The sequence below is a fragment of the Hypanus sabinus genome, chromosome 1 (assembly GCF_030144855.1).
Source record: "Hypanus sabinus isolate sHypSab1 chromosome 1, sHypSab1.hap1, whole genome shotgun sequence".
In the NCBI taxonomy this organism is placed as follows: Eukaryota; Metazoa; Chordata; class Chondrichthyes; order Myliobatiformes; family Dasyatidae; genus Hypanus; species Hypanus sabinus.
In genome coordinates this window covers 56735649-56807737 of record NC_082706.1, presented here as the reverse complement: position 1 = coordinate 56807737, position 72089 = coordinate 56735649, and the positions used below count along the sequence as shown (strand labels likewise).

Sequence of the window (72089 nt, the reverse complement as noted above, 5' to 3'; positions counted from 1 at the left end):
CCTGAGCAAGAGGTGACGACTGCCAACAGTTTGTCCACTGTAAGCAGCGATGGCTTAAATCCAAGAGGACTTTGAACTTACTTTGGCAAGACAGCAGGAAGATGCATCTGGGCACTTCCTTTAGTGTGGGTCAGTGTGTTTGGCTCTCTACCAAGACCCGCCCCCCCTTAAAATAGAAACCCGGAAGCTTAATTGTGCCCTTTAGGATTAAAAGGGTTAATCCTGTAATTTATCTATTACACAATCCCAGGTCTCTTTGAATCCATCCCTCCATTCCTGTCTCTAAACTTAAACCCCTGCGCTGAAGTCCTTTAGCTCCTACTCTGAAGCCCCCCCCCCCGCCCCAGAATCATAAGCGGAACACCTGTTTACATTATCCGCAGATTGTTTGAATTCCTACAAGTAAGGGGCAGTTCCAGAATTTCGTCGATTGGGAGGGGTATGGCCCGAAGGAGAGGAGTAGGGTTCCGGTCCGGGATATTTTTGACCCTGACCTGATTACTGATTTTCATCAGCTTAACCCGGGTAACCCTAAGCTGACAGGTGTCAGTTTTAGAAAGAGTGGGGCTGGGGCCGTCACAACTAGGGGCTATATTTTAAAGTTAGTATGTCGATCCTTGTGTGGTGAAACCGTCTACTTTTTTTTGTAATTTATTTTTTTATTGAAGTTCATCATCAAACAAACATTTCCATAAGATGTATTTCAGACATTGTACATATATATCATGTAATCATATATATATATCACAAATCTCCACAAAGTATTTATCTGGGGTATACACTTATAGAAAAGAGTGGAAAGAAAAAAATAAGCAAAAGGAAAGAACTTTGTACAAGTAGGGAGTGATCTTTTTTTTACAACAGATTCATTGATTTGTGAGAATAAAATCAGGCTTATGAGGCATTATGTAGTTAAACCATTTTTCCCAGTATGAATCAAATTGTTCCAGCTTATGATTAACAGATGCTGTTATCTTCTCCATTTTGTAAATATCCATTGTAATTTCCATCCATGTATTTAAAGTTGGGCTCTCCTGTGATAACCATTTCCTAGTAAGAATCTTTTTACCAGGCTACCCGTTATCACCTGCTTTATTTGTATTGGCAATAGAACCATTAGCTGAATTAATTAGAACAGATCCAGACATTGGGGGCTTTAGAGTTAATCAAGAAGAATATAAGATTAATTTATTTGCCAATGATGTTTTGATTTATTTAACAAACCCATTGCAATCTTTGCAAAGACTATCTTTTAGATTGGAAGAATATGGGAAAGTATCAGGGTATAAAGTAAATTGGGATAAAAGTGAAATTTTACCCCTTACCAAAGGAAATTATAATCAATGTCGATTAGTAATTCAATTTCGATGGTCAATAAATGGGATAAACTATTTAGGAATTAGAGTTGATAATGATGTAAAAAATTTATATAAACAAAATTATTTGCCATTATTAAAAAAAAGAGGATTTTGATAAATGGATGATGTTACCAATAACATTAATAGGTAGAGTTAATGCTGTAAAAATGAATATATTTCCTAGATTGCAATATTTATTCCAAACTTTACCAATACAATTGCCTCAGAAGTTTTTTCAAGACTGAATAAATGTGTAAGGAAATTTCTTTGGAAAGGAAAGATGTCAAGAATATCATTGGAAAAATTGACATGTAAATTTGACTTAGGAGGGTTACAACTTCCAAATTTTAAGAATTATTATAAAGCAAATCAACTTAGATTTATTGCATCTTTTTTTGATGAAGAAAAACCGGCATGGATTAGAATAGAATTAGATAAGATAGGAGAAAACAAACCAGAAGATTTTATATATAAATGGGAATCCAAATGGATACGGGAAAAAAAAATCTCCTATATTAAGACACTTGATTGATTTATGGAATAAGGTAAATATGGACGATGAGATAAAGAAATCTTTATTAGCAAAAAGAAGTTTAATTCAAAATAGGCTTATTCCTTTTACAACAGATAATAAACTTTTACATAATTGGTTCCAAAAGGAGATTAAATATATAGGTGATTGTTTTGAAGAAGGTATATTGATGTCGTTTGATCAATTAAAAAATAAATATAAAATATCAAACAACACTCTTTTCTGTTATTTTCAATTAAAGGCTTATTTACGAGAAAAGCTGGCTCAAACAATGTTGATGCCAAAACCTAGTGAAATAGAAATATTAATTCAAAAAGGAAAAATTAAAAAAATTACATCCTGTATGTACAATTTGATTCAAAAACAGACAACTAAATCAGGAATTCATAAATCAAGACAAAAATGGGAATCTGGTTTGAATATTAAAATTGATGGAAAAAGCTAGTCAAGATTATGTTCATAGAATGATAAATACAATAAATGTTCGACTTAGATTAGTACAATATAATTTTTTTACATCAATTATATATAACACCACAGAAAATAAATAGATTAAATTCAAATATGTCTGACCAATGTTTTTGATGTAATCAAGAAATTGGTACTTTTTTACATTCTACTTGGTCTTGTTTTAAAATTCAATCATTTTGGATATATCTAAGACTTTTATTGGAACAAATTACTGGAGTACAACTCCCGCATAGTCCAATATTGTTTTTATTAGGAGACATTGAAGGGACTACCGAAACTTAAATTGAATAAGTATCAGAAAAAATTTATAAAAATTGCATTAGCAGTAGCCAAAAAAGTTATCGCAGTTACTTGGAAATCTAATTTATATTTGACTATGGATCATTGGAATAATGAAATATATAGTTGTATTCCACTTGAAAAAATTACATACAATCTAAGAAATGAATATGATATATTTTTGAAAATTTGGCTCCCATACCTACAAAAGATAGGATTAAATACATAGGTCCTTTGAAGATAAAATTATAAAGTAATTGCGGAAAGTAAAAATAAAAATTAAAATTATTTTGAACTCCATTGAGCATGTGGGGATCCTCCGATATCCAGGCAATTTTTCTCTTCTTTCTTTCTTTTTTTTCTTTCTTTAGACAAGGGTTAAGGGGAGGGGGGAGGGGTAATATTATTTTTTTTCTCTCTTACTACTTTATCATTACATCTATTCTTTGTAATTTTCTAAAAATTTAATAAATAAGAAGTCTTTTTACCAGCCGCCAACAGTATATTCATTAAATATTTATCTCTTTTCAACCATTCTTGAGGTATATATCCAAAATATATCATCTTACTCTCTAAGGGTATTTCACATTTAAAGATGTCTTGTAGGGCATTGTGTATCCCCCTTCAATAGTTTTTGATATCAGGGCAGTTCCAAAAAATATGATAATTATTTGCATTTTGATTTCCACAATTTCTACAGCGAACAGGGAGGTTAGGATCATAATGGGAATTCTGAGCGGGTGGAATAAAATATCTTATCAAATTTTTCCATCCAAGCTCCCTCCATTTCTGTGAATTGGAACAGTTCCATTAATACCTCCATATTGTTGTCCATTCTTTCTCAGATATAATTATCCCTCCTTCCTTCTCCCATTTTGTTTTAATGTATGAAGTCAAATGTGTTTTATGATTTGACAAACCCTTATACATGCTTGAAATGATTCTACTATCATTATCTGAATTATATGCTTTTCTAAATAGCTCTATCAAGCATGTACTTGCCTTGGTTACATTCTTAAGCGTCTTATTAACATATTGTCGCATCTGTAAATACCGAGAAAAATCTTGTTTTTCTGATGTGTTTCTCTTTAAGCATTTCAAAACTAAACAGTGTTCCTTCTTTCATTATATTGTGAAGAACTGTTATTCCTTTAGCTGTCCAGTCCTTAAATCTAGCATCCAATTTATTTGGTGTAAAATCTGAGTCATATGTACACCATTTAAGAATTGCAATATCTCCCTCCAGATTATAGTCTTTTATAGTTGTTCTCCATATTTTAAGAGTCAATTTCACCCATGGGTTATCAATAGTATTTATGTACCTTTGCGGGTTGTTATCAGCCAAAATTGCTTGTATGGGGATGGGAAGTACCCGCTCCTCAATGTTATTCCATTGAGCGTCATTTGATGGGTTGCACCAACATATCACAGCTCTCAACTGTGCTGCAAAATAATAATCTCTAAGAGAAGGTAGGCCCCATCCCCCCTTTTCCTTTGCTAATTGCAAAGTTTTGAGATGAACTCTAGGCCTTTTACCCTGCCAAATATACCTTGATAGCATCTTGTTCCATTCATTGAATAGATTTTGATTAATCTCTATTGGTAGGGTCTGAAAGAGATATAAATGTCTGGGCAGTATATTCATTTTAATAGACTCAATCCTTGAACTGAGACTGAAAAAAAGGATTCAGGTTCCATCTTGCCATATCTTCCTTAATTTTTTTATATAAAGGCTGATAATTACATTCTGATAATTTTGCCAAATCTTTTGGTATAATGATGCCCAAATATTTGAAAGACTCTGTGTGCCATGCCCAGGGATATCTGCTTTTAATTTCTCTTGGTGGGCTATAGTAATATGAAAGTAATTGGGTTTTATCTATGTTGATATTGTATCCTGATAATTTACCATATTGTTCAAAGGATTGCATCAATTTAGGTAAAGAGTATGTTGGTTGCCCCAGATAGATCAAAACGTCATCCACGTAACAAGCCAATTTATGCTCAGTCCCTTTAATAGTAATTCCCCTGATATCCTCATTTTGTCTGATGTATTGAGCTAATGGTTCTTGATATAGCACAAAGAGTAGTGATGACCATGCACAACCCTGTCTCGTGCCCCTTTCTAGGGTAAGACTATTTGATAAATATCCATTGATTTTAATCCTAGCAGTAGGATTGTCATATAGCGTCTGTATAGTTTTAATAATTGTGTCTTGGAAACCAAATCTATGTAAAACTCTGTAAAGAAAATTCCAATTAACCGAATCAAATGCTTTTTCAGAATCCATGCTTATCACTTTTGCTTCGATTTTATTTTTTTGTATATGATCCATAATGTGAAGTGAAGTATATTGTCTTGTGTCGGGTGTTGTCATATAAAACCTGTCTAATTGTTACATATCAGTATGGGTAGAAACTCCTCTAATCGTTTGGCCATGATGGAGGTAATTAATCTATAATCTACATTAAGAACGAATATTGGTCTAAATGACCCGCATTCCATTTTATCCTTGCCTTCTTTCGGTATAGCTGAGATTATTGCTTCCTTCCAACTGGGTGGCATTGTGCCTTTTTTAGAGCCCAGTTCAGTGTGGGGAGTAAAACAGGAATTAACTCATTTTTAAATTCTTTGTACCACTCTGCCGTATACCCATCTGATCCTGGTGACTTGCTTAATTTAGGCCTACTAATTGCAGCTTTTAATTCAACTTCAGTTATGTCAGCAGTCATCATTCTATTTTGTTCCTTGCTTAAAGTGGGTAAGTCTAGAGAATTCAAGAAGGTGTCAATTTGGGTTATGCTTCCCCCTGGAACTTTGGAATATAGAGTTTTGTAAAACACTTCAAAAGTTTCTTGAATTTCACTTAGCTTATTTTTTATCATTTTCGTTCTTGGGTCCCTAATTCTAAGAATTGTATTTTTTTCAAGCTTTTTTTTCAGTTTCCATGCCAGTATTTTCATAGATTTTGATCAATGATTTAGATGAAGGCATTGAGAATAACATCAGCAAATTTGCTGATGATACTAAGCTGGGTGGCAGTGTGACATGTGATGAGGATGTTAGGAGAATTCAGGGTGACTTGGATAGGCTGGGTGAGTGGGCAGATACTTGGCAGATGATGTTTAATGTGAATAAGTGTAAGGTTATCTACTTTGGGAGTAAGAACAGGAAGGCAGATTATTATCTGAACGGTGTAAAGTTAGGTAAGGGAGAAATACAAAGAGATCTAGGAGTCCTTGTTCATCAGTCACTGAAGATGAATGAGCAAGTGCAGCAGGCAGTGAAGAAGGCTAATGGAATATTGGCCTTTATTACAAAGGGAATTGAGTACAAGAGCAAGGAAATCCTCTTGCATTTGTACAGAGCCCTGGTGAGACCACACCTGGAGTATTGTGTACAGTTTTGGTCTCCAGGGTTAAGGAAGGACATCCTGGCTGTAGAGGAAGTACAGCGTAGATTCACGAGGTTAATTCCTGGGATGTCTGGACTGTCTTATGCAGAGGTTAGAGAGACTGGGCTTGTACACATTGGAATTAAGGAGATTGAGAGGGGATCTGATTGAAATATATAAGATTATTAAGGGATTGGACAAGATAGAGGCAGGAAATTTGTTCCAGATGCTGGGGAAGTCCAGTACCAGAGGACATGGTTTGAGAATAAGGAGTAGGTCATTTAGGACAGAGTTAAGGAAAAACTTCTTCTCCCATCTCAAAATGGCAGAGCAGGCTCGAAGGGCCGAATGGTCTACTTCTGCACCTATTGTCTATAATGCCTCTGTTTCAGAAACATTAAGTTTTTCCTGATTTCTTGCATAGCCAAACTATTAATTTCATTGCTAATTCTTTTAATTTCCCCTAATATATCCCGTGCCAACTTCAATTTGTGTTTTTTCTCTAGTTCCTTCAGCCTATTTTGTAATTCCTCTAATGTTTTATATCTTTTTTTCTTATATGAAGATATTGCCATAATTTTCCCTCTTAAGACAGCCTTCAGAGTATCCCATAAAATGGGAGGTGAAACCTCTCCACTATCATTAAATTCTAAGTAGAGACCAATTTCTTTTTTAATTTTTTCCTTAAAGTACGGATCATTGAGTAGACTTGAATTTAGTTTCCAAATAGTATTCTTTGGTTGTAGGTCAATATCAACAGATAAATATATAGGGGCATGGTCACTTACCTCTACTTATCCCAATTCCACAGGTGTTTATTTTGTCTTTGTATTTTCCAAATGCTATGAAATAGTCTATTCTTGTATATACAGAATGGGGAGCAGAATAATTAGTGTAATCCCTTCTGTCGGAGAAAAGGTCCCTCCATATATCAATTAAACCAACATCCTCAAAAAGTGTATTAACTTTCTCATGTAAAGATTTTGTTTCATAGGTTTTTCTATTGGAAGAATCTAAATTTGGTTGTAATTGTAAATTTAAGTCTCCCCCCACATATCAGGAGACCTTCTGTTTCCGCTACCATAATATCAGTAATTTTCTGAAAGAAACCAATATCGCTTCCCGGGGGTGTGTATATATTCAATAGAGTAACTGAATTTCTGTCTTTATTCCCCCTTACCAGAGTATATCTGCCCTCTTTATCTCCTATTTTGAATACTTTTTCAAAATTTAGCTTACTTGAGATAATAGCAACTTCTCTCCCATGTCCTGATTTATATGAGGAGAAAAACAAATTAGTGAAGCCCATTCTCTTTAGTTTTCCAAGCTCATTATCACTTAAATGAGTTTCCTGTAAATATATGACATGGGCTTGTTCTTTTTTCATTTTGGATAAAATTCTCCTAAATTTGATTGGATTTAATAGCCCATTTGCATTAAAAGAAATGAATTTTACTTTGTCCTTAGCCATCTGTATTTATCTGTCAATGTATCATTGAAATTATCAGAATAAAACTTAATCGATCTGCTCCTTGAACAAATAAGAACCAAGAAATACAAATAATAACAAAAATGGCAACGAACGTGTGATTCCAAGGCTGAGGTCTCTAGTAGATGACCCTGCGTTGAGCTAGAGGAAATGCCTATCTGTGGAGGATAACCCCTCCTACTTGTGAGTTGAGGCCCCCCATTGCAGTATCTATAAAGTTCAGTGAACAAATCCATTACACAGAAAAGATTTCTCTGTGTACTCCTCCTATATATATATATATATTCTCATTTTGCTGTGGAAAAAGGAGTAAGTGAGTGAATAAAGAATAACAACTAAGTAATATAAAATCCACATTATAATAAGTATTTCTCGAGATAGGTATATCACCGTCTACTTTTGCTTCCATTTAGCTTCTCAACATTTTTAAAGTTAGCCAAACCTTATGGCTCTTCTGGAGGGGGTGAGGCCTGTCTTTGGAAAACTCCTGGTCTCTTCCTGATATATTTCTCTCGCCCTCCTCCTGTCTCCTGCCTTCTCGATTCTCGCACTATTTTCCAAGTGGAGCCGGATAATTCCTCTGCCAGGCTTTCCCTTGGTTTGATCATGCTGACGAGCAACCCTCTGGCTTTCATGTCTGTCGTCGCCTCTTCCACTGTCTGATACAGTTGGATCCCATCTTGATAAAACACTCGCAGTTTAGCAGGGAACAGAGTTTGAAATCTGATCCCTTCTTGCTTTAGTATTCGATTTACTTCAGAATATTCTTTACGCTTCTGCAGGTCCGCGGGGGGGGGGGGGGTGTGGGTAATCTTGGTCGAAATATATTAATTTATCATCCGAAAACATCCTCTTCCTACCCGAGAACCTTCCTAGAATCTCTGCCTTGGTACTGTATTGAAGGAATTTAATTATTATTGAGCGTGGCTTACCTGCTCTGTCTCAGATAGGCTTCAGGATGAGTGCGCGATGCGCTCTCTCGACTTCCAGCTCCACAGTCGAGGGAAGCTCCAGCGTGTCCCGCCGCAACTTTCTGACAAACTCTGTCATAGACAAGCCCTCCATTCCTTTGGGATCGTCGTATATTCTGATATTTTTCCACCGTGATTTTCTTTCCAGGTCAAGCAGTTTACCTTCTTGTTGATTTAATATTTTTATCATCTTACTTAGTATCCGTTCCACGTTTTGAACGCGATCTTCCATCTTCTCAATTTGAGTCTCTGCCACAGCTATTTTTTGATTGACCTTGGCGAGCTCTGACTTAATATCATGTAGCTGCTGTTTTATATCTTTCTGGAATTCCCTTATCTCTTTCAAAATTTCGATCATATTTGCTGCTTCGCCTGAACGAGGCCCAGCGTCCGCCTCGCTAGCACACGGTCGGGTAGGAGAGCCGCTTGCTGCACTCCTCTCGTCCGCAGGCTCCCCAGTGTTGCTTTTTTTATTTCCATTCCTTTTCCCCATTCTTGCCCCTCTTATCAGTTCAAATACTTTCGAAAAATACTATATTTGATGGGTTAACAGGGCTTAATACGTGTTTTTCCAGAGGAGCTAGTGACGTAAGCTGCCATTCTCGATGATGACGTCACTGGAACCACCCCAGTTAGAAAATCTGAACTAGAAGCAGGCGAAACACAGCTTTTGTCTCTTTTACTGTTATCAGTCTCTTGTACGTTATTCTGTTGCACTCCTCAGCTTGTTTAAGAAAGAAAGAAGTTAAAGTTGTTTGCTTAGAAGCCATAGGGTTGTTAGTGAGAAAAATTTACTTTGGTATTAGCAAGTAATCCACAAACCATCACAGATATAGCCTTACTAAGTGCTTTTTCACGCTTAATTTTGCCATCGACAGGGATACGCTTCTGCGACATGCCCTCTAGCCACACACGTAATGCTTGCTCAGTCTTTGCAAGCACTTTATCACGAACCAGAGAGACCATTTTTGACGTTGTAGGGGTAGCAATAATACTTCCACGAATTTCAGCTTCTTTCTGCTTTATTGTGCGTACGCTCAAACAATGCTCAAACAGTGAGTGCTGGAGAGAGACTGAGGATCTGTGAAATGGCGGGAGGCTACAGCAGGGTATGCTGGGACAACGGGTCGAGCGAGGAGGAATTTCACAAAACGGTCACAGCTCCAGGATTTCACCAAAAACGATCAAATATCCCAATGTTATCAGTGGTATTTTTCCCACCAGCCACCACCCCCTCTCCCCAAATCCCGCTTCTGTAAAATATACGGAGGCAGTTAAATTCCCTGCTTGTTTATTTTGACTTTGTTTTTACAGAGGAGCCGGAGTGGTGCCCCGGTGAGCTCCAGCAACACTGCACCCCTGACCACCATGTGATATGCACGCACCTCGCTAAACATGTAAACATGAAGGTAGATATTTTCGGATTCCTGTGTCTTGCTTTGACATAGTTTGTTTTGAAGTATCTTGTCCTCATATCATCCTGCCCTCTATCAACATTAAGCTGCTAAAACATATAGGTAATCAGCTCATAACTCAAACCTGCTTTCCTAATAAAATCACTCCCCATAATATGTTCTTGCGCAGTTGGCAAGTTGATGAGCAGAACTGATGGGGCACACTCAGTTGTCCCGACTGTATGTTCAGCGGTGTAGTCAGCTCCCCTGCTGTGAATGTCCAGTATATCCAGTCAAAATAATAGTATCTTGCATTTTCCAAACTGGGACATTTGTTTGTGGATGTGTTTAGAGTGGTCAAGAACCTCCTGTATCGGGAAGAAATTCCTCGAGTAGGGCTGAGTTGGACATTGAAGTTAGGCACAGAAGAGTTACCATCCTCTCCTTTGCTTCATCTCAACTGTGAATGACCTTGTGCTGCTGGGTGAGCTGGAAAAATTCTCGAGGATCACCTCTGTCATTTACCTTTCGATAGGTCTATAACAAAGAACCAAAAAATACAAGGGATGTGTTCAAAGGCATGTTTATTACTTGGAGTAATGTTTATTACTTGCAAGGAGTCATATCCTCAATGGTCAGCAGGCTGCTTCTGATTTACAGTTTATACAAGTTTTCAGGCTACTCTGTGTCTGTTTTGTGTTCTGGGAGTTAGCTGTCCACTTACCAGCTGCAGTGCTCAAGGCCACAATCTCCCCTTACTTACACATGAACAATGATTAAGACATTACATGCCTCCAGTTGTGTATACACTTAGCTTATAGTAAAACACTCTGGGATTAGACAGGTTCCATTTTGCAAGACTGAATACATAAAAACAGCAAAGTTTCAAATAAATTTCCATATTCCCCTTTTTGTCATTACATGATCACATCATAATTTCATAAGCTTCTGCTGTAGAATACAGTAATCAAAGTGATTTCAGACATTCATATAATGATACAGTCTCGGAGCTTTAGTAAAGCAAATTTCCCTTTTCCTCATCTGCAGCAACAGGAACCCATTTTCTAATACTCTCTTCCAATGGGTCTAAACACCTTGTACAGAAATCACAAGAGGATGACTGCCAATATTATAACACCAATACTCACTCCACAATGCAGGACAGCAGCCCGTCATCATCCCCAATGGACACAAGCTTCCTGTGGGATTATAATTGTGGAACTGGTCACCTACTTCCTTCATCTTCCTGGTGGTCTCTTAGATATGATCTGTCAAGTGAGTTTTTTCTCCTGATTCATCTTCATGTGTAGGTGCAACATTCGTGTCCAATCAGGGCACACATGCCTCCTTTCTCAGATAAAACAAAGTCCAAAGTCATTGAGATTTGCAATGCCACTGTATGTACTCCCATCAATTCTGCTGATAATTTAGATATTGTTTATTGGGTTTGATCAAGAGTATATGCCATGTCATTTGCTAACTTTTCCAATGCTGATGCCATGTTAATCAGTTCCCATGCTGCTTTCCAGTTCCCTGGGCAAGTGTTAACTTCCATAAGGACAGCAACAAGTTTCCTTTCACCTTGGATTTTTTACCTTCCTTGGAAACACTCATCGTTTCCAGACTTATGTCCCCATCTTCCCACTGTGTCATTCTGGCTGAACTGGTAAGGGGAGGAAGGGGGTCTATGTTTCTGAGTTCAATCGTTGTTATACCAGAAACCAAACATATCCAATGTTGGACTCATTAAATTAACAGTTCATCTCTGTATCATTGAATGGGTATGGGTAAAGGAGAAACATCCATTTTTATGTGTGCTTTGCGAGCCAAGCAAAATCAGCAGCTTCAGTGTTCCTGGCAGTCACATCCGTCAGGGAAAGTACAAGAGTTAATCCCACCGCTGTCATTAGGACTCTCAGTAGTTTCATTTTTTTTCTACATTATTAAGCAGCTTTTTACAGTGAGAGGTGTCAATTCACGATGGATTTTCTCTTACCATGATGGCTGCATTGGTGACCAGTGTACTGAAATGGTAGTTCAAATTGAAGTTCCAAAGTGTTCTTTCTTTTAAATGTCCACACCACCACGTAGTCTCTGGGTTCAATGTTGCAATATTTCAGTTCTACTACTGGTAGTTGGGCTTCTTTTCCCTGTTGATGATATTTAGTGAGGCTTTTTGTCAAGTCTACACAATAATTCAACATGTCCTCATCCAGGTTGTGTACCTGCATTTGTTTAATGGAGATGACAGACACAGGGGCCGTTCTGTTATCATTTCATGTGGGGACTGGCCAGTGGTTCTATTAGCAATGGCTCGAATATTCATCAGAACCAAAGGCAGCTCCTGTTTCCACTTTAATCCAGTTTCTTCACACATTTGCTAAGTTTATTCTTAATTGCTCTGTTTATCCTTTGCATTAGTCCTGCTGGCTATGGCTGCATCCGCACTAGACCAGGTAAATCAGTAACCAAAGCCTTTTCTCTTCATTTTGACCCTCTGTCCACACTGAAACAACGTTTTCCTCCCCCGAAAACGGAGCTTTGCAAAAACACTCTCCAGAGTGAATAAATCTGAAAATGCCTCATGGCTGGTGTGGTGTGTACAGGGTAACCAGCTCTTTTAAAAACACTGTCATGATGTACCGGAACAGATGATGGCAGCAGCACGGCATTTCATTGTTTTCTTGAACACAACCTCCAACACCACAGCAACAATGGCAGACGGCTTCATGTGTGTGTTGTTTATTGTCTACACTAATTTCAACCCCCCACACAACCTAACAATTTTAGGACAGACTGAAGCCAGAAGAGTTAGAAATGTTCTCACCAAATGCTTTGATCCATAACTTACTGAATAAATAAGTATACTCACTTTGCCCTGTTTTCTGTCCTTGCTCGTATGAAGGTGGTTTACCTATTTATGCAAGTACTTCTCTGACAATAGATGTGTAACAGCCTAATGTAACATTGTATGGAAATACAAGATAACACTGAGGCAGACATGTTTTATACATTTAACAAGGTGCTTTATTAATGTATTGCTTGTGCAAACATTCAATAGATGCAATTGTCACTACTTCCAAAATGTCATTTTTAAGTAGTAGCTTATATTTGGCATAGATGTGAAAATGTTAAGGCCAAAAAATGAAAATTGTAAGTTTCACTTTTACTCAGGTAAAAACAAAACTATTTTTGCCCAGTAACTCCTTTTATTGTACACTTTAAATACAGCAAAATACAGAGAGACATGGCCAAAGTAAAGGCAAACAAATGAGGTAACAGCAAATTTCACATTTGCCCAGTAATAAGCCTTATTGCATTTAGTTGTAGCTGTCGTCCCTTTCATCAGTGAAGAGACTATGGCTATGGGAAATGTTTCCAGGGTGACCCCCCCCCGTAGAGTGGGGAAGATGTTGGTGGGGCCACCCAGGGGTCTGTGTGTCCGTATGTGTAGCTATTGTAGTGGCTGTGAGGCTGGTATTGTGGCGGTGAAAAGTACTGGGGGGGGGGGAGCCATTATATTCCTCATCATTGCAAATCCCTCTGCAACAGAGTTAGTCAGTTTTTCAATGTTCGTCGTCAGCCAGGTCATACTGTCCGTGAACTTCGTGTCGGTTGCCTCTGTAAGCTCCAGTATTTGTTTTTTTTAGTTTTAAGTGCTCCTGCGCGAGAACCAACAGCTGTCCGTCGTTTGGCAATTTCCTTTTAAGTTTTTCTAGTCTGTGACTGGACAAATGCACACCAAGTCTTTCATGGTGAGATTCGACACCAAATATGTCGCAGACATCACCTGTTGCTTGGTCCAAACTGTCAGAGTCGGGCGTACTTGTCGAAGAGGGTGAATTCTGTAGATGTATCCTGCACATGCCCAGTAGGAGGAGATTTGCCCAAGTACCCATTCTGATGTGGACGGAGGTAATTTCAAAAATGCCTGTTGTGGATGCCTATCGCTTTTACACGAAACCGGTGTTTTCAAAATTATCTGGTCTAGTGTGGACGTAGCCTGAGGATGGTAGTGTAACCTCTCACTGTAGGATTGCAAAGAGTCAGCGATTATTGTGTGTGCAAACTATCAGCAGCATAAATCTACAATGCACAGGAATGAGAATGAAAAGACCATTTCCAATAAATAAACAGGTCTAGGGTAGATATGCTTCAGATAAACACAAAATCATAAAAGTTTAAATGTTTCTTCTGAAGGAAAATAAGGCTAGGCATATTGACACCCCCATGCAAATTTACTGTTCACCATGAAACATTAATTTAACTTACATCAGTGTAAATTGTATTGTATTTCTATCAACAAAATATATTTTAAACTATAACAAACAAAAAGGGCCCATCATATATATATTAGTCTTTGATGTACACACAGTCGTTAGAACTCTGTTGCATAATCAATCCTGTTTGCTTCTCTTTGTTTGCTCATGGGACTGAAACATCCAAGGAAAAGAATGCCGAACTTTCTCCAATGTTGTTTGCTAACTGACTAACTGAAAGTTATTTGTACATTCTCTGTGAAACTGTCATTTGCATGAGGATTTTCTGACATTGATATCTGTCTGTTCAAATTGAATTCTGTGAGCATTTCACTATGTTCTTTGGTTTTGTTTGTTGTCTGTTTTATTTCTCTTTTTTCCACTTCTTCAATCCTTTGGTCCCTCTAGAAAATGGTTCCTGTCTTTTCCGAAGCTCTGTCTTGAAAGGATATTAACAGGTCAAATCCTATTGACTAATTATGACGCCTAACTTGTTAAACATAGAAACATAGAAAACCTACAGCATAATACAGGCCATAATAAAGTTGTGCCAAACATCTCCCTACCTTAGAAATTATTCGGCTTACCCATAGCCCTCTATTTCACTACCTATCCAAAAGTCTGTTAAAAGACCCTATCGTATCTGCCTCCACCATCGTTGCCGGCAGCCCATTTCACACACTCACCACTCTCTGTGTAAAAACTTATCTCTGACATCTCTGTACCTACTCCCCAGCACCTTAAACCTGTGTTCTCTTGTGGCAACCATTTCAGCCCTGGGAAAAAGCCTCTGACTATCCACATGATCAATGCCTCTCATTATCTTATACACCTCTATCAGGTCACTTCTCATCCTCCATCACTCCAGTTAATCAACTGATTTTTTAAAATTTAAACAATAAAAATTAAATAATAGTCTATATAAGTAAAAGAGCATTTTCTTGCATTTTGAGAAAACTTGTAGAAAATAAAATGCCCAACAGCATAACTGTATTAATAAACTAAAGCATGGTCTTAAAAAAGAGTATTTCATTCACACCCCCCCCTCCACCAATATAGGCATATCCTCATGACATTGTAAACCTATGGAACTTATCAAACTCGTTATTAACACACAACACTTACACTCAGTAACAATGACAGTTATGTTCACACACTGTTCTGACAGTAATCAGGCATATGCTTAAAGCATTCAAATGAATTAAGTGATTACAGGACCTACAATCCATTTGTAAATGGAAGTAACGCATCTCACCATTGTGATTAACACAACACTCCAGAAGCATTCTTATGCTAGCCTCTATTGAGGTTTCCTGACTCTTTGAGATCTTCTTATCTCAATTCCAGTTCCTTCAATTTCATCGGTCTTCAATAATTGATTCTCAGTCATTATTTCAAGAGTTTGAGTCTTTTCTCGTGACTTGTCATTTTTACTCTGAGTGTCTCATCCTGTCTATTATTTGTTCCTTCCTGTAACTCAGTTTCTCCTGCCCTCTGACTAGACTTGGCTTCATTTTCTGTTTCCCCTCCACTGTCAAATATCACCTCTGGGTGTCCAGTGGTTGTATTCCTCACTATACCCTGGTCTAGACTGAAAGGTTCTGACATCTCTTCAATCAACTCCTCTTCAATGTTTGCATAAAGTAAGTCATACTACAAGTCAGCTTGTTTCTTTCCTTTCTTACTTCTCCTTTGTAGAGTTTCTTTTACAAGGTGTAGGTTCTATGTCAGACTCTGGGTCATTATGTACTTCCTGCCCTAGAGATAAAGTTGGTCTCAAAGGAGAATTTTTACAGAACCTTTCCCATCTTCCAGTTTCAACTGTAAAATGATCAATTTTGCCATCTGACTCTCCACTACAAGATGCAGAAACCCAGCAGTCAGCCAACCTATCCTTCCATTGTAGTCCTCACTTTCTTATTAAAACTCTATTTCCAGGCATCGGTTGAGAAAATTTCATCTTTGGATCCTACCTCTTATTGTTTTCTTGCTTTTGTTTCTAGCTGAAACTGTTGCTATACCATAAGATTTTTGCAGTTCTTTTTCATATTGGATACACACTTGAGAAGTTTCTGTGGCACTTTCTCACTAGAAGTTCCAAAACAAAGATCCACAGTTCATCTGGCTTTGCGTCCGAACATTAAATGGTATGACGTGTAGCCAGTGGCATCGCTCTGAGTACAGTTATACAGTGTACCAAATGGCCATTTGCTCCTTTTCCTAGCATCCCAGCGTGTCTAACTCCCTCAGGGTGAGGATCGCATTGAGGATGATATGCATTTGTCCCTGACTTCTCAACTCCAAGCATGCTCGGTAACTCATGTATGAGACGGCACTCAAAATGCCTTCCCTGATCACTGTACATCCTTCTTGAGAGGCTGTAATAAAACATTTCTCCCACAATCACTTTTGCAACTGTGGATGCTTTTTGATCCTTTGTGGGAAAGGCTTGAGTATATGTGGTGTTGTGATGAAACATTTGCAGTGTTACTTGAATCTGGCTCTTTGGAAAGAAAATCCATGCACGCTTCATCAAGTGGTCCAGCACTTTGCATGGGAGACAAAGGAGTAAGTCTTTCTTGGAATACAACAAATGCTTGACACAGTAATCTTCAAATCCAGGCTTTATTCATGGCTAATAGAACCAAGCTCTCACAAATCCATAAGTCTTGTCAAATTCCCAATAACCTGAGTCATCATGAAGTGACCTCAGTACAATTCTCCTGTATTTCTCAGGCACAATCAACCGGGAATGTCAAGTTCTGTTTGGAGGAGATTTTGCTCCTCAACTCCAGCTTTTCACATTTTCTCATCAGTGAGGGTTCAGTAGGATGTTTCGTCTTTTCCACTTTTGAAATATCTTCCTTGAAGAAGACTGACCAGATTTCACCTCTACAAGTTTCACCTTCCTGGACCACTGACAATTCAGCCGAGGTTCAACGCAGGCAACTGTTTCGTATTTGGGATAGTCAGGTTGCAATAGCTTGGGGAATTGGACAGCTAGAAGCACCCAAATAATCGAGAACTCTATCAGATCCCAGAAATACAATTGGATTTGCCATCTGTGGAAAACTGGCCTATTGCTTTAACACTTGAGGCAGGAATGTTTTCCCACTCTTGAGCAATTACCAGCATCTCATCAGATCGCCATGATAATGCATCCACTTCAATGTTCTGACTTACCAGCCTATATCCAAGGCTGAAATCATAGACAGATGATGTTACCAGCCAGCAATGACCAGTGGCATCCGATTTTGATTTTTGATGAAGTTAAAATATAAGTTGGTAAGTTGGTGTCAGTTCTCACCTTAAACTTAGCACCCTATAGACAGTCACTGAGTTTGTCTACTACTGCCTATTTCAATACCAGAAACTCCAATCTGTGAGCAGTGTAGTTTCGTTTGGATGGCAACAAACTCCAGCTAATGAGAGCAACAGGTCTCAGGCCATCACCTTGGTCTTGATATAAAATACCACCTGACCCTCCATGGCTAGCATCGGTGTGCAATACATACAGCAAATGAGGGTTTGCAAAGGCAAGCACGGGTACTTTAGTCAGTAACTCTTGAAACATCGGAAATATCTCTTTACACGTTACATCACATCTTTCCCTGAAAAACACTGAATGTTTGAGATAAGCTTTGGCTTCTTTTCCCTTTGGCTTACTCACTGTCATGGTCCGGTCCGTGAAGTCTGCGTTCCGGCTCACAGTCCGGTCCGTGGACTCCAGACTCCGGGTTCTGCCTAACGTCTCCAACCTCCACTGCTGCTGACCGGCGAGACTTCTCTCAGAAAGGTGTGTCCTCTGTCACTTTGATAGTGTGCTGAGTACACTTGGAGCAACTAACAGCAAACTTGTCAGTAGAAAAGACATCTTTGCATTCCAACATCTTATCAGTTAGTCACTTTATCCATTCCTCTGGTAGTGGTGATGAAAGAATATCGACTTTGACGTCAACTTTTCTGATACAGGAGACTATTTCTCTTTCTTTTTCTCAACCAGGAAACTACCACCAGAGGAAAGAGATGTGCAATCTGCATGCCACATTTGAGGATGATAACTCTTCCTATTACTATGAATGCAAATTAACAGGACCATGACTCTACAATACATGGGGAATAATGATGAAAAGTCCATTTCTAATAAATAAACAGGTCTGGGGCAGATATGATACAGATAACCACAAGAGGAAGGGGCGGCTGGCTCACAAATAGGGAAAGCTTGCAGGCAGTGCGAAAGGAGGATAGGCAGATGATAGAGAAGGGACACGCTCAGACCAGCAGTTTGAGATGTGTCTATTTTAATGCAAGGAGTATTATAAACAAAGCAGAAAAGCTGAGAGTGTGGATCAGCATTTGGAGCTATGTTGCGGTGGGCATTACAGAGACTTGGATGGCTCAGGGGCAGGAATGGTTATTTAGAGTGCCAGGCTTCAGATGTTTCAGAAAGAACAGGGAGGGAGGCAAAAGCGGTGGGGTGTGGCAATGTTGACCAGAGATAGTGTCAGGGCTGCAGAAAGGGAGGAAGTCATGGAGGAATTGTCTACTGAGTCAATAACTCTACTGGGTGTTTTTAATAGACCACCCAATAGTAACAGGGACATCGAGGAGCAGATAGGGAGATAGATTCTGGAATGGTGCGATAATAACAGGGTTGTCATAGTGGAAGATTTTAATTTCCTCAATATTGGTTGGCATCTCCCTAGTGCGAGGGGTTTAGATAGGGTGGAGTTTGTTAGGTGTGTTCAGGAAGGTTTCTTGACACAGTATGTAGATAAGCCTACAAGAGGAGAGTTTGTACTTGATCCGGAATTGGGAAATGAACCTGGTCAGGTGTCAGATCTCTCAGTGGGAGAGCATTTTGGAGATAGAGATCACAATTCTATCTCCTTTACCATAGCATTGGAGAGGGATAGGAAGGGACAAGACAGCAAAATGTTGAATTAGAGTAAGGAGAAATATGAGGCTATCAGGCAGGAACTTGGAAGCATAAATTGCAAGCAAATGTTGTTGGAGAAATGTATGGCAAAAATGTGGCATATGTTCAGGGGATTCTTGTGTGGCATTCTACATTGGTGCATTCCAATGAGACAGGGAAAGGATGGTAGAGTACAAGAAGCATGCTGTAAAAAGGCTGTTGAAAATCTAGTCAAGAAGAAAAACTTTCTAAAGGTTCACAAAACTAGGTAATGATCTAGAAAATTATAAGGCTAGCAGGAAGGAGCTTAATAAAATTGGGAGAGCCAGAGGGGCCATGAGAAGGCCTTGGCAGACATGATTAAGGAGAACCCCAAGGCATTCTACAAGTATGTGAAGAGCAAGAGTATAAGACATAAGAGAATAGGACCAAACAAGTGTGACAGTGGAAAAATGTGTATGGAACTGGAGGAGGTAGTAAAGGTACTTGATGAATACTTTGCTTCAGTATTCACTATGTAAAAGGACGTTGGCGATTGTAGGGATGACTTACAGTGGACTGAAAAGCTTGAACATACAGACATTAAGAAAGAGGATGTGCTGGAGCTTTTGAAAATCATCAAGTTGGATAAGTCACCGGGACTGGACGAGCTATACCCCAGACTACTGTGGGAGGCGAAGGAGGAGATTACTGAGCCACTGGCAATCCTCATCATCAATGGGGACAGGAGAGATTCCAGAGGATTGGAGGGATGCAGATGTTGTTCCCTTATTCAAGAAAGGGAGTAGAGATAGCCCAGGAAATTATGGACCAGTGAGTCTTACTTCAGTGGTTGGTAAGTTGATGGAGAAGATCCTGAGAGGCAGGATGTATGAACATTTGCAGAGGTATAATATGATTAGGAGCAGTCAGCATGGCATTGTCAAGGGCAGGTTGTGCCTTATGAGCCTGATTAAATTTTTTGAGGATGTGACAAAACACATTGATGAAGGTAGAGCAGTGGATGCAGTGTATATGGATTTCAGCAAGGCATTTGATAAGATACCCCATGCAAGGTTAATTGAGAAAGTAAGGAGGCAGGGGATCCAAGGGGTAAATGCTTTGTGGATCCAGAACTGGCTTGCCCACAGAAGACAAAGAGTGGTTGGAGACGGGTCATATTCTGCATGCAGGTTGGTGACCTGTGATCTCAGGGATCTGTTCTGGGACCCTTACTCTTCATGATTTTTATAAATGTCCTGGATGAGGAAGTGGAGGGAAAATTGCTGATGACACAAAGGTTGGAGGTGTTGTGGATAGTATGGAGGGCTGTCAGAGGTTACAGCAGGACATTGATAGGATGCAAAACTGGGCTGAGAAGTGGCAGATGGAGTTCAACCTAGATAATTGTGAGTTTGTACATTTTGGTAGGTCAAATATGATGGCAGAATATAGTATTAATGGTAAGACTCTTGGCAGTGTGGAGGATCAGAGGGATCTTGGGGTCCAAGTCCATAGGACACTCAAAGCTGCTACGCAGATTGACTCTGTAGTTAAGAAAGCATATGGTGCATTGGCCTTCATTAACTGTGGGATTGAGTTTAGGAGCCGAGAGGTAATGTTGCAGCTATATAGGACCCTGGTCAGACCCCGCTTGGAGTACTGTGCTCAGTTCTGGTCGCCTCACTACAGGAAGGATGTGGAAACCATGGAAAGGGTGCAGAGGAGATTTACAAGGATGTTGCCTGGATTGGGGAGCATGCCTTACGAGAACAGGTTGAGTGAACTTGGCCTTTTCTCCTTGGAGCAGCAGAGGATGAGAGGTGACCTGATAGAGGTGTATAAGATAATGAGAGGCAGTGATCATGTGGATAGTCAGAGGCTTTTTCCCAGGCCTGAAATGGTTAACATGAGGGGGTTCAGTTTTAAGGTGCTTGGAAGTAGGTACAGAGGAGATGTTAGGGGTAGGTTTTTTATGCAGAGAGTGGTGAGTGCGTGGAATGTGCTGTTAGCGATGGTGGTGGAGGCAGATACAATACGGTCTTTTCAGACTCCTGGATAGGTACATGGTACATTCTTGGCACAGCATTGTGGGCCGAAGGGCCTGTATTGTGCTGTAAGTTTTCTATGTTCCTATGTTTCTAAAGTCATAAAGGTTTGAGTATTTCCTCTAAGGAAAATAAGATTATCTCCTTTATGCTACCGACACACCCATGCAAATTTATTGTGTGCCAATTTAATTTAATTTAATTTAATTCACACCCATATAAATTGTTTGAACAAATGTTTTCATCTATAAGTTGGACAATCCACACCAGGGGTGTGTGAAAAGAGATACATTTTAATCAGGGTGGCGATCGAGATTTTGAAGACAGAATTTCACGGCAGTTTTCCTGAGTTGAGGAGTGACCGGTCAGCAAGAGGGATTCATTAGAAAGGGCAAATAAGAAGAATACAAGTGCAAGCTGAGCGGCCATTCTTTGAGTGGCCATTCTGGAGAGTATGCCAATCCTTACAGTGGCTTTGGCTCATCAGGCTCGGGTCAGGTAGATTATCTTCCACGTTACACTCTCTCCCTATCTTTATTTGTTCATTCCTCATCTATTACTGTATAGTACAGTGAGAATGGCTCCAGGGACAGTGTTTTGTACTGTGTGTGGGACGTGGGAAGTCTGGGAGGCATCCGGTCTCCCAGATAAACATCTCTGTACCAGGTGCACTGAGTTGCAACGCCTGAGAGAGCGTATTAAAAATCTGAAGATGCAGCTTGATGACCTTTGACTCATATGGGAGAATGAGATGATGGTCAGGAGCTACCGGGAGGTAGTCACCCCTAGCTTGCAGGAGACAGGAAATTGGGTGACTGTCAGGAGAAAGAGTGGAAATGCACAGCCAGTGCGGAGTACACCTGTGGCCATTCCCCTCAATAATAACTATACAGTTTTAGATACTATTGACAGGGATGACCTACCGGCCGGTGGGGGGGGGGGGGGGAGGGGGGAGAGCCACAGTGACCAGGTCTCAGGCACTGAGTCTGGGGCTGAGGAACAGAGACAAGGTTCTGTGGGCCTGATAGAGACACTCAGATGTTATGTTGTCTCCCTGGTACCAGGATCAGGAATGTCTCGGATCATACCCATGGCATTCTCAAGGGCCAGGGTGTGCAGTCTTTGTACAAATTGGCACCAATGACATAGGTAAGATAAAGTGAGGAGGTCCTGAAAAGAGGTGTTAGGGAGATAAGTAGAAAGCTGAGAAACAGGACCTCCGGGGTAATAATCTCTGGATTGCTGCCTATGCCATATGCCAGTGAAGGGAAGAATAGGATGATCTAACAGATGAAAGTGTGGCAGAGGAACCGGTGCAGGGGGCAGGGGTTCAAATGTATGGATTATTGTGATCCTTTCTGTGGAAGGTATGACTTGTACAAAAGGGATGGGTTACACATGAACCCGAAGGGGTCCAACATCCTGTGGGCAGGTTGGTTAGAGTTGTTTGGGTGGGTTTAAATGAATTAGGCAGGGGGATGGGATTCGGAGTGATAGTGCTGAAGGTGAGGTAGTTGGCCTACAAACAGAGGCAATGTGTGGTGAGACTCCCAGCAAGGAGAGGCTGGTGATGGGGCAAAACTGCAGACAACAGGATGTTGAAATGTAAAAGGTATACAAAATCGAAAAGGTGAATACAGGATTAAAGGTGTTATATTTGAATGCGTGCAATGTACAGAATAAGGTCGATGAACTTGTAGCACAGTTACAGATTGATTTTGTAGGCATCACAAAGTCATGGCTGAAAGAAGATTATAGTTTGGAGCTTAACGTTGCATTGAAAGGACAGACAGGAAGGCAGAGAGAGTTACAGTAGTCATGGGGGGTTTCAATATGCAGGTAGATTAGGGAAATTAGTTTGGTGTGGGATTCCAAGCGGGAGAATATCTGGAATGCCAGCAAGATGGCTTCTTAGAGCAGTTTGTGGCTGAGTCTATTAGGGGATCAGCTAATCTGGATTGGGTACTGTTCAATGAACAGGAATTGATTACCGAGCTTAAAGTAAAAGAACCCTTAGAAGCAAGTGATCATAATGTGATCAAATTTATCTTGAGCGTAGGTGTTCCACAAAATGGCCTCCCAGTCTGCGTCGGGTCTAGCCAATATATAAAAGGCCACACCGGGAGCACCGGACGCAGTATACCACACCAGCCGACTCACAGGTGAAGTGTCTGTTTCATGGAACACCTACGCTCAGTCCGCCAGAGAAAGCAGGATCTCCCAGTGGCCACACATTTTCATTCTATGCCCCATTCCCATTCTGATATGTCTATCCATGGCCTCCTCTATTGTCAAGATGAAGCCACACTCAGGTTGGAGGAACAACACCTTATATACCGGCTGGGTAGCCTCCAACCTGATGGCATGAACACTGACTTCTCTAACTTCCATTAATGCCCCTCCTCCCCTTCTTACCCCATCCCTGACATATTTAGTCGTTTGCCTGTTCTCCATCTCCCTCTGGTGCTCCCCCCCCACTTTCTTTCTCCCTAGGCCCCCCGTCCCATGATCCTTTCCCTTCTCCAGCTCTGTATCACTTTCGCCAATCACCTTTCCAGCTCTTAGCTTCATCCCACCCCCTCCGATCTTCTCCTATCATATTGCATTTCCCCCTCCCCCCACTACTTTCAAATCGCTTACTATCTTTCCTTTCGGTTAGTCCTGACGAAGGGTCTCGGCCCGAAACGTCGACATCGCTTCTCCCTCTGGATGCCGCCTAGCCTGCTGTGTTCCACTGGCATTTTGTGTGTGTTGTTGTTTGAATTTCCAGCATCTGCAGATTTCCTCGTGTTTGCTCTTTAAATTCACTATGTTCATTGTCTGTTTCCATTTCTCCTCATTCCCATCACTGATCCAGCTGTCCCTCTCAAAACTGGCTCCAATGTTTCCCGTGCCCTCCCTCGAAAAAACATGATGGCAAAACAAACCATTTTGGTTAGTTACAAGCCCAACTTGTTAATGAACTGGATTTTTATTTTAAACTGCAAAAATAAAATACTTGGTTGTATGTAATTAAAGGTACACTGTCTTGCATTTTGAGAAAATCTGCAAAAAATAAAATGCCCAAAAGCATAACTATTAATAAAATAAAGCATTGTCTGAAACCAGGGTATTACAGCAGCTGCATGAAATGTCAATCCACCTGTGAGTGTTTGCTACTTCTGTAATTACTTTGTCAGTGTACCAAACGGGTACTGTTGCTGCTACACAGTTTGCAAGGGATCTCAAATTGTGGGATTATTTCCTTTAACAAACATTTTGTGACTGTACATGCATTATACTTTCACCCAGCAAATGCTTCAATTGAGCATGAGCACACATCAGTAATGACTAGTACATATTTATATCCTTCACATGGAGGTAATTCAATAAAGTCTATCTGTAAGTGTAGAAAGGGCTATGTAAAAGTGAGTTATGAGCCTCTGTTACTTGTACCATTTCTCCTGGATTCTGTAAGAGAATTGTCTGGAGATTTGTTCTGCCACTTCACTCACTCAAGGGGCATAGCAAATTTGGTTTATTTGATCAGTCATTCCCCTCTTGTCCGCAAGTGTGCTCTCTCTCTCTCTCTCTCTCTCTCTCTCTCTCTCCCCCCCCCCCATTTCACACAATTAAAAGATGCAAACCATTCACACCTATCTGGTTTAAAAACTTGATATGATCTCCAGTATTGCTCTTCTTTTCATGTGCTGACGTTGGTATCACTTTTATAGCCACCTTTAAGTCACCTCACTGTCTCCAATCAGCTTTTCACAATGAAACTGGAGCAGCCGCATTCATACCACTGTATCAATAATCAGTACAATTCTCTCTCTCTGCATAAGGGAAAGACAAACACTGTCTGATCTCTCACTTATCCTTTAATTCACTTACATTGAGTCCTCTAATCTGCAGTCTATTGCTTCTCCACTACAGCGTTCTGTAGGTTTCAAGCCTCATGTAATATTTCTCGGCCATTATTGTAACTTTGTGTGCAGTTCTGCTGATTTAGGGGCGATCAATTGCTGCCACTTTTCTTTGACTACAATGACTTAGTGCATCCCAGACACTGGATCCATGTGTCCCTGACAGTGAACCATCCAATTCGTTCACTCACCTCTTTCACGTGAACCTTTCGACTCTTGTTTTAGCATTTCGGTCACCGTGCCGAATCCATTGAAATGACAGGGAAAGCAACCGATCCTCCAAACCATCGCATAGACTGTATCATATAGGGCAGTCGTGAAACAGAAACCCGAGGCCTGACTCCGAGAGGGAAAATCACCGGAAGCAGAAAGCAACTTCTCTTTGGCGATCACTACTCTCAGGGAATTTCAGTCACTGGGATTCTCCCAGACTGCTACTATCACATTACAAGATGAACTACCTAAAAAACCTCAAAATTACAAATATATTTCCACATCTCACAGGCAACAGTTTGGTACATTTGCAGTGATAGCACTCAATTCAGCCATGTCAAAAGGGGTCAAATGCCATGACACATCCGGTCCCTCTAGCTCTGGTGTCTCCTGAACTTGCTCTGTGAGTGCAGGTCACATAGTGGCAGTGGGTGCTGGAGGTTCCTCTTCCTCCTGAACAGATCCTGAGGGACGCAGGCCGTTTTCCCCAATCATTCTCACTATTATAGTGCATTGTCTCATACACTGTCACCCCAATCGATATCACCATCATCAGCAGTCCTCCCCTCAAATGCACGTATCACTTCCCTCTGAGCTGAGAGTTGACTCTACGGCTTTTCCATCTGTTTTGGTGTGATCAGCGCTGCCTTTCTTCCCCACTGCCAATTTCTGAATGACATTCACAGTAATTGTAAATCCTGACACTGACTTTTCCATTCCTCTGCTTCCATATTTGCTTTTTACACTCCACTTTCCTTTTCTCTCGTCACACATTCACTCAGTCTGAATCTGACCCAGGTGTATCAGATTCACCCGACCCTGATCGCTCAGCATTCCATTCTCTATCCTCTCTCTCTTTTTCCTCTCTCTTGCACAAATGCTCAGCCAGATTCTGGTTTTCTATTTTCATTTCAATTATATCTTCCAGCATACATCCCATTGTAACAGCTTTTAATCCATTGTAATTTTGTTTCAATAACTTCAGATCACAGACACAGACTGCCCTGTTCATGAATGTTCTATCTTACCAGAGAACATCTCACAAACAGCTTCTTGTTTAGAAATAAGACCATAAGATTGAAAGACTGAAAGAACAATTATTATTGAAGTGTGTATGTATACAACTCTGAGATTCATCCTCTCACAGACGGCCATGAAACACAGAAAAACACATATCCTTTCAAAGAAAAACATCAAACCTTCAATGCACAGAAACCAGAACAAATCACACAAATGGCAGAGAAAAACTGTGTGAAAAACAGAGAATGTAACACATGAAACCACATTCATCGAAGCAATCTAGGAATGTTCACTTTCAGCTCATATCAGTAATCTAGCACTGTTCCTTCAAGAGCAGCAATCAGGAGAGAGATAGAGACCGATTGAATGCAGGTTCCCTCTTCTGGCAGCAGTTAAATAGAATGGCCAAATGCAGCCAGACAGTGTTGAACACCCACTCACTTTCCCCTCTTATCCTCTTTGATTTCAATCTTCCTCGACACTTTAGTCAGTGAGATTGGTGAGAAATGGGGTCAATCTTGGGCTCACATCCCATCTCCAGGTTTCTTGGCCTCCAGGCTTCACTCTTTGCTCAAAACATCTCCGAACTCCCCTGAAGACAGCAGAGCACCAGATTACTCAATTGGCCTGAATACACACCACCACAATGTAGATCATGGGTTCAAACTGCAGCAGAACCATAAAACATGGGATTAGAATAAGACAATTCAGCCCATCGAGTCTGCTGTGCCATTTTTATCATGGCTAATCCATGTTTTATCTCAATCCCATTTTCCTGTCTTCTCCCTATAATCTTTCATGCCCTGACTAATCAAGAACCTATCAAACTCCACCTTAAATACACCTAATGACTTTGCCTCCACAGCCACCTGTGGTAGTCAATTCTACTGATTCACCACACTCCAGCCAAAGAAATTCCTCCTTATCTTCGTACTAAATGGATGTCCCTCTATTCTGAGGCTGTGCCCTCTGGTCCTCCACTATATTCAATCCATATCCACTCTCTCTTGGCCTTTTAGCATTTGATAGGTTTCAATGAGAGATGGCTAGGATCTTTATGTCCTCGTTGTCCATGGGAATGGTACCAGAGGATTGGAGGGAGGCAAATGTTGTCCCCTTTGTTCAAAAAAGGTAGTAGGGATAGTCCAGGTAATTATAGACCTGTGAGCCTTACATCTGTGGTGGGAAAGCTGTTGGAAAAGATTCTTAGAAATAGGATCTATGGGCATTTAAAGAATCATGGTCTGATCAGGGACAGTCAGCATGGCTTTGTGAAGGGCAGATCATGTCTAACAAGCCTGATAGAGTTCTTTGAGGTGACCAGGCACATAGACAAGGGTAGTGCTGTGGATGTGATCTACATGGATTTTAGTAAGGCATTTGACAAGGTTCCACATGGTAGGCTTATTCAGAAAGTCATAAGGCATGGGATCCAGGGAAGTTTGGCCAGGTGGATTCAGAATTGGCTTGCCTGCAGAAGGCAGAGGGTTGTGGTGGAGGGAGTTCATTCAGATTGGAGGGTTGTGACTAGTGGTGTCCCACAGGATCGGTTCTGGGACCTCTACTTTTCGTGATTTTTATTAATGACCTGGATGTGGGGGTAGAAAGGTGGGTTGGCAAGTTTGCAGACGACACAAAGGTTGGTGGTGGTGTGGATAGTGTAGAGGATTGTCTAAGATTGCAGAAGGACATTGACAGGATGCAGAAGTGGGCTAAGAAGTGGCAGATGGAGTTCAACTGGAGAAGTGTGAGGTGGTACACTTTGGAAGGACAAACTCCAAGGCAGAGTACAAAGTAAATGGCTGGATACTTGGTAGTGTGGAGGAGCAGAGGGATTTGGGGGTACATGTCCACAGATCCCTGAAAGTTGCCGCACAGGTAGATAGGGTAGTTAAGAAAGCTTATGGGGTGTTAGCTTTCATAAGTTGAGAGATAGAGTTTAAGAGTCGTGATGTAATGATGCAGCTGTATAAAACTCTAGTTGGGTCACACTTGGAGTACTGTGTCCAGTTCTGGTCGCCTCACTATAGGAAGGATGTGGAAGCATTGGAAAGGGTACAGAGGAGGTTTACCAGGATGCTGCCTGGTTTAGAGTATGGATTATGATCAGAGATTAAGGGAGCTAGGGCTTTACTCTTTGGAGAGAAGGAGGATGAGAGGAGACATGATAGAGGTGTAGAAGATATTAAGAGGAATAGACAGAGTGGACAGCCAGCGCCTCTTCCCAGGACACCACTGCTCAGTACAAGAGGACATGGCTTTAATTTAAGGGGAGGGAAGTTCAAGGGGGATATTAGAGGAAGGTTTTTCACTCAAAGAGTGGTTGGTGTGTGGAATGCACTGCCTGAGTCAGTGGTGGAAGCAAATACACTAGTGAAGTTTAAGAGACTACTAGACAGGTATATGGAGGAATTTAAGGTGGGGGGGGGGGTTATATGGGAGGCAGGGTTTAAGGGTTGGCACAACATTGTGGGCCGAAGGGCCTGTAATGTGCTGTGCTATTCTATGTTCTATATCCCTTGATTCTTCTAAATTTCAGTGAGTACAAACGCAGAGCTATCAAACTCTCCTCATACAATAACTCGTTCACTCCTGGAGTCACTCTTGTGAACCTCTTCTGAACCCTCTCTAACATCAGCACATCCTTTCCTAGAAAAAAGGACCAAAACTCTCAAAATGAATCCTAACATCACATTTGCCTTCTTCACCACCAGCTCAACCTGCAAGATAACCTTTACAGAATCCTGTACCAGGACTCCCAGTCCCTTTGCACCTCAGATGTTTGAATTGGTTAGAAAATAGTCTATGCTTTTATTTTTCTGCCAAAGTGCATGATCACAGACTTCCCAACACTGTATTCCAACTGCCAGTTCTTTGCCCATTCTCCTAATCTGTCTAAGTCCGTCTCCGGCCTCTCTAATTCCTCAGCACTACCTGCCCCCACCGCACCCATCTTTGCAAGACCTGCAAACTCAGTCACAAACACAGGAATCCCATCATCCAAATCAATGACGTACAGTAAAACGAAGCGGTTCTAACACTAACCACTAGACACCAGAACAGGCTCCCTTTATTCTCACCCTTTGCCTCCTGACAATGAGTCAACCCTGCATCTTTCCTGTATTACCATGGGCTCTGAGTTTGCTAAGCAGTCTCATGTGTGGCAACTTGCCAAAATCCTTCAGTAAATCCATGGGCACAACATCCACCGACATTGTCTATCCTGATTGTTATTTCTTCAAAGAATTCCAACAGATTTGTCAGGCACAATTTTCCCTTAAGGAGACCATGCTTATTTGGCTTATTTTAACCTGTGCCTCCAAGTACCCTGAGATCTCATCCTGAATAAGGGACTGTAATATCTTCCCAACTCCTTAGGTTGCGTTAACTGGCACACATTTTCCTTTCTTCTGCCTCCCTCCCTTCTTGGATTGGCATTTATCAACCTTCAGACCTTTCAGCTTCTGAAGCATCTTCTCCCTAGTAATAGAAACTGCATTCACTTCTGTCCCCTGACACTCTCAAACTTCCACCGTACTGTTAGTGAGTGTGTTCCACAGTGAAGACTGATGCAGTTCTGACCAGCCAACTCTCAGAAGGATGTTGAGTCTTCGGAGAGGGTCCAGAAGAACTTTACCAGGATGCTTCCTGGTTTGCAGTCCATGTGCTACCACGAGAGGCTGGATAAACCTGCATTCTTTTCTCTGGAGCACCAGAGGCTGAGGGGACATCTGATAGAGGTTTACAAGATTATGAGAAGGACAGATAGAGTGGACAGAGAGTATCTGTTTGCCAGGGTAAAATGTCTAATTCCAGAGGGTAGTCATTGAAGGTGAGAGGGGGTAGGTTCAAAGGGGACATGAAGGTTAAGTTTACAACTCATGGAGTCATGGATGTCTGGAATGCTCTGCCTGGTTTGGTGGCAGAGGCAAATACATTGGTGGATTTTAAGAGATGCTTGGATAGGTACATGGATATGGGGAAGCTGGAGAGTTATGGATACAGTGTTGGTTGTAGTGATCAGTGTTTGGGTGTACTTGATTTGCTTTTAAGCTGGTTTGCCACAACATTGTCGGCTGAATGGCCCATTCCTGTGCTTTACTGTTCTATGTTCTAAAAGATGCTTCAGTTTGTCTGTCATTTCTTTGTCCCCAATTACTACATCTCCAGCATAATTTTACAGAGGTCCAGTATCTACTCTCACCTTCCTTCTAGTCTTTATGTATCTGAAAAATCTTTTGCTATCCTCTTTGATATTATTGGCTAGTTTACCTTCATATTTCATCTTTTTCCTCATGGCTTTTTTAGTTGCCTTCTTTTGGTTTTTAAAAGCATCTCAATCCTCTATCTTCCCACTAATTCTACATTATATGTCCTCTTTATGCTCTTTGACTTCCTTCGTCAGCTATGATTGTGTCATCCTGACTTTAGAAATCTTCATCTTTGGGATGTGTCTATCTTGTGCCTCCCGAAATGCTCTGAGAAACTCCAGCCATCACGGTTCTGCCACAATACCTGGAAGTGTCCCATTCCAATCAACTTTGACCAGCCACCCTCTCATGCCTCTATAATTCCCTTTACTCCCCTGTGATACTGATACATCTGACTTTAGTTTCACCCTTGAATATTGCAGGATGAATTCTATCATCTTATGATCACTGTCTCCTAAGGGTTCCTTTACCTTGTGCTCCCCAATCAAATCTGGTTCATTACACAACAACCAATCCAGAATAACCTTTCCTCTAGAGGGTTCAAACTCAAGCTGCTTTACAAAGCCATCTCGTAGGCATTCCACAAATTCTCTCTATTGGGATCCAGCACCAACTTGACTTTCCCAGTCCACCTACATACTGAAAACCCCCATGACTATATCATAACATTGCCCTTTTGACTTGCCCTTTCTACCGTCCATTGTAAGTTGTATCACACATCTTGGCTATGTTTAGAGGCCTTTATATAACCCCCATCAGGGTATTTTTACCCTTTCAGTTTCATAACTCCACCCAGAAGAATCCTACATCACAGAAACATAGAAAACCTACAGCACAATACGGGCCCTTCAGCCCACATCCTCTGATCCCATGTTACCTCTCTCTAAGGATTTGATTTCATTTTTTACCAACAGAACCACACTTCTCCCTCTGTCTGTCCTTTCAGTACCATTGTATCATTGAGTAATAAGCTCTCAATTATGAACTTCTATCAGTAACAAAGTGCCCATGGTCATACCTGCCGATCTCTACCTGCGCTGCAGGATCATCTGTCTTAAGGTCGATGATCTGATCTTGAACATCAATTTAACACATTAACAGAAGGGGCCTCACTGTGTCCACTTTTCAGTGCTTTGATCCATGGATTCCTGTTCACAAGATGCTTCACAAAATGTAGATTGGAGAACAATCTCACTAATTAGTGGCCTCCATTCCTTCCACTACAAGACAAGAACAAATCAATTTGAGTTAGTTATTTCCACAATCCTCTCCTACTTCTCATTTGAAATGACTCCTACATCTCCTGATGCCTTTCCCAGGCTGAGTACACGACCCTGGAAAACCACTGCTCCCATGGGAAGGTATCTTCTCCATCTGGGATTGAGTGATATGGGGAACTATGACAACGTTGGTTGATCAAGGAGCAACGATGAAGCTGATGTGTTGGGCAGGGGAGTGGATGCAAAGAGACTGATCACAGTGTCCCCAGACCCACGGGGGAGGTGAAGGAATGGGAATTCACTCGGAGGTATGTAGGGTCTGGAGGTCAGCAACATTCCCCGGTGGAACAACGCGACAGAATTCTCCCGGGGGAGAGTCCCATCAGGTTTCCTGGCCGAGGGTGGCGAGGGCATAATGTTATCTTCTTCTGACTTTAATGGTAGTTTTCAATTTAACGTAAAGATACGGTCATAGTCTTATAAACGCAAAGGGCGGTTCACAGATAAGGTGTACGCCCTGGGAGGAGTCTCTGGATCCGGACGAACGGGAAGAGCGGAATGAACATCACGTGATGTCACTGTTATTTACTAGTTCCTGCCTTACATTGAGCTTCCTGCCCAAGTTCACGTGATGTCACTGTTATTTACTAGTTCCTGCCTTACATTGAGCTTCCTGCCCAAGTTCGCGCATTGACCAGTCGCAAAGTGAAACTGCAAGGTAGAAACTTACTTGGATTTGCGCAGTCTAAATCGCAATCAACTCTCCGCCGATTACTGTGTACACACGGCGCCAAACATGGGAAGCAGTAAGTTTCTACCTTCAGTCTGTTACTGAGACCACCCCCGCCGCGTGAATAAAACAGAGAAATTAATGCTTTCATATTGCATTTCAGATTTTTCAAAGGAAGACTGTTTTCACTTCCCAACCATGGACACGCGGTAAGTTCCCTTAATCACGGTGTGTCATCCCAACCGACACAGGTAACTGTGATGTTTTCGTTAACCCGTTTCACCCAGACAGCTGATGCTTGTCTCTGTCTTTGGCAGGAATCTGGACACTCTGAGGGACTACTTGTGTAACTACAGCCCTCCTGAGGGCTGTGTGGACTGTATAAATATCCTGCTGTTCGGCATGGTGGGGGCTGGGAAATCCTCGACCATCAACACATTCCTCTCGGCTCTGGATCCACGAGGAGCGAGCACAACCTGTGTCCCGACGGGGGCGGGTCCCTACATTTTCACACCAGAGGTACACACACTGCCGTCACTTTAACATAAACACACGGACTGTATAAGATGATGCATTCACCATGAATTCATTGCTCATTTTCTGTCTCCCTAATGTACCCCGGAGTCCACATCAGAGGCAGTGAATGGTCCAACAAGCCTCACCCCCATCTATTGGGTGGAGAGCACCTTGGGAGGTCCTGAGGCTGGGAAAGGTTCCATTTAAGTACATGCCCCGATAACCAGTGAACAATTTGCTGGGAAATTAAGAGACGTCGGGGGCAAAAGACAAGAAATTATAGGCCAGTTAGCCCGAGTTCAGTGGTTGGGAAAATACTAGACTCCATTATTATGGAAAAGGTTTTGATACACTTGCAGACACAGGACAAAATAGGCCAAAGTCAGGGGATATTTTACCTGACAATTCTGATGGAATTCTTTGAGGAAATAACAGGTAGGATACACAAAGGAGAGTCAGTGGATGCTGTTTAATTAGATTTTCAGAAGGCCTTTGACAAGGAGTCACACATGAAAATGTTAAACAAGTTAATAGCCCATGGTATTACAGGAGAGGTACCAGCATGGACAGAAGATGGGCTGACTGGCAGGAGGCAAAGTATTGGAATGGATGGGGCTTTTCCCAGTTGGCTGCTGGTGACTAGTCATGTTCCAGAAGGGTTGATATTGGGATTACTTCTTCTCATGTTGTTTGCCGATGATTTGGATGATGGAATTAATGGCTTCGTGGCCAGATTTGTGGACAATATGAACATAGTTGGAGGGGTAGGCCATTTTGGGGAAAGAGGGATCCTGCAGAAGAATTAGACAGATTGATACGCTGGTGTCCAGGTCCCAGACCGTTCTGAGGCAAATTTAACCTGATGCCTGGATGGAGATTTAATTGGAGGGTGGAATTGCGAATTTCGGGTACTGGCCAAATCAAGACACTGGGGCCCTGCCCCAAGAGCATTTCGAGACAATTGAACTTGATGTTTGGATGTTGATTTAGGCACCAGGTCAGATTGAACAGGTTTGGGTGTCAGGGCCCGAGGCGAGGGACGGACAGTTCAGATCAGTGTTCCACGACTCGACTCTGGGCTGAACTATGATCTCTCTTTGCAGACTTTGGTTCGGAGTGCAATTTGCTTGTGGTTATCGTTTGCATGATGTGTTTTTTCTCTGCACATTGGGTGTCAATGGTCTTCTTTATATGTGGGTTCTTTTTGGTGTCTTTGTGTTGTGGCTGTCTGTTAGAAAACAAATCTCAAGGTTGTATAAAGTATGTATACTTCGATAATAAATGTACTTTGGACTTTGAAATTTAAGATTTGACGAGTGGGTGTATGGAGTGACATTTGCAAATTTTCAGTCCTCCAGAATCATGCTAGAATCCAATGTTTCTTCAAATCATTACCAATGACTGCCTCCACAATCTCTTCAGGTACCCATTTCAGAACTCTGGGCTACATTATGTTTACCTTCAGACCTCTCCAGCTCCCAAACACCTTCTTACTCTCACTCCTGGTCTCTGACACTTTTGCATTTCTGGCATATTGCTGGTGTCTTCCACATGTCACGTACCCCGTGACCGGGTTACTGAACCAGCAGAAATGGAATACACGTTGGAGTCTGGTATTACTGTAACTAATAGTGTTTATTAGTAAACTAAGTAATACAGTACTATAAAATACAGATATATGAAACAGGTTAGCAACGATATATACAGACGTGTGGAAATAGAAATCAAAACCAAGCTCATTCAGAGTCTAGGGGTAAATGAATAGTCTTACGATGGTGCAGAGTTCAGTTCAGTTCAGTTTAGTTTAGGTCAAGGTAGTTGCTGTTATACCATTGAGGGGGGAGAGGGAGAGAGGTAGAGGGAGAGGGGTAGAGAGAGAGAGAGAGAGATGATGCAGTTGCAGCCAAACTTTCCATTGTCTTCATGTCCTGTTGTGGTCACTGACTGTGACCCCTCCATACCAGGGCAGACCATTCTTCAGTGGTAGGCTTGTCACCCAGGCGAGGATGGACACACACACAAGCCCCCACTGGTCGATCCTCTAAACCCCCCACCTTCTCTTGGGTGCACAACGCTCTTTCAGTGTCCCATGGTGTGTCTGCTTGTGTCTTCGCAGACCTTTTTATCTCCCCTGACGGGGTACTGGCCGTCCATCAGCTGTGCATCACCTGGTACCGCCTTGCTGTCTCAGCAGGAATCCTCACGAGCAGGCAAAGTGAGTGTCCTTGGAGCAAAGTAAACAATTAGTGAAGAAGCCATAATACTACATCATCCCTCTCTCTCTGTCTCCAACGTTACACCAGAACTACCTCGATCTGCTAAACTGAACTGAACTCTGCATCATCGTAAGACTATTCATTTACCCCTAGACTTCGATAGAGCTTGATTTTGATTTCTATTTCCACACTTCTGTATATATCATTGCTAACCTGTTTCATATATTTGCATTTTATAGTACTGTATTACTTAGTTTACTAATAAACAGTATTAGTTAAAGTGATACCAGACTCCAATGTGTATTCTATTTCTGCTGGTTCAGTAACCCGGTCACTGGGTACGTGACACACAGTCAATACTGATACAAAATACCTACTGAGTTCATCTGTCATTCCTGTGTTCCCCATTACTACCTCTCCAGCATTATTTTCCAGCTATTTGATATCTACTCTTTCATCTCTTTGACTATATATCTGAAAAATTCTTTCATATCCTTTTTATATTACTGGATAGCTTATCTTCTTATTTAATCTTTTCTGTCCTAAAGGCTTTTTCAGTTAAAGTCAGAGCCATAACACAGAAACGAGGTTTTTGGCCATCCAGTCTAGGCTGAACCATTTAAACTGCCTATCCCCATCTTAGCCCTCCATATCTCTACAATCCATGTACCAATCCAAACTTCTCTTAAACATTGAAACTGAGCTTGCATGCACCACTTGTGCTGGCAGCTTGTTACATACTCTCATGACACTCTGAGTGAAGAAGTTTCCCTCATGTCCTGCTTAAACTCTTCACATTTCACACTTAACCCATGGCCTCTAGTTGAAGTTTCTCCCCACCCTCAGTGGAAAAAGCCTGCTTGTCTTTACTCTGTCTATCCCCTCATAATTTTGTATCCCTTTCTCAAATCTCCTCTCAATCTTCTACATTCCAAAGAATAAAGTCTAACCTATCAAATCTCTAAATAACTCAGATCCTCCAAAACCGGCAACATCCATGTAAATTTTGTCTGTACTCTTCCAAATTAGGCCTCACTAAAATGTTATAAAATGTCAACACAACGTCCCATCTTCCATACTCAATCCATTGATTTATGAAGGCCAATATGCCAAGAGCCTTCTTTACAACCTTAACTACTGTGACACCACTTTCGGTGAATTATGGACCTGTATTTCCAGATCCCTTTATTCCACCACACTCCTCTCTGTACGGCCATTCCCTGTGTAAGAGTTAATCTGGTTGGTCCTACCAAAGTGTAATACCTCGCTCTTGGCTGCATTAAATTCCATCTGCCATTTTTCAACATATTTTTCCGGCTGGTACAGATCACTGTGTAAGCCACATTGGCCTTCCTCACTGTCCACTACTCCCCTATTTCGGTGTCATCTGCAAAGTTGCTGATCCAGTTAACCACACTATCATACAGATCATTCATACAGATGACAAACGGCAATGGACCAAGCATCGGTCCCTGCAGCATACCACTAGTCACAGGGCTCCAGCGAGGCAACCATCTACTCCCATTCTCTGGCTTCTCCCACAAATCCAATGTCTAATCCAATTTACTATCTCATCTTGATCTCCAAGCAACTGGACCTTCTTGACCAACCTCCCATGCAGGACCTTGTCAAATGTTATGTGAACAACATCCACTGCTTTGCCTCCATCACATTCTTGGTAACTTGCTTGAGGTTTTGCTTTTCTGTTGTCTTTGACAGTCCCTGTAAGTTACGGTTATCCCGTATCTCCCCACTTGAGTGTATGTCTTCTTTGGGATGAGACTATCCTGCATCTGTCAGGAGGGGCCGGATGGACCCAAACGCAGGACGCAGACACTGAAGTACTGGGGGAGGACAGGATGGGGATGCCATGGCATTCAAGGGTAGAGCTGGGGTTCAGGCAGATAGAGTTCAGGCAGGCAGATCAGAGCGGCTCCCGAAGTTTGAAGTCAGGTAGGTAGGCTCCCGGGGTTCAGGCAGGCAGACAGGCTCCCGGGATTCAGGCAGACAGACCGGTCCCCGGGGTTCAGGCAGACAGACAGACAGGCTCCCGGGATTCAGACAGACAGACAGGCTCCCGGGGTTCAGGCAGACAGACCGGTCCCCGGGGTTCAGGCAGACAGACCGGCTCCCGGGGTTCAGGCAGGCAGACCGGTCCCCGGGGTTCAGGCAGGCAGACAGGTCCCTGGGGTTCAGGCAGGCAGACCGGTCCCCGGGGTTTAGACAGACAGACCGGTCCCCGGGGTTCAGGCAGGCAGACCGGTCCCCGGGGTTCAGGCAGACAGGTCCCTGGGGTTCAGACAGACAGACAGGTCCCTGGGGTTCAGGCAGGCAGACCGGTCCCCGGGGTTCAGACAGACAGACAGGTCCCCGGGGTTCAGGCAGACAGATCGGTCCCCGGGGTTCAGGCAGACAGATCGGTCCCCGGGGTTCAGGCAGGCAGACCGGTCCCCGGGGTTCAGGCAGACAGATCGGTCCACGGGGTTCAGGCAGGCAGATCGGTCCCCGGGGTTTAGGCAGGCAGACCGGTCCCCGGGGTTCAGGCAGGCAGACCGGTCCCCGGGGTTCAGGCAGACAGGTCCCTGGGGTTCAGACAGACAGACAGGTCCCTGGGGTTCAGGCAGGCAGACCGGTCCCCGGGGTTCAGACAGACAGACAGGTCCCCGGGGTTCAGGCAGACAGATCGGTCCCCGGGGTTCAGGCAGACAGATCGGTCCACGGGGTTCAGGCAGGCAGATTGGTCCCCGGGGTTTAGGCAGGCAGACCGGTCCCCGGGGTTCAGGCAGGCAGACCGGTCCCCGGGGTTCAGGCAGGCAGATCGGTCCCCGGGGTTCAGGCAGGCAGACCAGTCCCCGGGGTTTAGACAGACAGACAGGCTCCCGGGATTCAGGCAGACAGGTCCCCGGGGTTCAGGCAGACAGACAGGCTCCCGGGATTCAGGCAGGCAGACAGGTCCCCGGGGTTCAGGCAGACAGACAGGTCCCTAGGATTCAGACAGACAGACAGGTCCCCGGGGTTCAGGCAGGCAGACTGGTCCCCGGGGTTCAGGCAGGCAGACTGGTCCCCGGGGTTCAGACAGGCAGACCGGCTCCCAGGGTTTAGACAGACAGACCGGTCCCCGGGGTTCAGGCAGACAGACAGGCTCCCGGGGTTCAGGCAGGCAGACCAGTCCCCCGGGTTCAGACAGGCAGACAGGCTCTCGGGGTTCAGGCAGACAGACCGGCTCCCGGGGTTCAGGCAGACAGACCGGTCCCCGGGGTTTAGACAGGCAGACCGGCTCTCGGGGTTCAGACAGACAGACAGGCTCCCGGGATTCAGACAGACCGGTCCCCGGGTTCCAGCAGGCAGAGCGCAGCAGGTTCCTGAAGTTCCAGTCAGGTAGGCAGGCTCCCGGGGTTCAGACATGCAGGCAGACAGACAGGTCTAGGTGGCGATAGACTAGCGAAGAGCCCTCCCTGGGCGGGCTGCATGTATGCCGGGTAGGGGTGCCTCCCAGGCGGAAACACCGGAGGCCTGGGCATGACGTGGACCCCTAGGCGGGTGCGGGGCACTATCCCAGTGTTCGGGTGGAAGAGGAGGACGGGGCAGACGAGAGCCTTCCCTGGGTGGGTCGCATATGTCCTGGGTAGGGCCGCCTCCCAGGTGGAAACACCAGAGGCCTGGGCACGACGCGGACCCCTAGGCGGGTGCGGGGCACTATCCCAGGGTTTGGGCGGAAGAGAAGGAGGGGGCAGAACCCCCGCCGGGCCACGGCGTGTTGGCCGGATCTGCCCGACGGAGGCAAGGGATAGGAACAGGCAGAACCACTGCCGGGCTGAGGCAGGTTGGCCAGACGTCCCCGACAGGGGCAAGGGCATAGGTTCAGGTTGACCAACACAACAACCATAACAACGGGAAATTCGGAAATGGCTGGCAGACAGCGCGACCGTGCGAAAAACAAAACCGAGCGGAGAAGCGGGACCGGCGCATGGGAAGAAAGGTGGGAGAGCGGACCAACCTGTCAGTACTAGTACAGGCAGAGAAGCATGTTGAAGAATAGGTCTGAGCCCGGGCGGGATAACAGAATGCAGAGACGAGTTCGGAGTTGGCGGAGAAACAGGAAACAGAACAAAACGACCACCCGCCTGTACAGACTTTTTTTCTTGTCATTATTCCCTAAACAATGCAGTATAACAACTATTTTACATAGCATTTACATTGTATTAGGTATTATAAGTAATCTAGAGATGATTTAAAGTATACGGGAGGATATGCATGGGTTATCATGGATCGGGATCGAAAAAAATCGGAAGTTCTTACGAAGTAAGTCAGAACAGGTACATCCGGTATTACTTATTGTCAGTTCGTCAAACGTTTGTCTTCGTATATAGTATATATTTTACCTTTCTATGCATATAAAACACTTGAGAACGTATGTTTCAGCGCTAGGCTCAGGAACAGAAGTTCCCGAGTTTGATCTAGTGATAGATCGCTCCCGAGTGTGCTCTGCACCGTGCTGGGTTGACGTGGAGGATCAAAAACCACAAACCCCAAAACCCAATAATTAAACCACTGCGTTGCTGAGTAATAATTGTAGCTTTCATTGGGGCAGAGACTTTCTCACTTTATCCTTTAAAATTGTTCCGATCGCTGACCGAGCCTAACACTTTTCCAATGACCGATGGCGTTTCACCTCTTTCCGATTGCTTTATTATTTCTGCTTTACTTTCTTTTTTTTGTAATTTATTTTTTTATTGTTTGTCATCAAACAAACATTTCCATAAGATGTATTTCAGACATTGTACATGTATATCATATAATCATATATATCACAAATCTCCACAAAGTATTTATCTGGGGTGTACACTTATAGAAAAGAGTGGAAAGAAAAATCAAGCAAAAGGAAAGAACTATGTACAAGTAGGGAGTGATCTTTTTTTTTACAACAGATTCAATGATTTGTGAGAATAAAATCAGGCCTATGAGGCATTATGTAGTTAAACCATTTTTCCCAGTATGAATCAAATTGTTCCAGCTTATGATTAACAGATGCTGTTATCTTCTCCATTTTGTAATGCCCATTGTAATTTCCATCCATGCGTTTAAAGTTGGACTGTCCTGTGATAACCATTTCCTAGTAAGAGTCTTTTTACCAGCCACCAACAGTATATTCATTAAATATTTATCTCTTTTCAACCATTCTTGAGGTATATATCCAAAATATATCATCTTACTCTCTAAGGGTATTTCACATTTAAAGATGTCTTGTAGGAAATTGTGTATCCCCCTCCAATAGTTTTTGATAACAGGGATGTCCCAAAAAATATGATAATGATTTGCATTTTGATTTCCACAATTTCTCCAGAAAACAGGAAGGTTACTATCATAATGGGATTTCTGAGAGGGTGTAATAAAATATCTTATCAAGTTTTTCCATCCAAACTCTCTCCATTTCTGTGAACTGGTACACTTCCATTGATACCTCCATATTGTTGTCCATTCTTCCTCAGATATAATTATCACTCCTTCCTTCTCCCATTTTGTTTTAATGTATGAAGTTGAATGTGTTTTAAGATTTGACAAACCCTTATACATGCTTGAAATTATTCTGCTACCATTATCCGAATTATATGCTTTTCTAAAGAGCTCTATCAAGCAGGTACTTGCATTAGTTACATTTTTAAGCATCTTATTAACATATTGTTGCATCTGTAAATACTGATAAAAATCTTGTTTTTCTAATAAGTATTTCTCTTTAAGCATTTCAAAACTGAGCAGTGTTCCTTCTTTCATTATGTTGCAAAGAACTGTTATTCCTTTAGCTGTTCAGTCCTTAAATCTGGCATCCAATTTATTTGGTTTAAAATCCGAGTCATATGCACACCATTTAAGAATTGCAATATCTCCTTCTAGATTATATTCTTTTATGGTAGTTTTCCATATTTTAAGAGTCAATTTCACCCATGGGTTATCAATAGTATTTATGTACCTTTGCAGGTTGTTATCAGACAAAATTGCTTGTCTGGGGATGGGAAGTACCCGCTCCTCAATGTTTTTCCATTGAGCATCATATGATGGATTACAACAACATATCACAGCTCTCAACTGTGCTGCAAAATAATAATCTCTAAGAGAAGGTAGGCTCCATCCCCCCTTTTCCTTTGCTAATTGCAAAGTTTTGAGATGAACTCTGGGCCTTTTATCCTGCCAAATATACCTTGATATCTTGTCCCATTCATTGAATTGATTTTGATTAATCTCTATTGGTAGGGTCTGAAAGAGATATAACAGTCTGGGCAGTATATTCATTTTAATAGATTCAATCCTTGAACTGAGACTGAAAAAAGGATTCAGGTTCCATCTTGCCATATCTTGCTTAATTTTTTTACATAAAGGCTGATAATTACATTCTGATAATTTTGCCAAATCTTTTGGCATAATGATGCCCAAATATTTGAAAGACTCTGTGTGCCATGCCCAGGGGTATCAACTTTCAATTTCTCTTGGTGGGCTATAGTAATATGAAAGTAATTGGGTTTTATCTATGTTGATCTTGTATTCTGATAATTGACCATATTGTTCAAAGGATTGCATCAATTTAGGTAAAGAGTATGTTGGTTGTACTAGATAGATCAAAATGTCATCCACATAACAAGCCAATTTATGCTCTGTCCCTTTAATAGCAATTCCCCTGATATCTTCATTTTGTCTGATGTATTGAGCTAATGGTTCCAGATATAACGTGAAGAGTAGCTGTGACCATGCACAACCCTGTCTTGTGCCCCTTTCTAGGGTAAGACTTTTCTATAAATGTCCATTGATTTTAATCCTAGCAGTAGGGTTGTCATACAGTGTCTGTATAATTTTAATAATTGTGTCTTGGAAACCAAATCTATGCAAAACTCTGTAAAGAAAATTCCAATTAACTGAATCAAATGCTTTTTCAGCATCCACGCTTATCACTATTGCTTCGATTTTATTTTTTTGTATATGATCTGTAACCCCCTGGCTCGCCTCAGGCTCGCTCAGCTCATTTCGTCTAGGGGGAGCAGCCTTCGGCCCCGCCAAACTGGGTAATCAGCTGGTGTGGATGCTGTGTGATGTCCCCGCCTCACCCAAAAACAGACAGTACACCATATGCGATTAAATGAGTACAATTTATAAAGGTTACTATAACTAAGTGATTAATAACGATACAGTATATATGAAGAGAAAATTAAAGAAAAGGCGCCAAACTTATCAAAGTCCAAACCACTTCATGCACAGCCGTTGGAGCTCAATTTCTGAAGTCTTCTGGCCACCATTCGATCCCCTCCGAACTCCTCGACTCGCAGCTCAGGACCCTCCGAACTCCTCGGACTCTCCAAACCGCTCAGGACCCTCCGAGTGGTCAACCAAGCACATCTAGCTTCATCCCCCCCCCACCTCCTCGGAGAATCTCCCGGCCTCGGACCCCCCTTTGGGGTCCGATCCTCGCCCAGCTTAGAGCATTGCGTCCTCTCTCTCGACCCCCTCGCGCCGATCTGCCCAAAAGCCCGTCAACAAAAGCTTACAGACTCAGAAGAAAGAACATTAATCCCCATTTGGTTTACAAAGGAATACCATTCTCGTTATCAGTAAATTAGCATTCCTGCTAGTTAACAAAAAAGAAGAAACCCTCTTTACACTCTCCCTCCACCAAATAAAAGTCATGTCCTCATGACTACTAAATAACTCGCCACCTTTCCTGCCAACACACCGTAACCCAAGCACAAACAGTGACATCTCCTCCCCACACAGTAACCCTCACGCCCTGTTCCTCAGGCGCTACTTAGGCCAACTATCTGGGAGTTCCCTAACCCTTCTGAGGCCTCCGTACCCCCTCACCTAAATCCTTCAGGCTCGGACACAACTGGGGATACCTTGGGCCCACTACCAACTCCTCTCTCAACCTCTCACTCATGCCCTACACTGCACACAGCTAACCCTTCCCGCTACACCTGACTCAATGGGAGAAGGCCAAAGGTCTCTTCCTCAATCGAGGGAAAGTCAGCAAACGGCAGCATGTACCACACATCCAGCACATCATCCATCGAATCTGTATTCTTCCTCATTCCTGTGATCGGTAGCTGCTGTTTGATCTTCTCCAAACGGAAACACGTGGCCTGCACTGCTCCCGCAGTCTCTTCAGCCTCCTGTTCAGTATTCACTGCACTTCTCTCCAGCTTTTTCTTCTTCATGACTTCTTCCAGATCAACTTTCAGGTTTTGCACTTCATTTGAACTGTCGATGGTCATCTTCAGGTTCCCTTCAAGCTTCCGCTTCTCTCTTCTGAGATTCGTCTGTAATTTCTTCACCTCCGCAAACTCCCCTCTCCGGGTTCTCAGTTTGCTATTACCCTCAGTCAGACAACTTTCTTCATTCTCTCCAACTTGTAAGTCTTCCGAATGGTTCCAGATCACTTTCTCCAGTCTCTCCGTCTTCATTTCAAACTTGATTCCGTAGAGACAGTCACTCACGAGCTGCGACCTTCGCCAGCCCTGGCACGTGTCCTGAAAACACTTTAACTCGGTAGTTCTCAGCTGCTCCTGCAACGACCTCACTTCATATTCTCCTGAGGCAAATCCAAATACCAAGAGATCATCCACATACACCAAAACTCCAAACGCCTCCACATCCCCTATGGTCTTCCACCTGCCCAGCAGGAAGGTTGCAAGGGCTCCAGATATGCCCTGTGGCATCTTTTCGGACCCGAAGACTCCTAGGGAAGTTATAACGGCCGTCTTCTCCTTGTTGGCCCCACTCATCGGGATCTGGCAACATCCACTCCTCAGATCCAGCACCTTAAACCATTTCACACCACTCAGACAGGCCATCGCCTCTCTGGCCCTCAGGGCCATATTCTGGTCACTGACAGTGCGCCTCTTCAACGCAATATAATCCACACACACGCTGCCTACGTCTTCCACGGCTGTAGGGGCCAGTCGCCGCAACCTCTCTCTCTCCGAGGTGTCTTGAGCAGTCAACTCCGCTCCCTCGTGGTATTTCGCAGCGTCCACTAAGAGGGTCTCACCCTCAGATACTTCCCCCAGGCCGTACCACCACTGGCTCTTGTTTGAATTCGGTATCGGCCCAATGCTGCTACACACGTCCACACAAGCAGCTCGAAACTCTGGGTGCATCGACAATGCCTCCAAACAGCGCTCACCCACCTCCTCCGGGCAGGCCCCCAAGCGCACCAGCAGGATATTGGTTCTCTCTAGAACAGAAACTCTGCCCGTCTCAACAGGGTCCGGACACATCAGCATTAACGATTCATGAACCTCAGTCTCCTCCACATTTGCCTCCAAGAACTCCATTTTCACTGACCAACAACCGTCGTCTGGATAATCACCGGCACTGGTACCCCGAATCTCCAGTGTCCTCAATGTCGTCAAGGGTAAATGCTTCCAATAACGGTTATAAAACAAACTGTACAGCAACTTAACCGGTGCCGAGGATGGCTTTAACTTGACTTCCATCCATCCGTAACAACACCTGTGCGCATGGCCCCTCTAAGCCTTCAGGAATAGAGTCTGCTCCTTTCGGGAGTTCCTTGGTACATTGCTGGGAACGTGCTCCCCCAGAGACCCCAAGCCATTCCCCCACTGGGCCTCCTCTAAGTTTCCCGACACCTCTCGAATCAACGGAACAACTGATCCCCTTGACAGATCCCCTTGGCACCACAAGCAATTTATCTGCCCCCCTAGGCAAAAAGGGATACCCTAAAAACTTCCCACCAATCTCCTGCCACGGATAAGATAAGCCCCCCAGCTGCGGCATTTGACTTCCAGTCAAACCACACGCATTTTCCCACACTTTCCCAGAACTGGCAGAGGTCACTTCGAGGTAATTGCGCCTGACAGTTCTAACAAAGTCACCAGCCCGCCTACTCAAACTTTCAACCAGTCCCTGTCGCTTTCCCTCAGCCAAGCACTGCCACTCACCCAACAACTGAGAGGTCCGCTCCGCCCACGCCTCTGCCCCTTTAGGGCTGGACATTATTCCAATAACCGGGCGGAGCCCACCACTGCTGAAACATCCCAACCTGTCACTCCTCACTCTCCAAACAGTACGGACAACCCATGGTCCCACCACCATTTCGTCAGCCAACAGCAACCACCCCACCCAACACACACGCAGCGATAACCAGCAATCACACACCCACAAAGGCACACCAGCTCTTCGCCGCAGACACAATTTAAAGAGGGTGATCACACAGCTTCCACAGAAATCAATCCCGGACGAGCACCCCACAATGTAACCCCCTGGCTCGCCTCAGGCTCGCTCAGCTCATTTCGTCTAGGGGGAGCAGCCTTCGGCCCCGCCAAACTGGGTAATCAGCTGGTGTGGATGCTGTGTGATGTCCCCGCCTCACCCAAAAACAGACAGTACACCATATGCGATTAAATGAGTACAATTTATAAAGGTTACTATAACTAAGTGATTAATAACGATACAGTATATATGAAGAGAAAATTAAAGAAAAGGCGCCAAACTTATCAAAGTCCAAACCACTTCGTGCACAGCCATTGGAGCTCAATTTCTGAAGTCTTCTGGCCACCATTCGATCCCCTCCGAACTCCTCGACTCGCAGCTCAGGACCCTCCGAACTCCCCGGACTCTCCAAACCGCTCAGGACCCTCCGAGTGGTCAACCAAGCACATCTAGCTTCATCCCCCCCCCACCTCCTCGGAGAATCTCCCGGCCTCGGACCCCCCTTTGGGGTCCGATCCTCGCCCAGCTTAGAGCATTGCGTCCTCTCTCTCGACCCCCTCGCGCCGATCTGCCCAAAAGCCCGTCAACAAAAGCTTACAGACTCAGAAGAAAGAACATTAATCCCCATTTGGTTTACAAAGGAATACCATTCTCGTTATCAGTAAATTAGCATTCCTGCTAGTTAACAAAAAAGAAGAAACCCTCTTTACACTGATCCATAATGTGAAGTGAAGTATATTGTCTTGTGTCGGGCGTTGTTGTATAAAACCTGTCTGATCGTTACTTATCAGTATGGGTAGAAACTCCTCTAATCGTTTGACCATGATGGAGGTAAATAATCTATAATCTACATTAAGAACGGATATTGGTCTAAATGACCCTCATTCCATTTTATCCTTGCCTTCTTTCAGTATAGCTGAGATTATCGCTTCCTTCCAACTGGGTGGCATTTGTGCCTTTTTCAGAGCCCAGTTCAATGTGGGGAATAAAACAGGAATTAACTCATTTTTAAATTCTTTGTACCACTCTGCCGTATACCTATCTGATCCTGGTGACTTGCTTAAATTAAGCCGACTAATTGCAGCTTTTAATTCAACTTCAGTTATGTCAGCAATCATCATTCTATTTTGTTCTTCAATTAAAGTGGGTAACTCAATTGAATTCAAGGAGGTGCCAATTTTAGTTATGCTTCCCCCTGGAACTTTGGAATATAGAGTTTTGTAAAACACTTCACAAGTTTCTTGAATTTCACTTAGCTTATTTTTTATCATTTTCGTTCTTGGGTCCCTAATTCTATGAATTGTATTTTCTGCTATCTCTTTTCTCTTCAGTTTCCACACCAGTATTTTTATAGATTTCGATCCACTTTCATAATGTCTCTGTTTCAGAAACATTAAGTTTTTCCTGATTTCTTGTGTAGCCAAACTATTTATTTCATTCCTAATTCTTTTAATTTCCCCCAATGTATCCTGTGCCAAATTCAATTTGTGTTTTTTCTCTCGTTCCTTCAGCCTATTTTGTAATTCCTCTAATGTTTTATTCTTTATTTTTTTCTTATATGAAGATATCGCTATAATTTTCCCTCTTAGGCAGCCTTCAGAGTATTCCATAAAATGGGAGGTGAAACCTCTCCATTATCATTAAATTCTAAGTAGAGACCAATTTATTTTTTGATTTGTTCCTTAAAGGATGGATCATTGAGTAGACTTGAATTTAGTTTCCAAATAGTATTCTTTGGTTGTAGGTCAAAATCAACAGATAAATATATAGGTGCCTGGTCACTTACATCTATTGTCCCAATTCCACAGGTGTTTATTTTGTCTTTTCCAAATGTTATGAAATAGTCTATTCTTGTATATACAGAATGGGGAGCAGAATAATGAGTGTAATCCCTTCTGTCAGGGAAAAGGTCCCTCCATATATCAATTAAACCAACATCCTCAAAAGTTGTATTAACTTTCTCATGTAAAGATTTTGTTTCATAGGTTTTTCTATTGGAAGAATCTAAATTTGGTTGTAATTGTAAATTTAAGTCTCCCCCACATATCAGGAGACCTTCTGTTTCTGCTACCATAATATCAGTAATGTTTTGAAAGAAACCAATATCGCTTCCCGGGGGTGTGTATATATTCAATAGAGTAACTGAATTTCTGTCTATATTCCCTCTTACCAGAATATATCTGCCCTTTTTATCTCCCATTTCAAATACTTTTTCAAAATTTAGCTTACTTGAGTTAAGAATAGTAACTCCTCTCCTATGTCCTGGTTTATATGAGGAGAAAAACAAATTAGTGAAGCCCATTCTCTTTAGTTTTCTATGCTCATTATCATTTAAATGAGTTTCCTGTAAATATACTACATGTGCTTGTTCTATTTTCATTTTGGATAAAATTCGATTGCATTTGATTGGATTTAATAGCCCATTGACATTAAAAGAAATGAAATTTACCTTGTCCTTAGCCATCTGTATTTATCTGTCAATGTATCATTGAAATTAGAATAAAACTTAATCGATCTACTCCATGAACAAATAAGAACCAAGAAATGCAAATAATAACAAAAATGGCAACGAACGTGTGATTCCAAGGCTGAGGTCTCTAGTAGATGACCCTGCGTTGAGCTAGGGGAAATGTCTAGCTGTGGGAAATAACCCCTCCTACTTGTGAATTGAGGGCCCCCATTGCAGAATTCATAAAAGTCAGTGAACAAATCCATTACACAGAAAAGATTTCCCTGTGTACTCCTCCTATATATATATATATACATACACACACACGCACACATATATCTATACATATATATATTCTCATTTTGGTGGGGAAAAAGGAGTAAGTGAGCGAATAAAGAATAACAACTAAGTAATATAAAATCCACATTATAATAAGTATTTCTTGAGATAGGTATATCACCCTGTACTTTTACTTCCGTTTAGCTTATCAACATTTTTAAATTTAGCCAAACCTTATGGCCCTTCTGAAGGGGGTGAGGCCTGTCTTTGGAAAACTCCTGGTCTCTTCCTGATATGTTTCTCTTGGCCTCCTCCCGTCTCCTGCCTTCTCGATTCTCGCACTATTTCCCAAGTGGAGTGGGATAATTCCTCAGCCAGGCTTTCTCTCATTCTGGTCATGCTGATGGGCAACCCTGTGGCCTTCATGTCTGTAGTTGCCTCTTCCATTGTCTGGTACAACCGCGTCCCGTTGCCATAGAACACTCGAAGTTTAGCAGGGTATGGAGTTTGAAATCTAATCTTCTTTTTTGCTTTAGTACTTGCTTTACTTCAGAGTATTCTTTGTGTTTCTGCGAGTAATCTTGGTCGAAATATATTAATTTATCGTCTAAAAACACTCTCTTCTTACCCCAGGCCCTTCGTAGAATCTCCGCCTTGGTGCTGTACCAAAGGAATTTTATTATTATTCAGCGTGGCTTTCTATCCCAGGTAGTTTTTGGGATGAGCGCACGATAGGCTCTTTTGACTTCCAGCTCCATAACCGAGGGGCGATCCAGCGCATCCCGCAGTAACTCTCCGACAAACTCCGTCATAGACCGGCCCTCCGCTCCTTCGGGAACGTTGTAGATTCTGATATTTTTCCGCCATGATCTTCCCTCCAGGTCAAGCAGTTTACCTTCTTGGTGATTTAATATTTTTATTGTCTTACTCAGTATCCGTTCCACATTTTGAATGCGATCTTCCACGTTCTCAATTCAAGTCCCTGCCTCCGCTATTTTTTGATTGACGCTGGCGAGCTCTGACCTAATATCATGGACCTGCTGCTTTATTTATCTCTGAAACTCCGTTATCTCTTTCAGGATTTCGATCATATTCGTCGCTTTGCCTGAATGAGGCCCAGCAGCCACCTCGCTAGCATGTGGTCGCGTCAGAGCCGCTCGCTGCATTCCTCTCGGATGCAGGTTCCTCAGTGTCGCTTTTTTAATTTCCATTCTTCTTTCCCATTCTTGCCCCTCTTTTCAGTTCAAATATTTTTTTGAAAAATACTATATTTGATGGGTTGATGGGGCTTAATATGCATTTTTCCGGGGGAGCTAGTGACTTAAGCTGCCATTCTCGATGATGACGTCACCGGAAACCTTCTGCTTTATTTTCAATCGTTATCGTGATTATTTTCATGAACAGAAACACTGCGGATTCAGATCTCTGTTGCTGGGTCCTAATTTCCACCGCACTGAGATAGGTTAAATATTTGTCTGGGGTTCCGCTGGGTCCTAAGATCCACCACATTCAGACAGGTTGAATAAGGGACTTGAGCAACTGCGAATTTTGGTATCCGCGAGGAGTCCCGGAACCAATCCCTCACGGATAAGGCGGGCTGACTGTAATTCCCTTTGCTCCAGTGTAATACTAATACATAGTATTTTAACTTCTCTCTCTCAAACATCAGGGTGAATTCAATCACCTTATGAACACTGCCTCTTAAGGGTCTTTTACCATAAAGTTCTGAATAAAGTCCGATTAATTTCAGAACACCAGATCCACTTTTCTCAAGTGGTGTGAACCACATTTCTCTAAAAAGCCATCTTGCAGGCATTCTCCAGTTTCATTCTCTCGAGAACTTTCCCGGTTCCTTTCTCTGGGGTTTCTGCCTGATCTGTCGAGTATCCTCCACATTCTGTTTCTCTCACCCCAGACTGTCCGTATTAATCTGGTTTCCTCAGTGAACTATAAGTTTGCAGATTGAAAGAGGAATCCAGAGATTTAAACATAGTAATCCTGGAGATATTTACTGCAGTCAGAGTGTCTCAGGGTCCATACACCAACAATTCATCTGCCCTCTGACGGGGATGTAAACAGTCCCATGGCAGTGAGGGAAATGGAATTCCCGTGTCCTGGGATATCCCATCATTGAGGGAAAAGAAGGCTGTACTCCCTGTCCCGATCTGCATTTTGTGCTGTCATCCAACAAAGCAAAAGCAGATACTCTGTTGCTCACCATTCTGCTGTCTATGGGATTTTGCTGCGTGAACATTGATTACTGTGTGTCCTACAGCACACAGAACTTCACTTGTCATCAAAGAATCTATAAAAATGTCCATCTTTTTGAAAATTCACAGCTCAGGTGCTACAGAGGAGGGAAGATAAAATTTTTGGATACTGCTGGATGGGATGTAATGGGGACAACAGATCAGACAAAGAGAGTGTTACAGATGATCCTGGAAGGAAGAGTTCCCAAAGGAACAGACGTGAGTTTCCTCAGTTACTTCATATCTTTGATACATAGGACTGGAGTTTCATAAAACACTGAGCAAACTTGGAAAGGGAAAGGAGAAATGGGACCAAAGAAGTTTCCCACAAAACTGAAGGACAGAAGACTGTGGCCTGATTCCAATGGGATGCAGTGATAACCTGGACTCCGAAAGTGTTGCATTCTGTAAATGAAGTTACACAGAAATATGTGGAGAAAAGCAATCAAAGAGTAACACACAGGGACACAGTGAGAGAGATTAGTCCTGGAGTATCAGACAGTGACACAGTGACAGAGATTAGTCCTGGAGTTACACACAGGGACACAGTGACGGAGATTAGTCCTGGAATAACACTCGGGGACACGGTGACAGTGATTAGTCCTGGAGTAACACACTGGGACAGAGTGACAGAGCTTAGTCCTGGAGTAACACACAGGGACACAGTGACAGAGATTAATCCTGGAGTAACACACAGGGACACAGTGACAGAGATTAATCCTTCAGTAACAGTCGGGGACACAGTGACGGAGATTAGTCCTGGAGTAACACACTGGGACAGAGTGACAGAGATTAGTCCTGGAGTAACACACAGGGGCACAGTGACAGAGATTAATCCTTCAGTAACAGTCGGGGACACAGTGACGGAGATTAGTCCTGGAGTAACACACTGGGACAGAGTGACAGAGATTAGTCCTAGAGTTACACAATGCGACAGAGTGACAGAGATTAGTCCTGGAGTAACACACAGGGACACAGTGACGGAGATTAATCCTTCAGTAACACACAGGAACACAGTGACAGAGATTAGTCCTGGAGTAACACACTGTGACAGAGTGACAGAGATTAGTCCTGGAGTAATACACAGGGACACAGTGATGGAGATTAATCCTTCAGTACACTCGGGGACACAGCGACCTAGATTAGTCCTGGAGTAACACACAGGGACACAGTGAATGAGATTAGTCCTGGAGTAACACACAGGGACACGGTGACAGAGATTAGTCCTGGAGTAACACACAGGGACAGAGTGACAGAGATTAGTCCTGGAGTAACACAGTGCGACAGAGTGACAGAGATTAGTACTGGAGTAAAACACAGGGACACGGTGACAGAGATTAATCCTGGAATAAAACTCGGGGACACGGTGACAGTGATTAGTCCTGGAGTAACACACGGAGACAGAGTGACAGAGATTAGTCGAGTAACAGACAGGGACACAGTGACAGAGATTAATCCTCCAGTAACACACAGGGACACAGTGACAGAGATTAGTCCTGTAGTAACACACAGGGACACAGTGACGGAGATTACTCCTTCAGTAACAGTCAGGGACACAGTGACGGAGATTAGTCCTGGAGTAACACACAGGGACACAGTGACAGAGATTAGTCCTGGAGTAACACACAGGGACATGGTGACAGAGATTAATCCTGGAATAACACTCGGGGACACGGTGACAGTGATTAATCCTGGAACAACACTCGGGGAGACGGTGACAGTGATGAGTCCTGGAGTAACACACAGGGACACAGTGACAGAGATTAATCCTGGAGTAACACACTGGGACAGAGTGACAGAGATTAGTCCTGGAGTAACAGACAGGGACACAGTGACAGAGATTAGTCCTGGAGTAACACACCGGGACACAGTGACAGAGATAATTCCTGGATTAACACACAGGGAGGGACATGGTGACGGAGATTAGTCCTGGAGTGACACATGGGACTTGGTGGAAGTGAGCAGTAAGAAAGGCATGACCATGTGAAAGGGGTTATATTACAGATCATCCAACAGGCCGAGGGATTTGGAGGGACAAATTAGTGAAGGATTCACAGACTGTTGTATGAAACGTTAGTTTTTTATAGTAGGTGATTTTAATTTTCTCATATTGACTGGGAATGCCATACTGTAAGAAGGCTCGATGGGATTAAGTTTGTCCAATGTGATCAGGGAAGTTTCCCTAATCAGTACATAGCAGTGCCAGTGAGACAGTGTGTGAAACTGTACCTGCCATTAGGGAATGAAGCAGGGGAGGTGACAGAAGTTTGTGCAGGGGAACACTTTGCATTGTGACCAAATTGCCATTGTGTTGTGTATCTGTCATTTCTGACGATGTTTTAGAACTGTGTGAAAGAAGTTTTGTAGTGAAAACTGTTGCACTGGGGCAGTTCCACTCTCTCAGCCTCAAAAATCTTAGACCAATGGTATGAAAAATCACCACGAATGGAGACTTCCTCAGCTGCAGTGGATATCCGTGTGTTTTCTGTGTCTTGTCGTGCCCTTTGCTCTCCAGGAAGCATTGCAGCACCGCCTTCTTGGCTGATGGATCTCGTAGCTGATCTTATCCACCCAGTCCACAGGAACTGGCTTTGCATGCGAGGGTAGGCATATCCCTATCTCCCTGGGATTGGAGATTCCCGGTTACCTCAACTGGTTGAGCCCACCTATCAAACGGTGTACCGGGGTGTGGCCACTGTCGCATGCAAACAGTTTCTTGGAGCCACCTGGGTGGCAGGTGGGGAATAAAGGTTGACAAGCAGGCCCTGGGCAGAGCTTGACAAGTCCACCACCAGAGGTGCTACCCACCCTCACACCCCATGCACCTCTACACAATACCATTAGAATTAAGGTAAATATGCAAAAAGCTAGGTCTGGTCTGCAGGTTGAGATTTTAAATTGGGGAAAGGAAAATTTTGAACAGAAATTATCAGGAAAATGTCAATTGGAATAGCTTGTTTTCTGGGAAAGGTGTACTTATTAAGTGGCAGGCCTTTAGAAGTGATATTTTGAGAGAACTAATATTTTATATGCCTGTGAGAAAAAGGGCAGAGATAATTCACGTGGGGAACCTTGGTTTTCAAGAGATATCGAGAACTTAGCTAAGAGAAAAAAGGAGGTGGATGGTAAATATAGGCAGGGATGAAGAAATGGGGTGCTTGTGGAGTAAGAAATGCAAGAGAACATTCAGTAAATAAATGAGGAGAGCTAAAAGAAGGCATGAATTTGCTCTTGCAGACATGGTGAGGGAGAATCGGAAGGGTTTCTACAGATATATTAAGAACAAAAGGATTGCAAGGGGCTAAACTGGTTCTCTGGAAGATCAGAATGGTGATCCATGTGTGGAGCCAAAACAAACGGAGGAATCTTGAACAGTTTTTGCATCTGTATTCACTCAGGAGACAGACACAGAGTCTAAAGAATTGAGGCAAAGCAGCATCGACTTCATAGACCTTGTACAGATTACAGAGGAGGCAATGATTGCTATCTTTGGGCATATCAGGGTGAATAAATTTGCGGCACCTAACAAGGTGTTCCCGTGGACACTTGGGAGACCAGTGCAGAAACTGCCAGGACCATAGCAGAGATATTTACATCATCCTTAGCGACAGGAGAGGTACCAGAGGATGAGAGGGTATTCAATTCTGTTCTGCTGCTTAGCAAAAGCTCCAAACATAAACCTGGAAATTGTAGGTGAGTCAGTTTGATGTCAGTTGTGGGAAAGTTATTGGAAGATATTCTAAAGAACTGGATATGTAAGTATTTGTATCGATATGGACATATTAAGGATAGTCAGCAGGACTTCCTGTTTGTTAGTTCATGTCTAACCAATCATATGGAGTTTTTCGAGGAAGTTCTCAGGAAAGTTGATAAAGGAAAGGCAATGGAAGTTGTCTGCATGGTCCTTAACAAGGCATTTGACAAGATTTGTCATGGGAGGTTGGTCAAGAAGATTCAGTCGCTCAGCGTTCAATATGAGGTAGTAAATTGGATGAGACATTGGCTTTTTGCACTTCAGTAGGGCCAAACAGTGTAGGTCTTACACGGTATGTGGTAGAGCACTGAGGAGTGTAGTAAAACAAAGGGATCTTGGGATACAGGTCCATAATTTGTTGAATGTGGCATCACATAGGGTTGTAAAGAAAGTAAAGAAAGTTTTTGGCACATTGGCCTTCATAAATCAATGTATTGAGTTTAGGATTTGGGATGTCATGTTGAAGTTGTATAATTCATTGGTGAGGCCTAATTTGGAGTATAGTGTGCAGTTTTGGTCAGCAACCTACAGGAAATATGTACCGTAAATGAGATCAGAGAAAATCTACAAGAATGTTGTCCAGTCTGGAGGACCTGAGTTATAAGGAAAGATTGACAAGGTTAGGACTTTATTCCGTAGGACCTAGAATATTGAGAGGATATTTCATTGGGTTGTACAAATTATGAGGGGTATAGCTAGGGTAAATACAAGCAGGCTTTGTCCACTGAGGTTGGGTGGGACTGCAACCAAAGGTCATGAGTTAAGAGTGAAAGGTGAAAAGTGAAGGGGAACATCAGGGGAAACTTCTTCACTCAGAGGGTCATGAGTGTGAGGAACAAGCTGCCAGCACAGGTGGTGCATGTGAGCTCAATGTCAACATTTCAGAGAGGTTTGGATAGGCACATGGGTCGCAGGGATATAGAGGGATTCCAGATTTTAGTATTTTAAAATGAGTGCCAACATCACATTTGTCCTCCTCACCACTGACTCAATCTGCAAGTTATCCTTCAGGGAATCCTGCACCAACACTCCTAGTCCTTTATCACCTCAGATTTTTAAATTTTGCGCCCCATTAGAAAATAGTCTGCTCTTTTATTCCTTCTACCTGTGTGCATGATCATACACTTCCCGACACTACATTCCATCTGCCACTTCTTTGCCCATTATCTTAATCTGTCTAAACCTTCATCAGTCTTTCTAATCCCTCCACACTACCTGTCCCTCCAACTAGTGTTGTATCACCAGCAGACTTGACCACAAAGCCATGACTTCCAACATCCAAATCATTCCCATCCAATATAAAATGAAGTGATCTTAACCAGTAGTCACCCGCAGGCAACTATTCTCACTCTTTGACTCCTGACATTCAGCCAATCCAATATCCATGTTAGTATCTTTCCTGTCAGAGCATAGGCTCTTATCTTACTAAGCAGTGTCATGTGAGCCAACTTGCCAACATACTTCAGAAAGTCCAAGTACACAGCACCCACTAATGTTGTCTATCCTGCTTGTTATTTCTTCGAAGAATTCCAACAATTTTGTCAGAAAGATTTTCCTCAAGGAAACCGTACTGACTTCAGCCTATTTTAATACGTGCCTCTTGAGATCTGAGATCTGAGATCTCACGCTTAATAATGAATTCTTCCCAACCACTGAGATTGGGCTAACTGGTGTATAGCTCCCTTTGTTCTGCCTCCCTCCCTTCCTGGAAGAGTGGGGCGACAGGTGTAGTTTACAGTCCTCCAGTTCCATGCTAGAATCTAGTGATTATAGGAAGATCATTACGAAAGCCTCCACAATCTCTTCAGCCACCTCTTTCCAAACCCTGGGGTGTCGTCCATCTGGACCAGATGACTTATCTACCTTCAGAGCTTTCAGCATCCAAAGCACCTTCTCCCTAGTAAAAGCAACTGTACTCACTTCTGTCCCCTGGCACTGTTGAACTTCCAGCAATACTGCTAGTGTCTTCCACAGTGAAGACTGATGTGAAATACCTTATCAGTTCATCTTCCACGTCCTTGTCCCCCATTACTCACTTCAGCATCATTTTTCCAGGGGTCCAATATCTACTCTCATTTACTCTATATATATATCAGAAAAATCATTTGGTATCCTCTTTGATATTATTGGGAAGCTTACCTACATATTTCGTCTTTTCTCTAACCCATCATGTCTCTAAAGAGACATGTACGTTTGAATGCTGTTCATAGACTTCAGTTCAGCATTCAACACAATCATTCCGCAGAAACTGATTGGAAAGCTGAGCCTACTGGGCCTGGACACCTCCCTCTGCAACTGGATCCTAGACATCCTGACTGGGAGACCTCAGTCAGTCCGGATCGGGAGCAGCATCTCCAACACCATCACACTGAGCACGGGGGCTCCCCAGGGCTGTGTGCTCAGTCCACTGCTGTTCACTCTGCTGACCCACGACTGTGCTGCAACACACAGCTCGAACCACATCGTTAAGTTCACCGATGACACGACCGTGGTGGGTCTCATCAGCAAGAATGACGAGTCAGCTTACAGAGAGGTGGTGCAGTGGCTAACGGACTGGTGCAGAGCCAACAACCTGTCTCTTAATGTGAATAAAACAAAAGAGGTGGTTGTTGACTTTAGGAGGGCACGGAGCGACCACTCTCCACTGAACATCGACGGCTCCTCGGTAGAGATCGTTAAGGGCACGAAATTTCTTGGTGTTCACCTGGCGGAGAATCTCACCTGGTCCCTCAACACCAGCTCCATAGCAAAGAAAGCCCAGCAGCGTCTCTACTTTCTGCGAAGGCTGAGGAAATTCCATCTCCCACCCCCCATCCTCATCACATTCTACAGGGGTTGTACTGAGAGTATCCTGAGCAGCTGCATCACTGCCTGGTTCTGAAATTGCACCATCTCGGATCACAAGACCCTGCAGTGGATAGTGAGGTCAGCTGAGAAGATCATCGGGGTCTCTCAGCTTTCCTGCTTTCATGGACATTTACACTACACGCTGCATCCGCAAAGGAAACAGCATTATGAAGGACCCCACACACCCCTCGTACAAACTCTTCTCCCTCCTGCCATCTGGGAATAGGCACTGAAGCATTCGGGCTCTCACGACCAGACTATGTAACAGTTTCTTCCCTCAAGCCATCAGACTCCTCAATACCCAGAGTCTGGACTGACACTAACTTACTGCCCTCTACTGTGCCTATTGTCTTGTTTATTATTTATTGTATTGCCTGCACTGTTTTGTGAACTTTATGCAGTCCTGGGTAGGTCTCTAGTCTAGTGTAGTTTTTTACTGTGTTGTTTTTACGTAGTTCAGTGTAGTTATTTGTATTGTTCATGTAGCACCATGGTCCTGAAAAATGTTGTCTTGTTTTTACTGTGTCCTGTACCAGCAGTTATGGTCAAAATGACAAAAAGTGACTTGACATATGGCTTTTTTAGTTGCATTGAGGTGTTTTTCAAAAGTGTCCCAATCTTCCGTCTTCCGACTAATATGCCCTAACTTTTGCTTTTATGTTATCTTTGATTTCCTTTGACAGCTACAGTTGTGTCATCCTGCCTTTAGGATACTTCTTTGCTCTGTATCTATCCAGTGCCTTTGGAAATACTCCCAAAAATCTCCAGGCATTGCAGTTCTGCTGTCATCCCTGGTAGTGCCTCCCCTCCAACCAGCTCCTCTCATACCTCCAGAATATCCTTTACTCCACTGTACGACTGGCTTTAGCTGTTCCCTTACAAATTTCAGGGTGAATTCAATCATTTTATGATCACTGCCTCTATGTATGACTATCATGTTTCAAACTGACTAAATGTCTGTATTATACTGCATTCTGAAACTTTCGTCCACACAGGAGCTTCTGATTCACCTTTAAGCCTTGCTGTCATGCCCTGACGTTTAGAACAACATTATTGACAGATTAGACAGAAACAGCGTCTGAGTACTGAGAAGCTTAGATCAAATTCTGAAACAGCTCCTGGGACAGAGTGGACCCACAGTGAAAAGAACTGCAGAGTAAGAGTGAACTGGAGAGAGCAACATTCCCAGCTGACAGGGACAGAGAGACCCCACCAATCCCTGAGCAGGAGTGAGGTTGGGGCCCATTGGATCTCAGTGGATCAATGGTGCTGATCACTGGGCTTTATCTGATGAGCCTGGTCCCTCCAGTCAGAGTTCAACTCAGTACTGAGTGAGTGTGAACATCAGTGTTCTTGCTGCCTCTCTGTAACCATTTCTTCATTGTCTTACACAGTTGCTCAGTTTCAACCCTGACTCAGATATTTCCAGCTATCCCGTTATTCCGGAAAATGTAATTCATGGAGTCGCATTCATATTTGACATCAACATCATGGACGTCATCAGTGATGATAGAATGGAAGAGTTTCAGGAGTTACAGACGATCGTGGCACAGAAATGTAAGTGCTTTCTTTTGGTCTGAGTAACTATTGTCACAATATTGCAGCTTCACATTGATATCTGGATCATCTCTCTTTTCCAGATGTTCACAGGGTTGTGATTGGGACCAAGTTTGAATTATTACAGATACCAGAGATACACAATGCATGGATTTATGAATTCAAGCCACTGCAGCAGAAGGTAATAATCAGTAGAATCAGGAGCAGTGATATCAGTACAATGATTTTACAGTGTACCGGTCCCCCTGTGTGGGGTTGCACACAAATCCACTGTTTATTGTCCATCCTTGATCAACCTCGGGCAGGTAACAGTGAACCACCATTTCCATGTCATTATAATTAATGACCTCAGGCGGTCATCGGACACTCAGTCAGTGATGCGCATTCATGTTCAGCCTTTGAAGTCAATTTATTATCAGAGAATATTTTTGTCACCACGTACAACCCCAAGATTCATTTTCTTGCAGGCATACTCAATAAGTCCATAATAAAATAATAACTAAGAGAGCACGGTGACCTGCCCAGTTGCATTGACACCCACAGTGATGAAGAGTTTAGAGAAACATAGAAACATAGAAAACCTACAGCACAATATGGCCCTTCAGCCCACAAAGTTGTGCTGAACACATCCTTACGTTAGAAATTACTATGCTTACCTATAGCCCTCTATTTTACTAAGCTTCATGTACCTATCTAAAAGCCTCTTAAAAGGCCCTATCATATTTGACTCCACCACCGTTGCCGGCAGCCCATTCCACGCACTCACCACTCTCTGAAGATGTTACCCCTGACATCTCCTCTGTACCTACTTCCAAGTACCTTAAAACTGTGCCCTCTCGTGCTAGCCATTTCAGCCCTGGGAAAAGCCTCTGACTATCCACATGCCTGTCATTATCTTGTACACCTCTATCAAGTCACCTCTCATCCTCCGTCGCTCCAAGAAGAAAAGGCCGAGATCACTTAACCTATTCTCACAAGGCATACTCCCCAATCCAGTCAACATCCCAGTAAATCTCCTCTATACCCTTTCTATGGCTTCAACATACTTCCTGTAGTGAGGTGACCAGATCAGAGCACAGCACTCCAAGTGGGGTCTGACCAGAGTCCTCTGTAGCTGCAACATTACCTCTTGGCTCCTAAATTCAACTCCACGATTGATGAAGGACTATACACCATACGCCTTCTTAACCACAGAGTCAACCTGCATAGCTGCTTTGAGCGTCCTTTGGACTTGGACCCCAAGATCCCTCTGATCCTCCACACTACCAAAAGTCTTACCATATTCTGCCATCATATTTGACCTACCAAAATGAACCACTTCACACTTATCTGGGTTTAACTCCATATGCCACTTCTCAGCCCAGTTTTGCAACCTATCAATGTCCCGCTGTAACCTCTGACAGCCCTCCACACTATCCACAACACCTCCAACCTTTGTGTCATCAGCAAACTTACTAACCCATCCCTCCACTTCCTCATCCAGGTCATTTATAAAAATCACAAAGAGTAAGGGTCCCAGAACTGATCCCTGAGGCACACCACTGGTGACGGATCCCCATGCAGAATATGACCCATCTACAACCACTCTTTGCCTTCCGTGGACAAGCCAGTTCTGGATCCACAAAGCAATGTCCCCTTGGATCCCATGCCTCCTTACTTTCTCAATAAGCCTTGCATGGGGTACCTTATCAAATGCCTTGCTGAAATCCATATATACTACATCTACTGCTCTTCCTTCATCAATGTGTTTAGGCACATCCTCAAAAAATTCAATGAGACTCGTAATGCATGGCCTACCCTTTACAAAGCCATGCTGACTGCTCCTAATCATGTTATAACTCTCCAAATGTTCATAAATCCTGCCTCTCAGGATTTTTCCATCAACTTACCAACGACTGAGGTAAGACTCACTGGCCTATAATTTCCTGGGCTATCTCTACTCCATTTTTGAATAAACAAGCAACGTCCTCAACCCTCCAATCCTTGGGAACCTCTCCTGTCCCCATTTTACCTGCGTCCTCTGAAATGATAACACCAAGGAATTTAAAGTTGCTAACCATCTCTACGTCTGATCCTCCGATAAGGACTGGCTCATGGACCTCTGGTTTCCCTCTCCTGAGTCTACAGTCAGCTCCTTGGCCTTGCTGACATTGTGTGAGAGGTTGTTGTTATGACACCACGCAGCCAAATTTTCAATCTCCCTCCTGTATGCTAATTCATCACCAACCTTGATACAGCCCACAACAGTGGTGTCAGAGTCTGGTGATAACACGTATCAGCTCCTGCCTGAGAGCTGACTTGGATCCACTCCAATTTGCTGACTGGAGCAACAGGTCTGCAGCCAATGACACCTCACTGGCTCTTCACACAACCCTGGAACATCTGAACAGGAAAAATACATACTTCAGGATCCTCTTTATTGGCTACAGCTCAGCGTGCAATACCATCATCCCCTCAAAACTAATCAATAATCTCCAAGACCTTGGCCTCTAAACCTCCTTGTGCCATTGGATCCTGGATTTCCTCACTTGTATACTTGTCATTTCAGATTGGCAACAACATCGCCACGATCGCCATCAGCACTGGTACACCACAAGGCTGTATGCCTAGCCCCCTCCTTTACACCTATGACTGTGGCTAACACAGCTCACACACCATATTCAAGTTTGCTAATGACACCACTGTTGTGGGCCATATCAAATGAATGATGATGAATGGTGATGAATCAGCAGACAGGAGGGAGATTGAAAATTTGGCCAACTGGTGTCACAACAACAGCCTCTCACACAATGTCAGCAAGGCCAAGGAGCTGACTGTAGACTCAGGAGAGGGAAACCAGAGGTCCGTGAGCCAGTCCTTATCAGAGGATCAGATGTAGAGATGCTTAGCAACTTTAAATTCCTTGGTGTCACCATTTCAGAGGACCCACCAGGTAAATGCAATTGTGTAAAAAGTATGGCAGTGCCTCTACTTCCTGTGGAGATTTATCATGATGTCAAAGACTTTGCGAAACTTCAATAGATGTGCAGTGGAGAGTGTATTGACTGGCTACATCACAGCCTAGTATGGAAACACAAATTCCTCTTAATGGAATATCCCACAAAAGATGGATTCAGTCGAGTACATCACAGGTAAAGCCCTCCTAACCACTGAGCACATCGACAAGAAACACTGCTGTAGGATAGCAGCATCCTTCATCAGCGGTCCTCACCAATATACATCCTAAAGTGCTTTTTCTTCACAGCCATGCACAAAACAGGAGTGTCCCAAAGAATGAACGACAGGTGTTAGAACCCCAAAGTACTCTCAGCTCCCCCCTCCCACGCGTAAGCAGCAGTCAACAACAATCCCCCCTCCCCCCACCGGCAAAAAAAATCATCAGCACCGTCACCGAGCACTCAAGCGTGAGCAAAGCAACAGTAAAGACACAGATTGCAGTTACCCCAGAGACTACATTGTTCACCCGGCATTCGACATACCACAGGCTCTCTCCCTAATAAGGGAGAAAGTGATGTCTCCATTTCACAGCGAGCAGGGAGACAACAAACAACTCTCTGGATTACGATGTTAAAAGTCCACCACATTGCTCTTTTTCAAACTCTGTGCCCAAAGATCAGGAGTCTCTGGGCACACAGCCACAGATATTCCAACTCCCTCTGATGACACTGACCCTCAATCCGCCCGTCTTCAGAGGCCCGAGATCCTAGGCTTCCAAAGCCGAGCCGAATCCTCAGGCCGAGCCCTTGGCATGCCGAACAACGGCCAACCCTGAAACCCCGAGAGCAGGTCCCATTCCCGCAAAGAACTCGTGTAACTCCAGGTTAGGGTCTTCAAAAGAACCCTGAAAGGGAAACTAAAGATATTAAAAATGGAAATAATGCTGTTTCCGAAGATGCAAGCAAAGGAGTCGTCGTTTAGCACCATCATCACTCCGCTCTGCCTTCTAAAAGCCTTTCATACCAGGCTGTGAGACAGACAGTCAATTTACTCTCCAGTACACATCCAGAGAAGTTTGTCAAAGTATTAGATGTCATCCCAAATCTTTGTAATCTTCTAAAGAAGTAGAGGTGCTTCTGCTTTGTTCATAATTGCACTTAATTTTTAGGCCCAGAACGGGTCCTCTGAAATAGTCACACCAAGGAATTTAAAGCCGCTGACTTCCTCCACCTCTGAATCCCCACTGAGGACTGGCTCATGGACCTCTGGGTTCCTCCTCCTGAAGTTACTGATCAGTTCCTTGTTATTGCTGACACTGGGGTGGGAAACACAGCATCCAATCTGTGCATAGCGTGATCCCACTGACAGAGAGGTAGGAGCATGTCACTCAGCTCCTCTATCATGCTGCCCCTATCATTACAATTCAGTTGATCTGCCCTGGACCTCATCTACTTCTGTCCCAGTTCCCGGCACCCTTGATCCCCAACCTTTTGGACACTTATTCAGTAGGCCGGTGACCAAAACTGCAAACAATACTCCAAATTAGGTTCCACCAACATCTTATATAACTTTAACACAGCATCCCAAATCTAGTACTCAGTACATTGATTTATGAAGGACAATGAGACAATATGCTAAAAGCTCTCTTTTACAATCCTTTTTACCTTTGATGCCACTTTCAAGGAACAATGTGTTTTTATTCCTAGATCCCTCTATTCTACTACTCAATGCCTTACCACTCACCATGTAAGTCCTATCCTGGTTTGTCCTCCCAAAGTGCAAGACCTCACACTTGTCAGCATTAAATTCCATCTGCTAATCTTTTGCCCATTTTTCCTGCTGATCCAGATCCTGCTGCAAGGTTTGATAGTCGTCTTCACTGTCCACTACACCACAATCCTGTTGTCATCTGCAAATTTGCTGATCAGTTAACCACATTATTATCCAGATCTTTGATATAAATGGGAAGCAACAACAGACCCAGCCCTGATTCCTATGGTTCACGGCTAGTCAGAGAGACACACATCTACTACCACTCTCTAGCTTTTATTACCTTATCTTGAATGCCAAGCTCACACATGGGACCTTGTCAAATGTCTTGCTAAAGGCCATGAGACGACATCCACTGCCAAGCCTTCATCCACTTTCCTGTTAACTACCTTGTAAAATTGGTTAGATATAACATATCATGTACAAAGTCATGTTGACTATCACTAACCAGTCACTGTCTATCCAAATATTTACTATATATCTGGCCCCTTAGAATGCTTCCAATAACTTACCGACTACTGACGTCAGGCACACCTGACTGTAATTTCCCAGCTTATTTTCTGAGGTTTTTTTAAACAACCAAACTGCGTTAGCAATCCTCCAATACTCTAGCACTTCACCCGTGAAGGATGTTTTAAATATCTTGGCTAGGGCATCTGCAATTTCTGCACAGGTATCCCACAAGGTCACAGGGAACACCTGTCAGGCCTCAGGAATTTATCCACTATAATTTGTCACAAGGCAGCAAACACCTCGTCCTGTGTAACCTGTATAGGTTTTTGGAGTTGGTGCTGAGGAGGTTCACCAGGTTGATTCCAGAGATGAGGGGATTCAACATGAGGAGAGATTGAGTCCCCTGGGACTGTACCCTTTGGAATTTGGAAGAATGAGAGGAGATCTCATAAAAAACATATAACATTATAGAGGGTTGGATAAGATAGAGGCAGGAAAGTTGTTTCTGCTGGTAGGTGAGACTAGAACTAGGGGACATAGCCTTAAGATTCAGGGGGTAGATTTAGAACGGAGATGCGGACGTACTGCTTTTCCCAGAGATCTGTGCAATTCTCTGCCCAATGAAGCAGTGGATGATACCTCAGTAAATATATTTGAGACAAGGTTGGATAGATTTTGTGCACAGTCGGGAATTAAGGGTTATGGGGAAAAGGCAGGTAGGTGGAGATGAGTCCATGGTCAGATCAGCCATGATGTTATTGAATGGCGGAGCAGGTTCGACGGGCCAGATGACCGACTCCGGCTCCTATTTCTTATGTTCTTATCATTTGCAGGTTGAGTTTGTGGAAAGGAAGACAACTGCGTGACCAGTTGTGGGTCACTTAGAAAGGATGTCCTGATACTGGAGAGGATTTAAAGCACGTTCACAAAGGTGATTCCAGGATTGAATGGTGTGTCATATGAAGTGTGTTTGATGGCTCTGGGCCTGTAATCACCAGAATTCAGACAATGAGGGGTGACCTCATTGACACCAATCGAATGGTGACAGGATGTGGATGTGGAGAGTATGTTTGCTATGGTGAGTCTAGGACCAGAGGACACGGCCTCAGAATAGAGGGGCGACCCTTTTAGAATGGAGATCAGGAGGAATCCCTTTAGCCAGAGAGAGCTGAATCTGTGAACAGGTGGCTGTGGAGGCCATGTCATTATGTATATTTAAGGCACAGTTGATAGATTTTTGATTGCTCTAGACATGAAGGGACATGGGGAGAAGGCAGGAGTTTGGGGCTGAGTTGAAAAATGGATAAGCCGTGATGAAATGGTGGATGGGCCAAGTGGCCTAATTCTGCTCCGACACCTTACGGTCTACATAAATACAGATACAAAAAAATCCATTAAGATCTCCTCCATATCTTTCAGCTTTGATCTTCAAAGGAGCAATTTTGTTCCTTGTTGTCTTTGCATTTGTAAAATATCTTCAAAAGCCCTAATGCCTTCTTTTAGACCTGATTTCTCTTAAGTGTTCTCTTCAATTTCTGATACTCCTCAAATATCTAATTTGTTTAGTTAGGTGCTCCCGGTGCGGCCTCCTCTACATCAGTGAGACCCAATGCAACTTGGGGGACCACTTCATTGAGCACCTCCGCTCCGTCCGCCACAACAGACAGTTACGGTTGCCACCCACTTCAACTCTGCTTCACATTCCCATTTGGATATGTCCATACATGGCCTCCTCTACTGCCATGGTGAGGCCAAACTCAGGTTGGAGGAGCAACACCTCATATACCATCTGTGTAGTCTCCAGCCCCTTGGCATGAACATTGAATTCTCCAACTTCCAGTAATTTCCCCCCCCTCCCTTCCCCATCCCAGTTTCACTCTGCCTGCTCCTCCAGCTGCCTATCACCTCCCTCATGGTTCCACCTCCTTCTACTACCCTTTCCCCTTACATTCCTTCTTCACCTCCTGCCTATCCCCTCCCTGCTTCCCCTCCCCCATCCCTTGATTTTTCCTCTGATTGGTTTTTCACCTGGCACCTTACACCTTCTCCCCACCTTCTGTATAGGGCCCCTGCCCCCTCCCTCTTCAGTCCTGACGAAGGGTCTCGGCCCGAAACGTTGACTGTTCGTTTCCACGGATGCTGCCCGACCAGCTGAGTTCCTCCAGTGTGTTGTACGTGTTAATTTGTTTTTACCTGCCTATACCTGCTATGCACCCCCTCCTTAACCAATGTCTTAATAGCTCTAAAAAAAACAAGGAACTGTGCCAATCTCCACTTGCCAGGTTCTTCCAAAATTGGCCTTTCACCTATTTAGAATCTCAACCCAAGGAACAGACCTGCTCTTCGCCATAATTATCTTGAAGCAAATGGCATTGTAATCACTAGGTAGAAAGTGTCCACCTACACAAACCTGTCACTTCCCTGTCTCATTCCCTAATAGGAGATCTAGTATCGCACACTCTCTACCTGGGATCTCTATGCACTGATTCAGGAAACTTTCCTGAACACACTCGAGGTATTCTATCCCATCCAGCCCATTAACAGCATGGGAGTCCCAGTCAATATGCAGAAAGTTAACAGCACCTCATGTCCAGGGGTGCAGGACTAGCTGGAGTGCACCGGGCACATCTTTAAGAAAAAAGACAAACTAAACAAGCTAATTAATTACTAAAACCACCCAGGGTGGTTTCAGAATCTCAGGAACTGCTGATCCCCTGGGATTTTTACACACAGCAGACTCTGGAGTTTACAGGGAATGGTGCCAAAAACAAAAAAAACATCCAGCGAGTGGCTGTTCTGTGAGTGAAAACATCTCGTTAAACACACTCGCTGGATGTTTTCTTTGTTTTTGGCACCATTGCCACCGGTGGCCCCAGGGTCGCTGTTCAGTTCAGCTTCTTAAAGATGTGCCAGGTGCCTCAGGCTAGACCTGCACCCCTGCTCATATCACAACCTTATGTTTCTTATAACAGTCTGTGATCTCTCTAATTTGATCGTCTAAATCCTGTGCCTATTATGTGATCTATGATGTAATCCCATTAACATGGTCATACATACCTGTCTTATTCCTCAGTTCCATCTATAAAGCCTCAGGAGATGAACTGTTCATTTATCCTGAATAAGCCCTGCTGTGATATTTTCCCTGACTAGAATTGCCACACCATCCCCTTTACTTCCTCCCGCTCTATCACATCTGAAGCAACAGAATTCCAGAACAATGGGCTACCAGTCCTGCTCCTCCTGCAACCCAGTCTCACTAATGTCATAATTCCATGCCCTGATCCATGCCTTAAGCTCATCTACCCCTCCTACAACACTCCCTGCACTGAAATGTACAAAACTCAGAACATTAGTCCCAGCATGGTCAAACTTTTGACTCCTGACTCCACTATCTGTTCAGACAGTCTGGCTCCCTTCCCCTGCAGCTCTAGTTTACACCTCCAACATCCTCACATCCCCACCCTCAGAGCATTAGAACCTTCCTGCTGGGATATTCACTTCCTCTCCAGTTCAGGAGCAAACCATCCCATCTGTACGGGTCCCACCTTCCCTGGAAGAGAGCCTAATGATCCAATAATCTGAAGCCCTCCTCCTCCTGCACCATCTCCTTAGCAACGTGTTAAACTCTATTACTCAGGCTTTACTTTGTGCTGCCTCATTTTACTGATATTTTCTGCCCCCTCCTGCCACAGTTTGTTTGTCAAATCCCCCCTCACTCCTCTGTGCCACCGCTCTCTCACTTCCTCTTCAGTTATTAATCATTCTGCCCTTGGAGCCCTCCCCTTTCTGTCCACTCTGAAGCCTGGTCTACACAGTATTCACGTGATTCCCCAGGACACTGGCCACAACACAGTTCAGCTGAAGCTCATCCCAATGGAACAGCTCTCTCCATCTCTGTTACTGCTACCGTTGCCCGTGAATCTGAAGCCTGTGGAGTTTATAATTCCATTAATACCCTCTCTCCCCTTCCTTTTCCTCAGTTTGAGTGGTTGGCAGAACGTACTGGGATGGATAGGCGTTCCATGTTTGTGATTTCGAACTATTGGAGAGGTGAACAGATCGAGATGATAAAATGCATCCTGGCCCTGTATGTTCTGGATAATATGGTCAGAAACATTGATCGATTTTTCAGAGCAGTGTAATGATCACAGCTGACCTTGTCCAGTGCTGTGAATCCGATCCAGTTGCAGGAGCACACACACTGCTGTGGGTTTGATGTTTTTATTGTTTTCCCTGTAGTTTTAGCATTCTTTATGCCTGTTTATATATTTGTACAGTCACCTGTTTGTCTGTAAACTTTTAGTAACTTGTTGTACAATTGGTTCCATTCTTCTGTCGTTTCTTTCCCTGCAAAGCTGAAGGGGGAATCAGTCTGTATCTGCTGAAAGGGTTTCTCAAATAAACTGGCCCAGAGCACTTGGCAGAATAAATGCACACAATGTGCTCATGGTCCTTTGTTACAGTCGGTCACAGTTACAGATGGTCAGATTTACAGCCAGTCACCGTTACAACCAGACACTCACACAGATGGTCACAGTTAGTCACTCATTGTTACAGCAGGTCACTGGTACAGTTGGTCACTGTTAAAGTAGGTCACAGTTACAGCCATTCCCTGTTACAACAGGTCACACTTACAGTCAATCACAGTTACAGCTGGTCAGTATTACAGCCTGTCACAGTTACAGATGATTACTATTACATTCGGTCATAGATACAGCCAATCTCAGTTACAGATGGTCACTTTTAGAGCCGGTGACAGTAACAGCCAGTCACAGCTACAGCCACTCATTGTTACAGCTGGTGACAGTTGTAGCCAGTGACAGATAGAGATGGTCACCGGTACGGTTATTCATTGTTACAGCTGGTCAGTGTTACAGATTGTCACTATTACAGTCAGTCACAGTTACAGATGGTCACAGAGACAACTGGTCACAGTTACAGCCAATCACATTTACAATCGGTTGTTATTATAACCAGTCAGTCACAGCCAGTCACTGTTACAACCACTAACAGGTACAGATCATCACAGTTATAACTGATCACAGGTACACACATTTATTGTTACATCAGGTGACAGTTACAGCTGGTAACAGTTACAACCAGTGACAATTACAAACAGTAACAGATAAAGATCATCACAGTTTACAGGCAGTCACTGTTACAGGCATTCACAGTTACAGCTGGTCACTATGACAGCCAGTCACAGTCAATGTGATTAGTGATGACCAGTGTGCACAAAATTCTTGTGCTGTGCAGTGTTTTGCCAAGTGACAATAGCATTTGCTCATTGAATTTTTAATTTTGTGCACTCACACAAAACATACGTAGCAGGACTACATCATTGCAAACTCCACATTTTCAATACTGTCTGCATCAGAAACCGGAAAAGGAAATGTGATTGTGCACAATTGTGATATATACTTAACAAACAAACAAGGTAGAGGGTGACAACCATTTGTGCACAGTTCAAATTCATTTGCACACTAGTAGCAAAAGATGTGTGTGTGCTTACACATGCACACACCATACAGGGAACATTGGTCACAGTTACAGCCAGTCACATTTACATTCAGTCACTGTTAAAGATCATCACAGTTACAGCCAGTCACTGTTACAGCCATTCATAATTACAGCTTGTCACAATTACAGCCCCTCACATTTACAGCTGGCCACTGTTACAGAGTTGTCACTGTTACAGCTGGTCACAGGTAGAGATGGTCAGTATTACTGCCGGTCACTGTTACAGCCGGTCACAGTTACAGCCGGTCACAGTTACAGTCAGTCACAGTTAAAGATCATCACAGTTACAGCCAGTCACTGTTACAGCCATTCATAATTACAGCTTGTCACAATTACAGCCCCTCACATTTACAGCTGGCCACAGTTACAGAGTTGTCACTGTTACAGCTGGTCACAGGTAGAGATGGTCAGTATTACCGCCGGTCACAGTTACAGTCAGTCACAGTTACAACCATTCACAGGTTGTTACAGTTATTGATTCTCTCTACCTTCTCTGCCTTACCTGCTGATGTAGACTGACTCTGTCTGACCTGCACCATGATGAACATCTAATGAAACTGTGGTAAACATAAGATTTGTGCCTCATTCTTGATTTCTGAAGAAGCTGCTGGACATCACCCCCAGATCTAACTGAATGGACAGGAGCACAGTAAGGGAGCGAGTGGCCACAGCTTTAAACTGCAGTTATTTCAGTGCAATCGGCTTCACGGGCAAGTCGGATGGACTGAGGATATGGACTGGAACTGGGAACTGGGATATCACAACCAACAACAGAAACACGGCTGAGGGAAGGGTAGGGTGGGCAGCTCAATGCTCCGGGTACAGATGTTACAGGTGTGACTGAGGTACAGGTAAGAGAGGAGGAGGGGGAGTTGACATTTGGGGAAAGAGGACATAGGAATGCTCTTTGCTTGGGAGATCATCCAGTGAGACTGTTGGAAACAGAATGGGATGGATTATAGGCCCCCATCAATAGTCAGTGGGAATTGGATGAGCAGATACGTCAATATAGATGTGAACATAAAAGGGGTGTGCTAATGGGAGATTTTAACTTTCCAAATATCAGCTGGGCAACCAGATTGTAAAAGGCCTGAGCAGAGTGGAATTTCTGAATTATGTCCAACAAACCTTCCATTATTATATACTGGAGCTACCAGAGAGAGTGCAGCACTGGATCTCCTCCTGGTGAATGAGGGAGGGCAAGTGTCAGAAGTGGGCGAACACCTTGGACCCAGCAACCATAATTGTGTCAGTTTTAAAATAATTATGGAGAAGGAATCGACCGGTACACAGGTTCAACTGTGGAACTGATCCAGCTTCGGACCACACTCTATATCTTAGCCTGTTTCAGTAGCCCCAGCCTGTAAACCAACTACCTTCTGAGCTGCAATGTGTACGGGATTGGAAGCTGAGGATTTATCAATTATCTAGAAATATTCAACAAATCTCATCAAGCTGATTTAGACAAAAAGAGGACAGTTCAGAAAGCTGGCAATCTTTGGAAATTACTTCAGCATGTAAACTTCACAATGTTGACTCAAGGGAAGAAATGAAGGTGGAGGGATTAAAGATGTTGAAATGTGGAACTTTTCCTGACTCAGGGTCTCAACCTTAAATGTTCAAAAGACCATAAAATACAGGATCAGAGTTAGGCCATTTGGCCAATTAAGTCTGTTGCACCATTTTATCATGACTGACCCATTTTGCCCTCAGCCCCAATCTCCTGCCTTCTCCTTGTATCCCTTCATGCCCCGACTAATCAGGGATCTATCAACCTCTGCCTTAAGTATACCCGATGCCTTGGTCTCCACAGCTGCCTGTGGCAATGAATTCCACAGATTCACCACTTTCTGGTTAAAGAATTTCCTCCTTATTTTTGCTTTAAATTGACATCCCTCTGTTCTCAGAATGTGCCCTCCAGTTTAGACTCCCCCACTATTGGAAATATCCTCTCCACAGACACGCTATTGAGACCTTTCAACATTTGATAGGTTTTAATGAGGTCACTCCTGCTTCTTCTGAATTCCAGTAAGGATAGGCCCAAAGATATCAAAGGCTCCCTGTATGATAAACCTATCAAACTCGGAATCGATTTTATAAACATCGTTTGAACCATCTCCAATGTTGGCACATCCTTTCTTAGACAAGGTGCTCCAAGTGAGGCCTCACCAGTGCTTTATAAAGTGTCAACATCCCATGCTTGCTTTTATATTCCACTCCTCTTTAAATGAATGCAAACCTCACATTTACCTTCCTCAACACCAACTCAACCGGCAAATTAACTTTTAGAGAAACTTGCACGATGACTCCTATGTCCCTTTGCACATCAGATTTTCAAATGTTCTCGCCACTTAGAAAATGGATGACGTTTTTATTTCTTCTATCAAAGTGCATGTTCATACAATTCCCAACACCGTATTCCAACTGCTTCTTCTCTGACCATCATCATCATCTGCCTATGACCTACTGTAGCCACTCCGCTTCCTCAAGCACGATGAAATCTGCAGATGCTGAAAATTCAAGCAACACACACAAAATGCTGGTGGAACACAACAGGCCAGGCAGCATCTATAGGAAGAAGTACAGTCGGTGTTTCGGGCCGAGACCCTTAGTCACGACTAACTGAAAGAAAAGACAACAAGACATTTGAAAGTAAGAGGTGGAAATCCAAAATGATAGGAGAAGACTGGAGGGGGTGGGATGAAGCTAAGAGCTGGAAAGGTGATTGGCAAAAGGGATACAGAGCTGGAGAAGGGAAAGGATCATGGGACGGGAGGCCTAGGGAGAAAGAAAGGAGGAGGGGAGCACCAGAGGGAGATGGAGAACTGGCAAGGAGTGATTGTGAGAGGGACAGAGAGAAAAAAAGAGAGAAAAGGGGGGGGGGGAAATAATAACTAAATAAGGGATGGTGTAAGAAAGGGAGGAGGGGCATTAA

At 43.3% G+C, this 72089-nt stretch overlaps 1 protein-coding gene across 3 annotated transcripts; it reads left to right on the top strand.

Annotated features, from left to right (window-relative positions):
• The first annotated feature begins 32306 nt into the window (after positions 1-32306).
• Positions 32307-68073, top strand: LOC132394017 (interferon-induced protein 44-like). 3 transcript variants are annotated; one of them, XM_059969647.1, is made up of 8 exons: positions 32307-32468; positions 32556-32601; positions 32710-32911; positions 50407-50535; positions 58312-58474; positions 58558-58655; positions 64468-64565; positions 67615-67752. In XM_059969647.1, the coding sequence occupies exons 1-7, from the start codon at positions 32459-32461 to the stop codon at positions 64498-64500; spliced, it is 681 nt and encodes a 226-aa protein (XP_059825630.1). In that variant the 5' UTR covers positions 32307-32458; the 3' UTR covers positions 64501-64565; positions 67615-67752. The 3 variants fall into 3 exon arrangements, with proteins under 3 accessions (XP_059825630.1, XP_059825639.1, XP_059825621.1); XM_059969638.1 differs by lacking the exon at positions 64468-64565 and having other exon boundaries at positions 32310-32468; positions 67615-68073; XM_059969656.1 differs by lacking the exons at positions 50407-50535; positions 64468-64565 and having other exon boundaries at positions 32309-32468; positions 67615-68073.
• The last annotated feature ends 4016 nt before the right edge of the window (positions 68074-72089 follow it).

Bases quoted from the DNA above. Each gene is read 5' to 3' on its own strand.
- LOC132394017 (XM_059969638.1), top strand. The intron at 58,475-58,557 runs GTAAGTGCTTTC...TCTCTTTTCCAG, and splicing joins GACGATCGTGGCACAGAAAT to ATGTTCACAGGGTTGTGATT. The intron at 58,656-67,614 runs GTAATAATCAGT...CCTTTTCCTCAG, and splicing joins TCAAGCCACTGCAGCAGAAG to TTTGAGTGGTTGGCAGAACG.